This window comes from Drosophila teissieri, unplaced genomic scaffold, assembly GCF_016746235.2.
Source record: "Drosophila teissieri strain GT53w unplaced genomic scaffold, Prin_Dtei_1.1 Segkk14_quiver_pilon_scaf, whole genome shotgun sequence".
Classification (NCBI taxonomy): domain Eukaryota; kingdom Metazoa; phylum Arthropoda; class Insecta; order Diptera; family Drosophilidae; genus Drosophila; species Drosophila teissieri.
The window spans coordinates 273,708-345,796 of record NW_025224994.1 but is presented as its reverse complement, the minus strand read 5'-3'; the positions used below and the strand labels follow the sequence as shown (position 1 = coordinate 345,796).

Sequence of the window (72,089 nt, the reverse complement as noted above, 5' to 3'; positions counted from 1 at the left end):
GCACTTTCTCATAGAGGCTTAGCGACACTTTTCCGGCGTCATGGTCTTCCATTTCTTTTTGGCACCCACTGTTTTATATTTAAATCGAAAGTTCTCGCGATTAAGTGCCATCGGAAAATATTTGCTTTTAAAGTAGTGCGGAGCTGTGAATCTACCTAACCTCGGATCCGCTCCAATAGCAGTAGGCGCCTCGGCATGACCCAGTGAATCGGAAGCAAGCTCCAAACAGCCGCCAGGCTAGAGATATAGCTTTTATGCTGGTGACCGAGAACACATAATTGGCGGCTGAGCCGAGTGTTTTAGTCTCTAGTCGCCCCGCCCGCCCGTTAGTTTTCGCCGTCGCGATATCTCCTCATGGGGAATGAACCTTTAAAAAGCCTCGAAACAGGGAAAAGAAAACTATATAGAACAAAAAAAATAAATCTGTAAAATTATGGTTAGATTAAGGTAAAAGAAAAATACGAAAAAAAAGTGTTGGGCGGCAAATCCAACGAGGATTTAATATTCATTTAGTAAACCTAAATAGTGAATACTGAAAATGAAGAAAAATAATTGTGTCATATAAATAAGCAAGGGGGCCTCGTAGTGTAGTGGATAGCGCAACTACCTGTCAAACACGAGGTCGTGGGTTCAAACCCCACCCATGACGGGAGCATGGCCACACAATCTTTCCTCCCAACACATTTTTTTTATTTTTTTTTTTATTTATTTTAGAAAGTAATACTCCATCCAAAATGCCTAATGCAACAATCTTCGGCAACTTCCTCTTGCCCCACCGCCTCACCCCCTATCCACCCTATATGGAGTAAAGCGGGGTCCCCCCACATAGTTACCAAGCGCACCCTGTGTTCTGCGAACAGCAACAACACCCAGCAGGGCCTGACGCGTTACCAGACTGTTCGCTTTTCTACGACTAGCAACATCACCGTAGACGCCACTCCCCAATGACGTTAGGTGGCAGCCCCACCATAAGCCGCATCTGGCCAATCACCAGATCGGTCAAAAAACTTAAAAAAAAGAAAGGAAAAAAAAACGATTACCGAAACAAATACGAGAAATAGGCTCTCGTAGAAGCCCTAAGTTCCCGAGAGGAATAGCAAAGGAATTAAAAAAAAAAAAATAAGCAAAAAGTGCGCGTCCCCAGATTTCCAATTTTAATTGTTTTCTGACTTTGGTTATGTCCCTAGTTGGTGCTGCCCGTGATTTTCTTTGGTCCCTATTCTAGCTAGCACTTCAACGAAGAAAGCGCTTTCATCGGTGGATGTGGATAGTGCGGGGAGTGTTAAACATAAAACATCACGAGATTTGATTAAACAAAAAAAAAAGGTATTTTAAAATGAAAGAACTATAAATTTTAACCTTAATGAATATGATAAGAGAACATAATTTTTTTTTTTTTTTTTTTTTTAATTAACGAAATTGTTTATTTGGACTAGCGTACTATTACCCTTATTGGACAACTTAATCTAATCTGAGTATTTACATTAAACAAGTTTTTTAATATCTAAGTTAATTTACAAAGATTACATTGGGTAGTTTTTATAGGAAATGGAATAGTAATATAGAATAATAATAAAGAATTGAGCGGATTCACATGTAGCACGTTTATGTCAAGTCCCGGTTAATCAGGTCTTGAGGGTGGTGGCGTTTTAGTCTTCTTCTCATTCTTGTCCGATGACTTTGGGCTGCGATACTTAGTCGCCTCGCTAGGCTATTGGGATGAGATTCTAGCCTATCATTATATTTCTTCGCTAGCTCCTGGATCCTGTCTCCAATTTTTGGCACCTTCAGATCGCGTTCAATATCTCTGGTCCTCATGTACCAAGGAGCGCCCGTGATCTTCCTGAGCGTTTTTGCCTGGAGAACCCGAATTTTATTCAGGTGCGTTTTGGCAGCGATCCCGTACACCTGTATTGCATAGAATAGGCCAGGGGCTAATATGCTCTTGTAGATTCTGACCTTGTTGGCGAGGGAAAGTTTGTTGCTGGCAGCAATTAGCCACGACATTTTAGAGACCTTGGTCTTGAAAGCGTGCTGTATCGCAGTAATATGCCTTCCAAATAATAATTTTCTATCTAAGATCACTCCAAGATATTTGTAGGATGACTTGTGGTCAAGCACTCTTCCTTTAAGTGAGACGTCGCTGCAGCTTTTTGTTCTGGTTGTGAAAGTAACATTTGCACATTTGTCAGCGTTGATGCAGACGTTCCACATCTCAGCCCAATTCTGAAATGCATCCAGGTACTCTTGCAATGCATCCGAGGCCTCGGTAATGCTGTTGCTCTTTGTCAGAACTGCAGTGTCATCAGCATATGTCGCAATCAGCACATCTTTGCGATCTAGTCCAGTTACTGCTGTATGAGTGGGCATGTCCGAAGAGAAGATAGAATATAAAGTGGGTCCTAACACACTTCCTTGAGGTACTCCCGCTTCGATGACTTTTACGGAAGAGGTACATCCATCGGTCGACACACAAAAAGTACGTCCTATCAAAAATGAACATAATTTAGCGCATTTAAAAGCTTTTATGTTTCACGTTGATTTTTATTTTTGCATAAAAGAATGCCCTGTCAGCGGCAATATTCCTCCAGAAAATTCTTTAAATTTACCAGCGAATCTTAATCTTACTTTGAATTGCCGTCCTATTCCATTTTATACAATAATTAAATTGATCAGAACAATTCCATAATTTAAATATTTAAATAATATCTTATTCTTGATTTTAATCGCATATTTTATTTTATACTATTTATATTTATATTATGTGTCCATTGCTTAGTTTAAGATATTTATTTTCATTTAGCTTTTAATAACATTTTACAATGTTTTAAAGAAGTTTGAAAGTGGCCGCAGCTAGCTTTGTCTTGTAATGTAGGGTACCACTTGCAAAAAGGGGTCGCTCAGGCTATTACGCGCTGAGGGTATGAGCGACCATTGGTAGGATGGGCAAGAGACGAGCCTCCAGAACATCAGAGGAGGTGAGAGAAAGGTTCAGCCAAAGATGAAAATATTGTTTTCCTGCTGCATTTAGTTATTTGTGTGTGTGTATCGCTATCCCGGTTAAAGCTTGTTGTTGCAAGCAATTATCTTTAGTTAAAATGATGTATAGGCATTCCGAGATCTGAGCAAGACCATAACCCCCGTAGCCGACGAGCCGAGCGGGATCACTATCTTGTGTGCGCTCAGATTTCGAGTCAACATCTTGCCTGTTATATTTTTGTCAGTGTAGCGGTATGTTACAAAGTGCAAAGGAGAGTCTTCAACACTGACAGTTTTTGGCGGTTTGTGGGCGTTAGAGTGGGCGTAACAAAATTTTTTTTGGCAAAATTTATAAAAATTTTCAAGACTAAAACAAAAAGTAAAATAATAACAAAACATTTTTTAAAAGTGTGGGCGTGGCAGTTTTGGGCGGTTTGTGGGCGTTAGAGTGGGCGTGGCAACATGAATAAACTTGCTGAATTTCAACTTTCTAGCATTTATAGTTCCTGAGATCTTGACGTTCATACGGACAGACATGGCCAGATCGACTTGGCTATTGATCTTGATCAAGAATACATTTGTACTTTATATGGTCTGAAACGCTTCCTCTGCCTGTTGCATACTTTTCAACGAATCTAATATACCCTTTTTGAAGTTTTAGTTCTTAACAAGTGCTATAATAACAACAAGTCAGTGCTTATCGACATACCATATTCACTAGCGTAGATATGAATAAGCTACCAGCCCTATCTAGCGTCACAATGACTATACAGCTTAAATCACTGCTAAACGCTCCCGTGTTCCAGAGCTAAAGTTTCCTTCGTTCCTTCGTATGCGGATTTCAGATGTTTTATACAATTATAGTCAAGAAAAAATAAGCTGCAATACTTGAAAACACGTCTGCAAGGACCAGCACTGGATGTCATTAACTTCGGGAGTTTTCGGACATGGTCAACTCAGACATGAGCGATTTGGAATCCTTAGGAAAGGCTCAGGAAACTTCAGATTGGCTTACCATATACATGCTGCTGCAAAGATTAGATGTTGGTACACAAACTTGCTAGAAGGACACCACGTCTATGGGTAAAATACCCTCGACAAAGGAATTCTATGGATATTAGGAAAACCGTTGTCAGAAACTAGAGAACCTTCAGCATGCCATGGGTATCTCAGGTGGGAACAAGTAGTAGAATTAGATTTAACACCAGTAGAACGTTTGTGGCGCCCCAACCTAAGAACACTCTCTTACTCTTAATACTCTTAATATTAATGCTAGTGGTAGTCAAACAAATGCATATTCTGAATATTCGTCGCTCTAGATTTGGGTCTCGGCAAGGCAAGTGTGCCAACTGAAGGATTTACAGTCGATATTTGCTTACATTCTCAGACATCAAGCTAATCAACTTTGCTCACCGCACTCATTACACCTACTATAACAGACCATCATCGTCTTGAACAAAGAAGAATGGAATATTCCATACAACAGTTGGTTAGCGGATCCTGCCTTCAACGAGCCTCAGCGTATAGACTTCCTGATTGGAGCAAGCATGTTCTATGATTTGTTATGCGTCGGACAGATCAAGCTCCTTCCTGGACATCCACTTCTTCAAAAAACTCGCCTTGGTTGCCTGGATTTTGGTGGAGGACAACGCCATTTTAATACCTCTACGTTGACAGTCAGTTGTGTCTTGGATAATTGAAGTGATAATAGTCTGGATGAGGTTGTTCGCCGGTTCTGGGAATAAAACTAAAGAAGAGCTTGGCTGCGAGAGACATTTCACCTACGGGTGAATACTCTGTGCACTTGCCATTTAAATACAAGTCAACAAATTTAGGTGAGTCCTACGCACAAGCTCACAGTAGATTTTTAAATCTGGATCGCAAACTTGAGCGGCAGCCTCGCCTCAGAGAACAATATTCGACCTTTATTCATGAATAACTAAGCCTTAATCACATGTCTCTGGTTTACTCTGAGGATATTTAATTGTGCAGGTATTTTACCCGCATCATTGTGTTTTAAAGAAGGATAGTACAACGCCTAAGCTTCACGTAGTGTTTGATGGATCGGTTATCCCTTCGTATGGCCAATCTCTTAATTTGGCGCTCCTAACAGGACCTGTCATACAACCTAAGCTTTTTGGCATTTTAATGAAATTTTGATCATATGCAGTTTTGTAGCATATCTACTCTACAAATATACTAAATTAATGGGTACAACTTAGCTTCAAAACATTGTGACACTTTGTCATAATAAACATAACATTCAAGAACCCAAAAGACCACCAACAATTGCTCAAGTATTCCAGCGCTCAAGTAATACGATCTAACGTTTATACATAAGCCGATCGCGGAGCGTGGGAATGCTGAGCTTGCAGCTCAAGTGGTCAGGATATACATAACATATGCATGCCTTCTGCATACATATGCATATATGCTTCTGCATGCTTATGAATATGTATATGGAACTACATGTATATAGAATAAGTATTGTATGTACGGATCAGCTCAACCCAAGACGAGCGCACAAGAAACATTCTAATAAAGTGACTCTAACAGAGCAGACGCTCTGACTCTTGATACACCGAACCTTCTTTGGAATCCTTCAAATATTATAGTTTCTCTCACTGGAGACATATGCAAACTGTATTGGTGTGTCTGTATGATGGCTCCAGATAATTATTAACAATGCATCTTGTGAAGAGACTTTCCCAAGGAAGAGTTAGGATTTCTACGTCGATGATTTAATTTCAAGTGGCAACTCAATTTCTGATGTTATAAACAAAATGCAGTAAACTTCAAAGAAGACAGAATTCCGCCAACTTTAAACTCCGCAAATGGTGTTCTATTCATTAAGCTGTTCTAGAAAGCGTTGCTTAAGAGGACAAGAAGCAATTTCTGCAGTTTGATAACGGGAGTGAAATAACCAAGACCCTTGGTCTTGCATGGGATTCATCTACGGATAATTTGTTATTTTCGTTCTTGTCTCTGCATCCAACTAAAATACCTAGTAAGCGTTCTATCTCATCGACTATTGCTCATATCTACGGCCCTCTTGGTCTTATCGGACCTGCAGTTGCTAAATGCAAGATTTTCTTGCATCAATTGTGAAAGGCTAAACTGGGACAAAAGTCTTACCTTGAAGTTGCAATCCTCCTGATGGAAATCAGCACCTTAACCTTTCCCAGACTAGTACTAGCCCCAAAAGGGTACCGTATAAGTTCACTGATTCTGTGATGCCAGTATGAAAACGTACAGAGCTTGCGTGTACATTGTTTCTAAGTCCGAGGAGGCAACTAGTCATCCACTGTGCTCGAAGTCTACAGTAGCTCCTTTAAAAAAATTGACGGTACCGAATCTGGAGCTTTCGGAGGCTTAATTGTTGTCTTAACTTATGAATTCCGTAAGGATGCTTTGCTGGGAAATATTTCTGCTGGAGTGACTCGTCAGTGGTCTTGTCTTGGATCAGGGACGATACTTCTAACTTTAATGTACTCGTCGCCAACCGAGGGGCCTTTATTCAGGAGCTAACAAGCGGCATGAAATGGCATTATGTACAGACCGATCTTAACCTATCATCAGGGTTCCAGAGGGTACCAGGGTTCTTTCCTGAGGTGAAATTCCTAATGCAGTGATGCAATCTAAGCTTTGGTTTTATGGTTCGCCCATTCTTACACAAGGTTCAAAATACTGACCGGCCTCTTGTTATATTGTTATTATATTATTATTGAGTTCCGAAAGTGCTTGCTACTAAGTAACTCCCTTCAAGGAGTTGCAGTCTAAAGGAATTGTCAAAAACTTTATTGGATAAGAATGACACTTTACGCGTTGGCGGCCGTTTTGCTCAAACACCATCCTATTAGCCTGCCTATTATTCGAAGCTTTTATAAACGACAACTGCACGCAGGCCTACGAGCACTACGTTTGCAACGTAAGGCAACATTCAAAACAAAAGAAAACAAAACGCAATAAGGCGATTGCAATAAGGCAACATAAAAATAAAACCAAAAAAAAAAAAAAAAAGACAACAATTTAACTATACTCTCGATTTTTTTTTCTATTTCTTTAACAGAAATTTGGCAAATATATTGTTAGTCTTTTATAAACATGTATTAAAAACAAAAATATATATTTAAGCAATTAAAAACGTATCCTATATATAAATCTACTAAATATAAACTACACAATACTTACAATTTAAAGGAAAATGTCTCAATTAAATAAAACAAAACAAATATTAACCAGAAATATGACTAGACTAGACACTGACTGTTCGACGAACGATATAACATCCGACTCGGATCCCTCACAACCGATTCCATTTCAGTAACCACACCTCAAGAGGTATTCAATTCCCTTCCTATACCGGATGCAATTAGGTTTATACAGTATACGAGAATAACGCCAAGGCACTCAAGGAATTTATAGAAAACGTTAAGGAGATATTGATAATAATAAAGGGTACGGAGATGACTGCTGTTAAGAGCTATTCGTAACAAGATTGAGGGTAAGGCAAATGAAGCGCTATTATCGTCCGGTACTCCACTTGTGTGGCACGACAACAAAAAAACCCTGATTAATACATTTTCCGACAAACGCGACGAGTCTACGTTACTGTACGAATTGCATTCCTTATCTCTTCAAAATTTGTCAGTCACTAAGCTTTTTGAAACAATTACAGAAATCAAGACAAGCCTGTTTATTCAGGTTGAAAACCAAGAATTACCGAGTGCAGTAGCTAGTGCAAAGAAAGAGTCATTCAACCAAATATGTTTAAATACATTTGTTTCAGGTATAAAAGGACCTCTGGGTTCTTTCATTAGGTCAGCTAAACCTACTTCCCTTATAGATGCCTTTGAGTCTGCTATCAAGGAAAGAAACATTTATTATCAGGAAAAAAAAGGGTATAATGAATAAAAGAAAAATGAAGAAATTAATAAGTTTATAATTCAGATTTATCTTAAAAAAAAAATGTTAAAGATTCCAAAAATTTCTATACTAAATAGCGAAAAACCGTTCCGATTGTTAGAAGTAAGATAAAATTTTGGAATAATGAAATTCCCCTCTAAATACCAATATTCAAGCAAAAAGAAATTGCATTTATTAAAATTATTATTAATATTAAGATTATTTCATTATCTGTAAATCAAAACCTTTGTAATTACTTATAAGTCTATCAACAAAAATCTTCAACTGAACAAGTAAAAATAAAGAAATAAATCTATTCGAAGACATAAACAAAATTAAGATAAACAAAATGTATACCAAAATAAACTACAATAAATGTCAACTAGAAATTAAGTCTAAGAGCGACTAGATATTAACATTCCAAGTATTTTAGAAAAATTTTAAGTTCATCATGCTGCTAATACCCTATACATGGACAAGCAAGCACAATCTGCAGCAACACATACATTCGTTACGGGCCTCACTCCGTGCTAGGGGGGGAGGAGTTACCATAACAGCGACAACCTTGTCTCTCATCACGAGCTCGTCTCCTCTCTGTGCACATCGAACAACGGGATCATAAGCACCGACGAATATCAATAGCGACATACACAAACATCCATAAGCTTTCGTCTCTACTCTGCGACCGTCGACTAACGGGATAAGAAGCTCTAGCATAGAAGCATATATAATTATGTTTCCAATAAAGCTCTTTCATTCTGACTTGTACCATTTACTTGAACAGTCGATCGTTTTAATAGTCGCAAAGAAAATCGACCTTACATTTAAAAATAATATAAGAAATAAATCATATTAGTACATATAGTTGTATATGCATGTGTATGGATGCACATTGTAGCCTCCCACCGTCTCGACCTAGGGCAATTTGGTAACTCGCGCGCGATTTACCACAAGTACGTCAACCCCACCCAGCAAACTGAAGTCTTGATCCCGAAATCCCCTGATGTTGGTATTGATTGGCATACTCTGGAGTCTTTATCTTCGAAGCACCTAGAGTTGATGTCAATTGGCATATTTTCCCGAGAAATACTAAAGGAATTCCCGAGGAATACTAAAAGAATTCCCGAGGAATAATAAAGGAATTCCCTAGGAATACTAAAAAAAATTCCCGAGGAATACTAAAGGAATTTACCTCGGCAAAAACGCCGGTTGTAAGGAAATTTCTCGCCGATTTGTAGGGAAAATAAAACCGGGATTCCTCGAGGATTCCTGGGAATTGCATACGGTCTATCGCTGACTTTGCAACTAAAGGGGAATGAACGTGGCGATACTCTACACTAGTAGAGTATTTCCTATTACACTATTGTAAATTTGTATCGATCTGCAAAAAAACTTTTGGCCAAGTGCACCCTAACGCCCACAAACTGCCAAAAACTGCCACGCCCACACTTAAAAAAAAAAATATATTTTTCACATTTTTCACATATTTGTTAGTCCTGTAAATTTCTCTTGATTTGCCAAAAATCTTGTTGCCACACCCACTCTCACGCCTACAAACTGCCAAAAACTGTCAGTGTTAAAATTTCTCCTTCGCAGTTCCACTAGCTTAGTAGCAAGTATTATATAGTCAGGGAACTAGAGTATAGCGTTCTCTATTGTTTTAGTATATGTATATGTATATATGTATATATAGTGACATATCCATAAGTCCCTAAGACTTAAGCACATGCCTACACAATACACATACAACATGTACACCCAAACACACCCTACACTACTCTGGATGTCCTCAAGACAAGGTTGAGTGGAAAAACCCAAACTCCTGATAAGTCACCCACTGGTAGACTAAACATCCGTTGCCTAATTTAAACATTCCTTGCTTAAGCCCGTTCAAAGGTCGGACTCGCAATCCCGAAAAACAGATGTATTAGATTGCAATAAACAAAATTATAAGATGTAACGAACTGATTTTCTTGTTTCGCTACGAAATGCAACGAAATGCAACGGCTAGCTCAGAGAGTTTGTTTGTTCGTCCCACCAAATTTATGATTTGTGTGATTGCCCGACCAAGAAGAAGACAGAGTCTCAGATTTAAACCACCTTTATTTAGCGTCACTTGCTGAACAGAATTCGGTGACCCTCGCCTTCGTAGCGCGTCGTTGCTCCTTCGTCGTCCTTCCTTCGTATGCCTGCGTCGCTTCCGATGGGGATCCGTACCGGCTCGCCTGGGGCTTAGGATGTTATGGGACAGAGTGTATCGTCCGCGAGATAAGCTAGCGCTCCTCTCCGAACCACCGTTGCGACCACTGACTCCACCGTCCCTTCCTGCGTATGCCAGGCACTTGTCGCCCTTGCCGAAGGATAACCTGCGGGCTCGACCGGGGCTTAGGATGTTATGGGGCAGGGTGTATCGTCCGCGAGATAAGCTAGCGCTCCTCTCCGAACCACCGTTGCGACCACTGACTCCACCGTCCCTTCCTGCGTATGCCAGGCACTTGTCGCCCTTGCCGAAGGATAACCTGCGGGCTCGACCGGGGCTTAGGATGTTATGGGGCAGGGTGTATCGTCTGCGAGATATGCTAGCGCTCCTCTCCGAACCACCGTTGCGACAACTGACTCCACCGTCCCTTTCTGACCACGCTAGGTCCTGGTGTTCGCTCGTCCTTCGCTGATCTTCACGTGCGGAGATCCACTCTGGATGCTCGCTTGACGCACTTGTGTTTTCGTTGCTTCACTGTCACTCGGTATTGACTGACCGCCCGTGTGGCGTACTTTCGCTGACTTCCGTGTACTTCGCGTAACTTTCCGACCGGCTGTGTGGCCGGCGGGTTTGAGTCCACGGTCCAGCGCGGTACCGTTATTTCACGGTCTCTCCGCTTTGCCGGGGTCCAAGGTCCAATATTTCCCGTTTGACCTGACCGCCCTTGACTCCTCTCGCATTCCAGCCGTCTTCGCTGTTGCTACGCCGATCTCCTGCACCCGGATTTGTGGGGAGTTTTAAGACTCCTCACAAAGAATCTAAGAGCACTTGTATCCAAGAGCGAATGCACTTGAATCCAAGAGAAATGCAAAGACAATTAAAGTCAGACACTCAAAAGCTCTCTCTCTCTTCATTTGATCAGATCCCTAAAGTCTAAAGTCCATATTAGAAAAGCTCGACACCGAGGTTTGAACGTCAAACAAATCAGAGTAATTATCAGAGTTCAGTTTGAGGCCTAATTATAATCGGTCGGTATTCTTCTCAAGAAATAATATTGTAATCATTCAGTAAAATAAAATTATATTTTTTTTAGATATGAGTATTGCAATTATATAATTGCGCAGCCGGTAGGATCTGTTAAATAAAGAGTCCTTTTAGTACGGTACTGATCCATTGAAGGATAAGCTATACAACTAGCTATCCAGAGTCGGCGAATTAAAAACAGTGATTCTAAAATTATTTTGAGATCCGCAAAATAATCTACGTCAAAGTAGTATTCAAGAAAAATCCCGGGTGGTCTGTAACATCTGCAAAACAATTTAAAAGAAAATCCCGTGCGGTCGGAAACAAAATCAATTACAAATTTTTAATTCCGTAATTTAAAACCAAATTTAAAATAAACTCCGTGTATCCAGAAACTTATACAAATACACCATGGCAGTTCAACAACTGTCGGAAACCCACCTAAATCAATTACTGAATCAAATTAAAGGGAACAGACGCAGGAACATGGGAAATCATAGTCAAAGCAATAATCCAAGATATTACAATAATAGAAATCACAATTACAGCAATTATTATCCTGGAATGAATCAGAATAATAAAACGCAACCTCAAAATTCGAATCAACCTACGACAAATCAAAATGAGTATTCCACTCATCTCATACCGGGTAGTCAAAGGGGAAATTATAACACGTTTAGAAGGAAGTTAACACAAGCCCAACAAAACAATCCTCTTAACAATTTCCTTAATTTCCAACCTCGGACACTCAAGTGACACAGGAGGACGTACCGTAACAAAATTTACAAGGGAATGATCGACACAGGCTCATCAATCAATATCACAAGGGAAAATTTTTAAAATTTAGAAGAACAAAAAGAAGATTTAACAGTGTATACTGTAGTAGTGTAGTAGTGTATGTAAAGGGGCAATCAAATTAAAGAAAATCATAATAATGAAGCCCACTTCAGTATGTCCGTCTGTTCAGAAATTCTATATCCACAAATTATCCGACAATTATGAATTCCTGTTAGGTCGAAAGTATCTAGAGGATACGAAAGCTAAGATCGATTATGATAACGAGACGGTAACTCTAGGCTCAAGAACTTTTAAGTTTTTGTATAGAAAAAAGAAGGGCGAGACCGCATCTAAATGCTTCGACCCACAGCAAAAGGATGATTCTGTTCCAGTGGAGGAAATCAATCCAAAAATGCAAAAGGTTAAGACCACACCTAAGTGCCTTAAACCAAATAATCAACAACAGAAGAAGGAGACCGCATTACCAAAATGCCTCATTTTAAAAGTTGTTAGTGACACAGTGGACAATGATGTAACACATCTCGATCCCATGTCCGTTGACAACGATTTAGTCAACTCGATCAACAATGAGTTACGCGAATGTAACGAGTATACCCTCGAGCATCTAAATGTAGAGGAAATTGAATGTTTAAAGAAGGTTCTATACGAATATAGAGACATTCAGTACAAGGAAGGCGAAAATTTGACCTTCACAAGTACAATTAAACATGCCATCCAGACTCAACATGAGGATCCAGTATACCGTAAACCTTATAAGTACCCCCAAAGTGTTGACCATGAAGTCAACAAACAAATCAAAGAACTGATAGAACAAGGGATCGTTTGCAAATCTAAGTCCCCTTATTGTTCTCCTATTTGTGTGGTCCCCTTATCTATTCGGTAGGCCATTTGAAATAATGAGTGATCACAAGCCATTGGTATGGCTCAATAATATCAAAGAGCCGAGCATGAAATTACAAAGGTGGAAAATCAAACTTAATGTATTCGATTATAAAATAAAATATGTTCCAGGCAAAGAATGCTCCTTCCCGCACAAAGATAGAAGAAGATATACATAGTGCTAATGAAGATAATTTAAATTATATATCCATAACGGAGAGACCAATCAATTTCTTCTCTAGACAAATAGAGATAGACAAAGGCGACAGTGACACAACAAGTGTAAGCCACTTCTTTCAAAAACTAAAGATTAAAATAATCTATAAAGAAATGACACTTGAACTCGCCAAAACTCTCATTAAGGAATATGTGTGCACCAAGAAAAGCGCAATTTACTTCCCTAATGATGATTTGATTTTCTGATTGAAGATAGGTATACGAGATTCGAAACAATCTTATACGTCTACAATCATAAAACTAAACATAATAGTTCAAAACGATCTCCGGCAGACATTTTTCTATATGCAGGCAGTTCAGACTTTAATGTACAACAAAACAAAATCGATAAGGTCGAATATCTCAATAAGAATAAGCATGATTTTGAAGTTGATATAAAATATAGTCAGGCTCCACTCGTAAAGAGTAAAATCACCAATCCATTTAAAAAGACAGGAAGGAGTGAACAAGTGGACATTTTGAGGAAACAAACCGCGGCAGGAAAATCGTTCAGTATAAATCTAAATTCATGAAACAAAAAAAGATTAATAAGAGCAAATACGATAATTCCAGACCAAGTACACAACATATTTCTAATAATGCTTAGTTGCATGTTACCACTCATCACCATGGTCAAATGCAGCAATGTCGGGGTAAACCCAATAAGTGCGAAGAGTGGATCTCTTATATTCCGAACCGGAACGATGGAAATTCCAACCAGCTACGAATACCACTATTTGAGTATAAACATAACAAAGACAATTGCGCTACTGATATTTAACCTAAAGCAGTTTACAGAATACATAGAAGATATCGAGTTAGGTATGCAATTAACCAGATTAGGAATCTTAAACCCAAAATTACTAAAACACGAGAAAATGCTAAAGATAAAAACATCAACTTGGCTCAAGACAGACACGAACGAAATTTTGATTATACCCTACGTTCCTAGCGAGGTCACTAAAGTTCCGATATTTCAAATAGTTCCGTACCCAGATATACATAATTATATTCTAACCTAGCAAATATTCGATAAATTGTATATATTCAATAACCAACTTTTTCTTAAAGATACAGATAAATTAATATTCGACAAATGTATTGTTGGACTTATCAAACAAGAGCAAACTCAGTGCAAATACATAAAAACCCATAGAAATTTCCAAATAAATTATATAGAACCAAATATACTTTCAACATGGAATATTCCTGAAACAGTTGTCAATCAAGATTGTACAAACAACAAAATATTCATATCAGAAAACAACATCATTAATATTAAAAATTGTACCATGCAAATAGATGAATTCCTAATTTCTAATAATCTGGCAGATTTTACACAAACGATTTATATCACCAACAATGTTGCACGTTTAGAACCAATAGATCACTTACAAACAAGAGAAATGATAAAATTCCATGTGAAACATTACAGCTTTTTCCAAATTATATGCATTACAACTTCTGTCATCATGATAATTAGTTTGACTCTGTATTTAGCATATAAGTTTAAAAATATACCTAAGAAAATTATTGTTAAATATTGTAAACAAAATGAACATCCGCACCATGACACTAATGTCAAGAAAATATTTCAACCAGAAAACAATATTTCGATATACCCAAATTTAACGACCTGAGGACAGGCCAAAGTCAACGATTGGGGGAGTGACATATCCATAAGTCCCTAAGACTTAAGCACATGCCTACACGATACACATACAACATGTACACCCAAACACGCTCTACACTACTCTGGATGTACTCAACAGATACCAGATAAGAATAAGACTGTCATATGATACTGGTAGACTAAACATCCGTTGCCTAATTTAAACATTCCTTGCTTAAGACCTTGCACCATCGTCACGTTCCCACGTTCAAAGCTCGGACTCGCAATCCCGAAAAACAGAAGTATTAGATTGCAATAAACAAAATTATAAGAATCTAAGAGCACTTGTATCCAAAAGCGAATGCACTTGAATCCAAGAGAAATGCAAAGACAATTAAAGTCAGCAACTCAAAAGCTCTCTCTCTTTTTATTTGATCAGATCCCTAAAGTCTAAAGTCCATATTAAAAAGCTCGACACCGAGGCTTGAACGTCAATCAAATCAGAGTAATTATGAGAGTTCAGTTTGAGGCCTAATTATAATCGGTCGGTGTTCTTCTCAAAAAAAATAATATTGTAATCATTCAGTAAAAAAAACTTTTATTTTTTTTTACATATGAGTATTGCGATTATTTAATTATATATTTATATCCGTTACTCGTAGAGTAAAAGGGTATACTAGATTCGTTGAAAAGTATTTAACAGGCAGAAGGAAGCGTTTCCGACCATATCTATATATATAAAAATTGAGAAGAAGTTTGGTGAATAATTATAACTCCAGAACGCATGAGCCGATTTCAACGGTTTTGCATTCGTTGGAAAGGTCTCGGGCTCCGTTAGGACAAGAGCAAAGAAAAAGTCAAAAGAAAAGCGGGAAAAAGGTTATTTACATGCAGCGCCATTTTTAAAACATAGGATGTGTACTGTGCATTTGATGTTAAACTCACCACTTTCACCTTCTTCGACTTCCTCATCCTCATCCTCCTTCTTCTTCATCAATTAGAAGATACACGAGCCGAACGCAATAAAGCAAGAAGACTAAAGCATCAACAATCACGCAGGCTTTCAGAAGAAGGAGGAGGAGAAAGACGAAGAAGGAAGAAGAAAAAGGTAGAGGAAGAAGAAGAAGGAGGATTAAGAAGATGGAGGAGGAAGAAGAAGGAGAAGATATAAGAAGATGGAGGAGGAAGAAGGAGGATGAAGACGTCAGAAGAAGAAGGAAGAAAATGGACGAGGAAGAAGAAAAAAAGGATGAAGAAGAAGAAGGAAGAGGAGGAAGACGAAGAAGGAAGAAGGAGAAGGAAGAAGAAGGAGGAGGATAAAGAAGATGGAGGAGGAAGAAGAAGGAGAAGAATTAAGAAGATGGAGGAGGAAGAAGGAGGATGAAGAAGAAGGAATAAGGAGCATGAAGAAGTCAGAAGAAGGAAGAAGAAGGAGGAGGAAGAAGAAGGAAGAGGTGGAAGACGAAGGAGGAGGAGGAAGACGAAGAGGGATAAAACGGTGAATTTAACCTCAAATGCACGATCCACATCATTTACACAGTTCAACTTACCACTTTATTGAATCTAAAATTTTATTGATTTAAGCTGCAGCGCCATTTCTGAAATATAGGATGTCATTTTTTTCTGCTCAGTTAGTTCTAGAGTGCTATTCTCTTTCATTCAATTTAGTGCTTTTGGAAATCAAATTGGATATTTTATTTGGAAATCGTATTCCATGTTAGTATTTTTCATCATATATTAATAGTGTTTTTAAATTCAATTTTTTTTAGATTCGTAATAAACCGTATTTGATAAACACGTGCTTTATTGAATTCTACGGTATGTGTTGTTGTTAGTGCGGTGTTTTATTTCCTCGCGGGCCTGGCGAACTTTTTTCTCGCCCCTAATTGTTCTTCTATATAGTTCTAGAGTACTATTCTATTTCATTCAATTTTGTGCTTTTGGAAATAAAATTGGATATTTTATTTGGAAATCTTATTCCATGTAAGTATTTTGCATCATATATTTATAGTGTTAGTCGTGCCTTAAATTTCATCATACAGTAAATAAAATGCCGAATAGAACATTGCAAAGTGAGGAAGAGCGTGCACAAATTAATGCAGATAGAAGAGATCGATATGCACGAAATCGAAACTCACCTAATCGATCTCTTGATAGGCAGCCACCTCGAAACCGGCCAATGCGAGCGGGAGTTCGTGTTTTGCAGCAAACGCTCCTTGCTGCTTTTAATTACGATAGTGCGATTGATTACAGTGCATATGGCTGTATTGGTGGAATGACGGTGAGATGTGCACATTGTGGTGCAACCAAATTTCCAAATAAAACAGATGGCATGAGCTGTGCTAACGGCAAAGTGAAATTGCCAACATTTGAATCTCCACCTGATCCACTACGTTCGCTGATTTTTGGAATGGTATCAACGTCGACACATTTTTTGTCTCATATTCAAGAATACAATGCATCATTTCAAATGACTTTTTTTGGTGCGACAAAAATTGTAAGAGACAATTTTATGCCGACGTTCAAGGTGATTAGTTCTTCTTCCTTCTTCTTCTTCATCGTCCTTCTTCTTCTTCTTCCTTCTTCGTCTTACATATTACAGATTCAGGGTCAGATTTACCACCGCGCTGGCTCATTATTCCCATATCCTGATACCGACCATCAGTTCTTACAAATCTATTTCGTTGGAAATGAAAATCGCGAATTGGATCGGCGATGTACAATTGCTTCGAGGGCAAGGCGACAATTGTTTCTGACCTTCAAACATTTTTTCATCCACACAATGAATTAGTTCGAGTATTCAAAATCGCTCTCGATCGTATGCCATCGGATAATCACAAAATCATCATAAAAGCTGATAGCACACCCATCGGAGAGCATGCAAGACGATTTAATGCACCGAAAACCGATGATGTGGCTATTGTAATTGTTGGGGACCAGTTTCAATCTCGCGACATCGTGCTACATCGAAGAGATGAGCAATTACAGCGTGTTTCAGAGCTTCACCGCAGCTATGATGCATTACAATATCCATTATTGTACTGGAAAGGTGATGACGCCTAGAATATCAATATACCAATGATAGATCCACAAACCGGCAGAGTATAATATAAATTTAATATGCATTCATTTTAACACAAGAAGACATTTGAATTTTTTTAATAATGCATTCATTACAGCTCGTGACAAGAGTTCAAGAGTTGGCATTCCAAACTCTTTATTTGTATTCGCTCCAAATGGACAAACGTATATTTTTCGTTTCCAAATGTTTTGGATTGAAAATAACAATTTTCAAATAAAATAAATGACTTTCATATAACAAATTCTAGGAATTTTTCATTGAATTTTAAGACTGCATGCGGCGAAGCGCATAGGGCCCACTAGTATTGTATATAGTAGTAGGGCTGTTGCTTGTTTTCGGTTACAGCCTCGGCTGGAGAGGGAATCGGGGTTGTGTGCACCATTTAGCGAATTCCCGAAAAACGGAGTAAACGATAGCAGAGAATCAGGGGTTGTGTTGGAAAGTGGTCGAGATGGTAGTGATCACTCGTTCCTCTATACCCTCTCGACCTTTGGAAATGTGTGGAACCTGGTGTACATTTCCCCTAAATTAAGTCAATTCACCGCATTAATCTTGATCTTTATTTGTTATCTTATTATTTATTTACAAAATCATATTATAAGTTTTAAATTAATATAGCTCACAAAAACCAATTATTTATTTATTACCTCATGGATGTTGCCGAGAACCTCGTTGGGCCCAATGAACTTATACATGTCTGTATATCCAGGGTTAATTAGTATGGATATGTGCGTATGGGTATGTGCCTAGGTGCATGTATGTATGTAGAAAATTATGATATTATTTAATATTTCAATATTTATCTTCCATTATTGTTCAACTATTCTTATTCAAATCTTGTTTAATTATTCTTCTTCAATTACTTTTAATCTTCATTATCAATTAGTTTTTTCAATTTCCGTCATCCATTCTTTTGCTTCAATTTCTGTTTCTTTTCAATTCGTACTCCGAATATTCTTTTCGGCTTAAACTAATTTTTATATGTACATATATATAGTGACATAATCACATAGCCAGCATTTAAGAATATGCTGAATATTAGATCCCACGAATTCCCAATTTAATATAGTGACATATTCAGATAGCCAGTACATGTGAATATGCTGAATATGCAGATCCCACGATATAAACACCTGCACCCGGAGTAAGCGATGCCGCTCTCCCTACATACAAACACATACTACCACAAGCGGGAGAGCTCGCTCCCATCCCGAATAAATGTAAATTAAGGGCCCCATAAGAAATATTTTGTACCACCTGAATCAGTCTTAAGCTGAGAGCTAATAAATAAAGTCTTGAAAAATACTTTTCTTCGATCTTTTAATTTAATATTCTTAGCGTTGTCTTTAGTCAGCGGGACGAGACATTAATTCGACTCAGTGTAATTAAAAACATTTTACTGGCGCAGTCGGTAGGATACAAAAAGTATCCGAAAAAAAGAACCTCGATTGGAAAATAAATTAAATTTTAATCCGGTTTTCGAAAAAATATCCCAACGCGATACGCAAAATCTCTTCAACTTGGATTATAATTCCAATTCGGTTGTCCAAAAAACAAAGTGGAAGTGAAACAAAAACTAAATAAAACCATTAAGTCCAACGGCAACTAGAAGTTAAAACCAATACAATAAACAAATTTAAATTTAATTTAAACAAACGTTGACTCTTAAATAATTAAAAAAAAAAATAACAAAATAAAAATAAACCAAATAAATATTATTTTTGTGTACTGAAACAAACTTAAAAAGTTACAACAAACAAATTTAAATTTAATTTAAACAAACTTTGACTCTGAAATAATTAAAAACAAAAATAATAAAAAAAAATAAACCAAATAAATATTATTTTTGTGTACTGAAACAAAATTAAAAAGTTACAACAAACAAATTTAAATTTAATTTAAACAACCTTTTACTCTTCAATAAGTAAAAACAAAACAAAAAATAAATAAATAAATAAAACCAAATAAATATTTTTTTTTGTTGTGTACTTAAACAAAATTAAAATTTACAATAACAATGTCGCAACCAAATATTGCCGCACCCCAAATCGTGGTACTAAGCGATAACAACCTTGCCGAAGCCCGTCGGCAACTAAAAAATGTCATGCCATTCAAAGGAGATCCAGAAACCCTCTACACCTTTGTCAGCAGAGTGGACTACGTAATTTCACTCTACCCAACTAGTGATGTGCGACAACAGAGGATCCTACTTGGAGCCATCGAAAGGAACTTGGACGGCCAAGTAACAAGATCTTTGGGGCTTCCGAACATCGAAGATTGGCCCACCCTCAAATCTAGACTCATCGCAGAATTTAAACCCCAAACACCGAACTACAAACTACTGGAGAACTTCCGGGAGACACCTTACAGAGGAAACCTAAGAGCATTCTGCGAAGAAGCAGAAAGACGACGTCAATTGCTGATTTCGAAATTACACCTAGAAGGTAACCATTCGGATTTTTTAATTTATGTTCAGGCTATTAGGGACTCTATCAAAATACTAATAAGAAAACTACCAATACAATTATTTACTATTTTGGTTCATCATGATATTGCAGACTTAAGATCTTTAATTACTATTGCACAAAATGAGGGAATTTATGAAGAACATATTAATTTTGAACTGAATAAAAATCCTGAAAATCGAAATAAAAACTCAAATCCTAATCAGAATTCTAAAACACACAAATTTAATACTAATAATACCCAAACTCAATATCGACCAAGGCATCCACAATATCCTCAACCCTTCCAACCTAATTTTAATCAATACATGCAACAATTTAAACCCACCTATACCCAGCAGATACCCAACAACCAACCTATGTGGCACGCACCTAATTATTTTGGACCGAACCCATACATGAACCCACAACCAATTATTCACAAAACCCCTTTTCCACAACATTCCAATAAAACCCAAAATCCTCAAACAGCAAATTTTAGAGGAAACACAAACCCTCAACTACAACAACCCTCCACATCTAAAAATACTTACTATCCAATTACCAAACGACTAAGACCATCGGACAGCGAACAAACCAAAATGTCGATTGACGAATCGAGATTTCAAGACGCACACGAATACGAACAGTTTCAACCAAATTATTATGAACAGCAGTATTATGACCTCAATCAATACCATGGGTTCGTTAATGAAGACCATAAATATGTACAACCCGTTCAAATTAATGACGAACAAAATCCAAACGAAAATTTTCGGTTAACAGCCCCGGACAACACGAATACATAGAAATAGCATACAAAGGTTGCACCTACAAATGCCTTATAGATACAGGATCCACAATAAATATGATCAATAGAAATATATTTTGTCTTCCTATTCAAAATACTAGATGTGAAGTTGTAACATCAAATGGCTCAATTACGTTGAACAATTTGGTTATGTTACCCAAAAATAGTATTTTTAAAACAAATAAACCATTTTATGTACACAATTTTTCTAATAATTACGATATGTTAATTGGCAGAAAATTGTTAAAAAATGCGCAATCATTTATAAATTACAAAAATGCTACAGTTACCCTTTTCGATAAAACATACAAATTAATTACTTCAGAATCAGGAAGAAACCAAAATTTTTACATTCAAAAGACACCAGAACCAATTAAAAATTCAGGTCAGGAATCAATCAATAAAATAGATTTTTCACTGTTTCGATTAGACCATTTAAATCAGGAGGAAACCTTAAAGTTGAAAGGTTTATTAAATAAATTTAAAAGTCTTCAATATAAAGAAGGAGACAAGCTAACATTTACAAATACCATTAAACACGTATTAAACACAACACACAACTCCCCCATTATTCAAAACAGTACCCACTTGCTCAAACCCACGAAATTGAAGTCGAAACCCAAGTACAGGAAATGCTTAATCAGGGTTTAATTAGAGAAAGTAGTTCACCATACAATAGTCCTACCTGGGTAGTACCAAAAAAAAACGGATGCTTCTGGCAAAATTAAATATAGAGTAGTAATTGATTACAGAAAAATCAATGAAATAACTATTCCCGACAGATACCCAATACCGAACATGGACGAAATCCTTGGTAAATTAGGAAAATGTCAATATTTTACAACTATAGATTTGGCAAAAGGGTTTCATCAAATCGAAATGGACCCAGAATCAATATCTAAAACTGCATTTTCCACCAAAAGCGGTCATTACGAATACCTTCGAATGCCATTTGGCCTTAGAAATGCACCCGCTACTTTTCAATGGTGCATGAATAACATCCTTCGACCGTTGCTTAACAAACACTGCTTAGTGTATCTGGATGATATTATAATTTTTTCAACATCTCTTACCGAGCATTTAAATTCAATACAATTAGTTTTTTCAAAACTTGCTGAAGCCAATTTAAAATTGCAATTAGATAAATGCGAATTTTTAAAAAAAGAAGCTAATTTTCTTGGTCATATCGTTACACCTAACGGTATAAAACCAAACCCTCTAAAAGTTAAAGCCATAGATTCGTATCCAATTCCAACAAAAGTAAAAGAGATCAGAGCTTTCCTTGGATTAACCGGTTATTACCGTAAATTTATCCCAAATTACGCAGACATAGCAAAACCAATGACCAAATGTTTAAAAAAAGGAGCAAAAATAGACGTACAAGATCTTGACTACATAGAAGCATTCAAAAAACTTAAAGCTCTAATAATTAGAGAACCAATTCTCCAACTTCCCGATTTCGAAAAAAAATTTATTTTAACCACAGATGCCAGTAATTTAGCCCTTGGGGCAGTACTTTCTCAAAATGGTCATCCTATATCCTTCATTAGCAGAACACTTAATGAACACGAATTGAATTACAGTGCTATCGAAAAGGAATTACTAGCCATAGTTTGGGCCACTAAAACTTTTCGACATTATCTACTGGGACGACACTTTCTCATTGCTAGTGATCATCAACCTCTTAGATGGCTACATACCTTAAAGGAACCGAATGCTAAGTTACAAAGATGGAGAGCTAAATTAAACGAATACCAATTTAAAATCGATTATATTAAAGGGAAGGAAAATTCAGTTGCTGACGCATTATCAAGAATTAAAATTGAAGAAAATCATCATAGCGAAGTAACTCAACATAGTGCAGAAGAAGACAATAGCAATCTCATTCATTTAACAGAAAAACCAATTAACTATTTCAAAAAACAAATCATTTTTATTAAATCCGATAAAAATAAAATAGAGAATTCAACAATATTCGGTAACTCCATTACCACAATTCAATATGATTTAATGACATTCGAAAAGGCAAAACAAATTTTACTTGATCATTTTATTTATAGAAACATAACCATTTATATTGAGAGCGATGTAGATTTTGAAATTATCCAAAGAGCACACAGAGAAATTATTAATACCACCTACACTAAAGTAATTCGCAGTCTCTTCCTATTAAAGAATGTTGATTCATACGCCGAATTTAAAGAAATCATACTTCAATCACATGAAAAACTTTTACATCCAGGTATTCAGAAAATGACAAAATTATTTAAAGAAAATCACTTCTTTCCAAATAGTCAACTACTAATTCAGAATATAATAAACGAATGCAACATATGCAATTTGGCTAAAACGGAACATAGAAACACTAAAATGCCTTTTAAAATTACACCTAATCCCGAACATTGTCGAGACAAATTTATGGTAGATATTTATTCATCTGAGGGAAAACATTACATCAGTTGCATTGATATTTATTCTAAATTCGCTACACTCGAGCAAATTAAAACAAAGGACTGGATAGAATGCAGAAACGCATTAATGCGCATTTTTAATCAGTTAGGTAAACCCAAATTACTAAAGGCAGACAGAGACGGAGCTTTCTCTAGCTTGACTCTAAAGCGATGGCTCGAATCCGAAGGAATCGAATTGCAACTCAATACGGCAAAAAACGGAGTAGCAGACGTCGAAAGATTACATAAGACAATAAATGAAAAAATCCGTATAATCAATTCATCTGATGATGAAGAAGTAAAATTAAGCAAGATAGAAACAATCCTTTACACATACAACCATAAAATTAAACATGACACAACTGGACAAACACCTGCTCAAATTTTCTTATACGCTGGTCATCCGATATTAGACACTCAAAAAATTAAAGAAATAAAAATAAATAAAATAAATAACGATCGACAGGAATTTAATATTGACACTAAATACAGAAAAGGTCCCATTCAAAAGGGTAAATTAGAAAATCCATTTAAAGAAAATAAGAATGTAGAAAAAATAGATGATGACCATTACAAAATTACTAATCGAAATAGAGAAATCAAATACTACAAAACACAATTTAAGAAACAAAAAAAAACTAATACCGTCAAACTTCCACAGGAACCTTGTGTATAATGATGTTGCTTCTATTATTCACCACGGGCCATACTCAACCAATTCAAATAACCAACCCAGATTCCGACCTTGGCTATTTACTCTTTTCAAGTAATCCAATTCAAATACCGCTAGCATATGAACATCACTGTCTAAGAATTAATTTAACGGAAATCAATGCAATCACAAAATCTTTTGGTAACAAAATCTCAGACTCACCTAAAATGAAATATTTGTACAACAAACTATTGAAAGAATTAAATGGTTTAACTATTCATCAACAAATTAGGCAAAAACGTGGACTATTCGACATAATAGGTTCATCTTTTAAATTTCTTTTTGGCACACTTGATGAAAATGATAGAGTAAAAATTAACAAAAAAATAGATCTAATTGCAGAAAATTCAATTCAAGTTCATAAATTAAATGATGTCGTAAAATTTGTGAATGAAGGACTGCAGAAACTCACCAACTACGAAAATAATCGCAATGATATTGACACACTTGTCTATGAGCTCACGCAATTTATTGAATACATAGAAGATATAGAAATGGGCATGCAACTTTCACGTCTTGGTCTTTTTAACCCAAAATTACTCAATTACGACAAGTTAGAAAGCATTAACAGCCAGAATATACTTTTAATCAAAACATCAACTTGGATTGACAAAACAAATAACGAACTATTACTCATTTCACATATTCCTATTAACCACAAAATCTTAAACACCATTAAAATAATTCCCTATCCCGACCATAATGGGTATCAGTTAGACCATTCAGATCAACAATCATATTTTGAAAATGAGAATAAAATTTATAATCAAGATAAAATAGAAGTTAATAATGAATGCATTAAAAACATAATTAAGCGCAAGAATCCCATTTGTAATTTTATACCAACTCTCTCGAAAGAAATAATTCAATACGTTGAACCAAATATTATACTTACATGGAATCTAACGGAAACTAAAATCGCACAAAATTGTCAAGAACTAAATGGCGATATTAAAATAAACGGAAACAAAATTATAATAATAAAACAATGTAAAGTTAAGATTGGAAATGTTATTTTAAGCGAAAATTCGTTAAGTCCAGAATTTGATTTAACTCCATTGTATTTACCAATTAATGTAACTAAAATTAAGATAGTAGAACATAATGACATTTTAAAATTAATTTCAGAAAATAATACCACATTTTATGCAACTATAATAATTTTAGTTATTGTTCTTATAATTTTTCTTGTCCTATCAAAAATTTTTACACTAAATCCACTAACTGTTTTATATAAAAAATTCAGAAAACAAGCAAAAAATAATCAAGAACCACAACAAGAAATAGAACCGCCACAAATACAGTTGCCCGCATTGTACCCTGAAATGGCAGCCCAAGCATAGGCAACCCTTTTAAGGGGAGGGAAGTGACATATTCACATAGCCAGCATTTAAGAATATGCTGAATATTAGATCCCACGAATTCCCAATTTAATATAGTGACATATTCAGATAGCCAGTACATGTGAATATGCTGAATATGCAGATCCCACGATATAAACACCTGCACCCGGAGTAAGCGATGCCGCTCTCCCTACATACAAACACATACTACCACAAGCGGGAGAGCTCGCTCCCATCCCGAATAAATGTAAATTAAGGGCCCCATAAGAAATATTTTGTACCACCTGAATCAGTCTTAAGCTGAGAGCTAATAAATAAAGTCTTGAAAAATACTTTTCTTCGATCTTTTAATTTAATATTCTTAGCGTTGTCTTTAGTCAGCGGGACGAGACATTAATTCGACTCAGTGTAATTAAAAACATTTTACTGGCGCAGTCGGTAGGATACAAAAAGTATCCGAAAAAAAGAACCTCGATTGGAAAATAAATTAAATTTTAATCCGGTTTTCGAAAAAATATCCCAACGCGATACGCAAAATCTCTTCAACTTGGATTATAATTCCAATTCGGTTGTCCAAAAAACAAAGTGGAAGTGAAACAAAAACTAAATAAAACCATTAAGTCCAACGGCAACTAGAAGTTAAAACCAATACAATAAACAAATTTAAATTTAATTTAAACAAACGTTGACTCTTAAATAATTAAAAAAAAAAAATAACAAAAATAAAAATAAACCAAATAAATATTATTTTTGTGTACTGAAACAAACTTAAAAAGTTACAACAAACAAATTTAAATTTAATTTAAACAAACTTTGACTCTGAAATAATTAAAAACAAAAATAATAAAAAAAAAATAAACCAAATAAATATTATTTTTGTGTACTGAAACAAAATTAAAAAGTTACAACAAACAAATTTAAATTTAATTTAAACAACCTTTTACTCTTCAATAAGTAAAAACAAAACAAAAAATAAATAAATAAATAAAACCAAATAAATATTTTTTTTTTGTTGTGTACTTAAACAAAATTAAAATTTACAATAACAATGTCGCAACCAAATATTGCCGCACCCCAAATCGTGGTACTAAGCGATAACAACCTTGCCGAAGCCCGTCGGCAACTAAAAAATGTCATGCCATTCAAAGGAGATCCAGAAACCCTCTACACCTTTGTCAGCAGAGTGGACTACGTAATTTCACTCTACCCAACTAGTGATGTGCGACAACAGAGGATCCTACTTGGAGCCATCGAAAGGAACTTGGACGGCCAAGTAACAAGATCTTTGGGGCTTCCGAACATCGAAGATTGGCCCACCCTCAAATCTAGACTCATCGCAGAATTTAAACCCCAAACACCGAACTACAAACTACTGGAGAACTTCCGGGAGACACCTTACAGAGGAAACCTAAGAGCATTCTGCGAAGAAGCAGAAAGACGACGTCAATTGCTGATTTCGAAATTACACCTAGAAGGTAACCATTCGGATTTTTTAATTTATGTTCAGGCTATTAGGGACTCTATCAAAATACTAATAAGAAAACTACCAATACAATTATTTACTATTTTGGTTCATCATGATATTGCAGACTTAAGATCTTTAATTACTATTGCACAAAATGAGGGAATTTATGAAGAACATATTAATTTTGAACTGAATAAAAATCCTGAAAATCGAAATAAAAACTCAAATCCTAATCAGAATTCTAAAACACACAAATTTAATACTAATAATACCCAAACTCAATATCGACCAAGGCATCCACAATATCCTCAACCCTTCCAACCTAATTTTAATCAATACATGCAACAATTTAAACCCACCTATACCCAGCAGATACCCAACAACCAACCTATGTGGCACGCACCTAATTATTTTGGACCGAACCCATACATGAACCCACAACCAATTATTCACAAAACCCCTTTTCCACAACATTCCAATAAAACCCAAAATCCTCAAACAGCAAATTTTAGAGGAAACACAAACCCTCAACTACAACAACCCTCCACATCTAAAAATACTTACTATCCAATTACCAAACGACTAAGACCATCGGACAGCGAACAAACCAAAATGTCGATTGACGAATCGAGATTTCAAGACGCACACGAATACGAACAGTTTCAACCAAATTATTATGAACAGCAGTATTATGACCTCAATCAATACCATGGGTTCGTTAATGAAGACCATAAATATGTACAACCCGTTCAAATTAATGACGAACAAAATCCAAACGAAAATTTTCGGTTAACAGCCCCGGACAACACGAATACATAGAAATAGCATACAAAGGTTGCACCTACAAATGCCTTATAGATACAGGATCCACAATAAATATGATCAATAGAAATATATTTTGTCTTCCTATTCAAAATACTAGATGTGAAGTTGTAACATCAAATGGCTCAATTACGTTGAACAATTTGGTTATGTTACCCAAAAATAGTATTTTTAAAACAAATGAACCATTTTATGTACACAATTTTTCTAATAATTACGATATGTTAATTGGCAGAAAATTGTTGAAAAATGCGCAATCATTTATAAATTACAAAAATGCTACAGTTACCCTTTTCGATAAAACATACAAATTAATTACTTCAGAATCAGGAAGAAACCAAAATTTTTACATTCAAAAGACACCAGAACCAATTAAAAATTCAGGTCAGGAATCAATCAATAAAATAGATTTTTCACTGTTTCGATTAGACCATTTAAATCAGGAGGAAACCTTAAAGTTGAAAGGTTTATTAAATAAATTTAAAAGTCTTCAATATAAAGAAGGAGACAAGCTAACATTTACAAATACCATTAAACACGTATTAAACACAACACACAACTCCCCAATTTATTCAAAACAGTACCCACTTGCTCAAACCCACGAAATTGAAGTCGAAACCCAAGTACAGGAAATGCTTAATCAGGGTTTAATTAGAGAAAGTAGTTCACCATACAATAGTCCTACCTGGGTAGTACCAAAAAAAAACGGATGCTTCTGGCAAAATTAAATATAGAGTAGTAATTGATTACAGAAAAATCAATGAAATAACTATTCCCGACAGATACCCAATACCGAACATGGACGAAATCCTTGGTAAATTAGGAAAATGTCAATATTTTACAACTATAGATTTGGCAAAAGGGTTTCATCAAATCGAAATGGACCCAGAATCAATATCTAAAACTGCATTTTCCACCAAAAGCGGTCATTACGAATACCTTCGAATGCCATTTGGCCTTAGAAATGCACCCGCTACTTTTCAAAGGTGCATGAATAACATCCTTCGACCGTTGCTTAACAAACACTGCTTAGTGTATCTGGATGATATTATAATTTTTTCAACATCTCTTACCGAGCATTTAAATTCAATACAATTAGTTTTTTCAAAACTTGCTGAAGCCAATTTAAAATTGCAATTAGATAAATGCGAATTTTTAAAAAAAGAAGCTAATTTTCTTGGTCATATCGTTACACCTAACGGTATAAAACCAAACCCTCTAAAAGTTAAAGCCATAGATTCGTATCCAATTCCAACAAAAGTAAAAGAGATCAGAGCTTTCCTTGGATTAACCGGTTATTACCGTAAATTTATCCCAAATTACGCAGACATAGCAAAACCAATGACCAAATGTTTAAAAAAAGGAGCAAAAATAGACGTACAAGATCTTGACTACATAGAAGCATTCAAAAAACTTAAAGCTCTAATAATTAGAGAACCAATTCTCCAACTTCCCGATTTCGAAAAAAAATTTATTTTAACCACAGATGCCAGTAATTTAGCCCTTGGGGCAGTACTTTCTCAAAATGGTCATCCTATATCCTTCATTAGCAGAACACTTAATGAACACGAATTGAATTACAGTGCTATCGAAAAGGAATTACTAGCCATAGTTTGGGCCACTAAAACTTTTCGACATTATCTACTGGGACGACACTTTCTCATTGCTAGTGATCATCAACCTCTTAGATGGCTACATACCTTAAAGGAACCGAATGCTAAGTTACAAAGATGGAGAGCTAAATTAAACGAATACCAATTTAAAATCGATTATATTAAAGGGAAGGAAAATTCAGTTGCTGACGCATTATCAAGAATTAAAATTGAAGAAAATCATCATAGCGAAGTAACTCAACATAGTGCAGAAGAAGACAATAGCAATCTCATTCATTTAACAGAAAAACCAATTAACTATTTCAAAAAACAAATCATTTTTATTAAATCCGATAAAAATAAAATAGAGAATTCAACAATATTCGGTAACTCCATTACCACAATTCAATATGATTTAATGACATTCGAAAAGGCAAAACAAATTTTACTTGATCATTTTATTCATAGAAACATAACCATTTATATTGAGAGCGATGTAGATTTTGAAATTATCCAAAGAGCACACAGAGAAATTATTAATACCACCTACACTAAAGTAATTCGCAGTCTCTTCCTATTAAAGAATGTTGATTCATACGCCGAATTTAAAGAAATCATACTTCAATCACATGAAAAACTTTTACATCCAGGTATTCAGAAAATGACAAAATTATTTAAAGAAAATCACTTCTTTCCAAATAGTCAACTACTAATTCAGAATATAATAAACGAATGCAACATATGCAATTTGGCTAAAACGGAACATAGAAACACTAAAATGCCTTTTAAAATTACACCTAATCCCGAATATTGTCGAGACAAATTTATGGTAGATATTTATTCATCTGAGGGAAAACATTACATCAGTTGCATTGATATTTATTCTAAATTCGCTACACTCGAGCAAATTAAAACAAAGGACTGGATAGAATGCAGAAACGCATTAATGCGCATTTTTAATCAGTTAGGTAAACCCAAATTACTAAAGGCAGACAGAGACGGAGCTTTCTCTAGCTTGACTCTAAAGCGATGGCTCGAATCCGAAGGAATCGAATTGCAACTCAATACGGCAAAAAACGGAGTAGCAGACGTCGAAAGATTACATAAGACAATAAATGAAAAAATCCGTATAATCAATTCATCTGATGATGAAGAAGTAAAATTAAGCAAGATAGAAACAATCCTTTACACATACAACCATAAAATTAAACATGACACAACTGGACAAACACCTGCTCAAATTTTCTTATACGCTGGTCATCCGATATTAGACACTCAAAAAATTAAAGAAATAAAAATAAATAAAATAAATAACGATCGACAGGAATTTAATATTGACACTAAATACAGAAAAGGTCCCATTCAAAAGGGTAAATTAGAAAATCCATTTAAAGAAAATAAGAATGTAGAAAAAATAGATGATGACCATTACAAAATTACTAATCGAAATAGAGAAATCAAATACTACAAAACACAATTTAAGAAACAAAAAAAAACTAATACCGTCAAACTTCCACAGGAACCTTGTGTATAATGATGTTGCTTCTATTATTCACCACGGGCCATACTCAACCAATTCAAATAACCAACCCAGATTCCGACCTTGGCTATTTACTCTTTTCAAGTAATCCAATTCAAATACCGCTAGCATATGAACATCACTGTCTAAGAACTAATTTAACGGAAATCAATGCAATCACAAAATCTTTTGGTAACAAAATCTCAGACTCACCTAAAATGAAATATTTGTACAACAAACTATTGAAAGAATTAAATGGTTTAACTATTCATCAACAAATTAGGCAAAAACGTGGACTATTCGACATAATAGGTTCATCTTTTAAATTTCTTTTTGGCACACTTGATGAAAATGATAGAGTAAAAATTAACAAAAAAATAGATCTAATTGCAGAAAATTCAATTCAAGTTCATAAATTAAATGATGTCGTAAAATTTGTGAATGAAGGACTGCAGAAACTCACCAACTACGAAAATAATCGCAATGATATTGACACACTTGTCTATGAGCTCACGCAATTTATTGAATACATAGAAGATATAGAAATGGGCATGCAACTTTCACGTCTTGGTCTTTTTAACCCAAAATTACTCAATTACGACAAGTTAGAAAGCATTAACAGCCAGAATATACTTTTAATCAAAACATCAACTTGGATTGACAAAACAAATAACGAACTATTACTCATTTCACATATTCCTATTAACCACAAAATCTTAAACACCATTAAAATAATTCCCTATCCCGACCATAATGGGTATCAGTTAGACCATTCAGATCAACAATCATATTTTGAAAATGAGAATAAAATTTATAATCAAGATAAAATAGAAGTTAATAATGAATGCATTAAAAACATAATTAAGCGCAAGAATCCCATTTGTAATTTTATACCAACTCTCTCGAAAGAAATAATTCAATACGTTGAACCAAATATTATACTTACATGGAATCTAACGGAAACTAAAATCGCACAAAATTGTCAAGAACTAAATGGCGATATTAAATAAACGGAAACAAAATTATAATAATAAAACAATGTAAAGTTAAGATTGGAAATGTTATTTTAAGCGAAAATTCGTTAAGTCCAGAATTTGATTTAACTCCATTGTATTTACCAATTAATGTAACTAAAATTAAGATAGTAGAACATAATGACATTTTAAAATTAATTTCAGAAAATAATACCACATTTTATGCAACTATAATAATTTTAGTTATTGTTCTTATAATTTTTCTTGTCCTATCAAAAATTTTTACACTAAATCCACTAACTGTTTTATATAAAAAATTCAGAAAACAAGCAAAAAATAATCAAGAACCACAACAAGAAATAGAACCGCCACAAATACAGTTGCCCGCATTGTACCCTGAAATGGCAGCCCAAGCATAGGCAACCCTTTTAAGGGGAGGGAAGTGACATATTCACATAGCCAGCATTTAAGAATATGCTGAATATTAGATCCCACGAATTCCCAATTTAATATAGTGACATATTCAGATAGCCAGTACATGTGAATATGCTGAATATGCAGATCCCACGATATAAACACCTGCACCCGGAGTAAGCGATGCCGCTCTCCCTACATACAAACACATACTACCACAAGCGGGAGAGCTCGCTCCCATCCCGAATAAATGTAAATTAAGGGCCCCATAAGAAATATTTTGTACCACCTGAATCAGTCTTAAGCTGAGAGCTAATAAATAAAGTCTTGAAAAATACTTTTCTTCGATCTTTTAATTTAATATTCTTAGCGTTGTCTTTAGTCAGCGGGACGAGACATTAATTCGACTCAGTGTAATTAAAAACATTTTACTATATAGTGACATATCCATAAGTCCCTAAGACTTAAGCACATGCCTACACAATACACATACAACATGTACACCCAAACACCCTACACTACTCTGGATGTACTCAACAAATACTAGATAAGAATAAGACTGTCATTTGATACTGGTAGACTAAACATCCGTTGCCTAATTTAAACATTCCTTGCTTAAGCCCTTGCACCATCGTCACGTTCCCACGTTCAGAGCTCGGACTCGCAATCCCGAAAAACATTAGATTGCAATAAACAAAATTATAAGAATCTAAGAGCACTTGTATCTAACAGCGAATGCACTTGAATCCAAGAGAAATGCAAAGACAATTAAAGTCAGCAACTCAATAGCTCTCTCTCTTTTTATTTGATCAGATCCCTAAAGTCTAAAGTCCATATTAAAAAGCTCGACACCGAGGCTTGAACGTCAAACAAATCAGAGTAATTATGAGAGTTCAGTTTGAGGCCTAATTATAATCGGTCGGTGTTCTTCTCAAAAAAAATAATATTGTAATCATTCAGTAAATAAAATTATATTTTTTTTACATATGAGTATTGCGATTATTTAATTGGCGCAGTCGTAGGATCTGTTAAATAAAGAGTCCTTTTAGTACGGTACTGATCCATTGAAGGATATGCTATACATCTAGCTATCCAGAGTCGGCGAATTAAAAACAGTGATTCTAAAATTATTTTGAGATCCGCAAAATAATCTACGTCAAAGTAGTATTCAAGAAAAATCCCGGGTGGTCTGTAACATCTGCAAAACAATTTAAAAGAAAATCCCGTGCGGTCGGAAACAAAATCAATTACAAATTTTTTATTCCGTAATTTAAAACCAAATTTAAAATAAACTCCGTGTATCCAGAAACTTATACAAATACACCATGACAGTTCAACAACTGTCGGAAACCCACCTAAATCAATTACTGAATCAAATTAAAGAACTGAACTACTACGATGGCACACCTGGCAAGCTGTCTGTGTTTGTTAACCAGGTCGAGCAGCTACTCGTACTTAACCTATACCCTACCCAAGATGCCAGGCAGGCACATGTTATCTACGGAGCAGTAAAACGCTTACTAGTGGATGTAGCATTGGAGGTCGTGACCCAAGAAAGAGTAAATACATGGCTGGATACAATGACGGCCCTGGCGATGGCATCTATGACGCCAGTACAGAAAATCAGCGTTCTAATAGATCAGAAGGGAACAGACGCAGGAACATGGGAAATCATAGTCAAAGCAATAATCCAAGATATTATTGAAAATTTAGAAGAACAAAAAGAAGATTTAACAGTGTATACCATTAAAGGGGCAATCAAATTAAAGAAAAGCATAATAATGAAACCCACTTCAGTATGTCCGTCTGTTCAGAAATTCTATATCCACAAATTATCCGACAATTATGATTTCCTGTTAGGTCGAAAGTATCTAGAGGATACGAAAGCTAAGATCTATTATGATAACGAGACGGTAACTCTAGGTTCAAGAACTTTTAAGTTTTTGTATGGAGAAAAGAAGGGCGAGACCGCATCTAAATGCCTCGACCCACAAAATGATGATTCTGCTCCAGTGGAGGAAATCAATCCAAAAATGCAAAAGGTTAAGACCACACCTAAGTGCCTTAAACCAAAGCATCAACAACAGAAGAATGAGACCGCATTACCAAAATGCCTCATTTCAAAAGTTGTTAGTGACACAGTGGACAATGATGTAACACATCTCGATTCCATGTCTGTTGACAACGATATAGTCAACTTCGCGATCAACAATGAGTTACGCGAATGTAACGAGTATAGACTCGAGCATCTAAATGTAGAGGAAATTGAATGTTTAAAGAAGGTTCTATACGAATATAGAGACATTCAGTACAAGGAAGGCGAAAATTTGACCTTCACAAGTACAATTAAACATGCCATCCAGACTCAACATGAGGATCCAGTATACCGTAAACCTTATAAGTACCCCCAAAGTGTTGACCAAGAAGTCAACAAATAAATCAAAGAAATGATAGAACAAGGGATCGTTTGCAAATTGAAGTCCCCTTATTGTTCTCCTATTTGGGTGGTTCCCAAGAAGGCAGACGCCTATGGGAAACAAAAATTTAGGTTGGTAGTTGATTACAGGAATCTCAAAGAGATAACTGTTAATGGCAAATTTCCCATTCCTCGAATGGACGAGATATTGGATAAATTGGGCAGATGCCAATATTTTACGACCATTGATCTAGCTAAGGGTTTTCACCAAATCTAGATGGATGAAAATTCTATTGCAAAAACTGCTTTTTCAACTAAGCATGGGCATTATGAGTATACACGTATGCCTTTTGGCCTAAAAAATGCTCCAGCTACTTTTCAGAGATGTATGAATAATCTTTTGGAATATTTGATCTACAAAGATTGTTTAGTCTATTTGGACGATATTATTATTTACTCCACTTCATTGGAGGAACATATTTTATCTCTAAAGAAAGTCTTTAAGAAACTGAGAGACGCCAACTTGAAGTTGCAGCTAGACAAATGTGAATTCTTGAAAAAAGAAACTGAATTCCTGGGACATATATAGTCACAACAAATGGCATTAAACCAAACCCAAACAAAACTAATGCAATCACAAATTTTCCGTTACCTAAGACACCTAAACAGATAAAATCATTTTTTGGATTATGTGGGTTCTATCGCAAGTTCATTCCTAACTTTGCCAAGATACTTAAACCCATGACCCTCAAAGTAAAGAAAGGTGCTGTAATAGATATAAAGACTACATCGAATCATTCGAAAGACTAAAGGTTTTGATAACATCAGATCCAATATTAATCTACCATGATTTGGCAAAGCCCTTTTTTTTAACAACTGACGCGAGTAATGTAGCTATTGGTGCAGTGCTATTACAGAACCATAAGCCCGTTTGTTATGCCAGCAGAACGCTGAACGAACACGAAATCAACTATGCTACTATTGAAAAAGAATTGTAAGCTATAGTTTGGGCGACAAAATATTTCAGGTCTTATCTATTCGGCAGGCCATTTGAAATAATGAGTGATCACAAGCCATTGGTATGGCTCAATAATATCAAAGAGCCGAGCATGAAATTACAAAGGTGGAAAATCAAACTTAATGAATTCGATTATAAAATAAAATATCTTCCAGGCAAAGAATTCTCCTTCCCGCACAAAGATAGAAGAAGTCATGGTTGGCGAAGTCGCAAACAGCGCAGACGCAACTATACATAGTGCTAATGAAGATAATTTAAATTATATATCCATAACGGAGAGACCAATCAATTTCTTCTCTAGACAAATAGAGATAGACAAAGGCGACAGTGACACAACAAGTGTAAGCCACTTCTTTCAAAAACTAAAGATTAAAATAATCTATAAAGAAATGACACTTGAACTCGCCAAAACTCTCATTAAGGAATATGTGTGCACCAAGAAAAGCGCAATTTACTTCCCTAATGATGATCTGATTTTCTGATTAAAGATAGGTATACGAGATTCGAAACAATCTTATACGTCTACAATCATAAAACTAAACATAATAGTTCCAAACGATCTCCGGCAGACATTTTTCTATATGCAGGCAGTCCAGACTTTAATGTACAACAAAACAAAATCGATAAGGTCGAATATCTCAATAAGAATAAGCATGATTAAATCACCAATCCATTTAAAAAGACAGGAAGGAGTGAACAAGTGGACATTTTGAGGAAACAAACCGCGGCAGGAAAATCGTTCAGTATAAATCTAAATTCATGAAACAAAAAAAGTTTAATAAGAGCAAATACGATAATTCCAGACCAAGTACACAACATATTTCTAATAATGCTTAGTTGCATGTTACCACTCATCACCATGGTCAAATGCAGCAATGTCGGGGTAAACCCAATAAGTGCGAAGAGTGGATCTCTTATATTCCAAACCGGAACGATGGAAATTCCAACCAGCTACGAATACCACTATTTGAGTATAAACATAACAAAGACAATTGCGCTACTGATATTTAACCTAAAGCAGTTTACAGAATACATAGAAGATATCGAGTTAGGTATGCAATTAACCAGATTAGGAATCCTAAACCCAAATTACTAAAACAGAAAATGCTAAAGATAAAACATCAACTTGGCTCAAGACAGACACGAACGAAATTTGATTATACCTACGTTCTAGCGAGTCACTAAAGTTCCGATATTTCAAATAGTTCCGTACCCAGATATACATAATTATATTCTAACCTAGCAAATATTCGATAAATTGTATATATTCAATAACCAACTTTTTCTTAAAGATACAGATAAATTAATATTCGACAAATGTATTGTTGGACTTATCAAACAAGAGCAAACTCAGTGCAAATACATAAAAACCCATAGAAATTTCCAAATAAATTATATAGAACCAAATATACTTTTAACATGGAATATTCCTGAGACAGTTGTCAATCAAGATTGTACAAACAACAAAATATTAATATCAGAAAACAACATCATTAATATTAAAAATTGTACCATGCAAATAGATGAATTCCTAATTTCTAATAATCTGGCAGATTTTACACAAACGATTTATATCACCAACAATGTTGCACGTTTAGAACCAATAGATCACTTACAAACAAGAGAAATGATAAAATTCCATTTGAAACATTACAGCTTTTTCCAAATTATATGCAATACAACTTCTGTCATCATGATAATTAGTTTGACTCTGTATTTAGCATATAAGTTTAAAAATATACCTAAGAAAATTATTGTTAAATATTGTAAACAAAAAGAACATCCGCACCTTGAAACTAATGTCAAGGAAATAAAACAATATTACGATATACCCAAATTTAACGACCTGAGGACAGGCCAAAGTCAAGTGACATATCCATAAGTCCCTAAGACTTAAGCACATGCCTACACAATACACATACAACATGTACACCCAAACACACCCTACACTACTCTGGATGTACTCAACAGAAGTATTCGATTGCAATAAACAAAATTATAAGAATCTAAGAGCACTTGTATCCAAGAGAAATGCAAAGACAATTAAAGTCAGAAACTCAAAAGCTCTCTCTCTTCATTTGATCAGATCCCTAAAGTCCAAAGTCCATATTAGAAAAGCTCGACACCAATGTTTGAACGTCAATCAAATCAGAGTAATTATCAGAGTTCAGTTTGAGGCCTAATTATAATCGGTCGGTGTTCTTCTCAAGAAATAATATTGTAATCATTCAGTAAAATAAAATTATATTTTTTTTTACATATGAGTATTGCAATTATATAATTATATATATGTCGTATATGTTTTAGTGTTATACTTTTGTACTTTTAGTTTTGTAACAATCTTATCAACTTTAATAAATAAATAAATGGATTACGATTTATATTTCTCCTTCTCTCCCGCATTATTTAAGTAACGGGTATCTGATAGTCCACGATCTCGAATATAGCGTGCTTTCCTGTTACTATTTTGAAACGGATTGGAAAAATGTTGTAACTTACCATGCCTTATAAAGATACATACCTTTATTTTTTTATTAATCTTGAGTTACTTTTTTCTCTACGAATAGGTAACTGCACATTCTGTATCGGGAACTCTGATAGACATCCAAGCATTCAACAATAACACTTAAAAGGCTTGACCAGCTTCCGAAGTTAATTCAAGCTATTTGCCTAATTTCTCTTTTATAAAATCAAAATACATGATTTTGAATGATACTTTATTTTTAATATAAAATAAATAGATTTTTTATTTCCTTTTTAAGAGCTTGTTACACTTTACATATTTTTAACCATGCCATAACGACAAAAGTACGATGCAGTCGTACAGATGCGGCCCTTTAATTTCTTAGCAGTTTTCCTTCGTTGTGATAAAACGCTTATGGCGTATGTTATATATTATTCTAAAATGCAAAATCCTTTTTTAAACAGAAGGCATTAGTATGCGACATTTATGCCAGAGTCTTATGTCATTACAAACTGAAAATATTGATCAAGCAATACTTCGGGATTTCGACATTAATATTTCTTTTATATACTAGTTAAGTATTTCGCATCAGAATGAGAATGATTATAAAGCTTAAGTATAGAGTTCGTTCTTTCCCATTGTTTCCAAATCCTTTCCTGACTATCAGCATGTTTATTCCCCTCATAAGGCGGTAAATATTTTCCGCTTCGTTTTCCATACCGGGAGCCAAGAAAGAAATGCTCGTTTCGCGGAACAATGAAAATTCGTCTGGATTTTAAACTTTCATCATATGTAGTACTTCCGGATCGTCCATAGCGACTCCCAACAAAGAAGGCTGAACGTTTTTGAATTCCTAGAAAGAAATAGAATGAAAACTGAAAATATATAAATTTGTTAACACTTAGTGATATGTATGAATTTGAAAAAACGGTATATGGCGTTCATATTGTAAAACAAGAACGCTATAGTCGAGTTCCGGTATATGAGTATATATTTGTTGGATCTTATAGGCAGCAGCTTTTATCGTTCGGAGGCCCTATAGAAGAGGGGCAAGCCAGAGAGGAACGACGGAGCCGATCTTCGAAAAGCAGCCAATAGCTGGGAAGCGAGCTGGCACCCGGCGCGACCCGATCGCCTCCACCCGCCCAGGAAGTACCATTTCAACCCCATAATTCAATCAAATTTCGCCAGAAGAAGGGAAAGTTTTATGTAGAAGCCCGTACCTATCCTCCGATCCGTTCCGGCATGAGCCAGCTTCAGCAGCCGCCCGGCTAGATATAAAGCTTTTATCCTGGGGACCAAAAGAACATAGTTGGCGGCTGAGCCAAGTTGCTCCGCCCGCCGCGAACCGCCCACTGGGAATGAACCTTTAAAAGGCCCCGAAAATAGGCCTAGGAAAATCGTCCAGATGTGGAAAATGTGAAAAATCGTTTCGCAGGGAAAAGAAAACTGTATAGGAAAAAAAAAGAAATCTGTAAAATTTAGGTTAGATTAAAGTAAATGAAAAATTTTAATTGTTCCCTGACTTTGGTTATGTCCCTAGTTGGTGTTTCCCGTGATTTTCTTTGGTCCCTAATCTAGCTAGCACTTAAACGAAGAAAGCGGTTTCATCGGTGGATAGTGCGGTGAGTTTTAAACATAAAACATCAAGAGATTTGATCAAACAAAAAAAAAAGATATTTTGAAAAGAAAGAACTTTAAATTTTAACCTAAATGAAGGGAAGAAAAAAAAATTATAAGAGAACATAATTTAGCTCTGTTGGAGCAGTAATTTATGTTAGAAAGAAATACTTGTTGTAATTTGTAAACTTAGATATGAAATGTAAACATAGCATAACAGCTTACATGAGAGCTTAATTGTAGTTGTACTCACTGGATTACTCTTTTACTGAGAAGCTTTATGGCCAGAGAAAAATTTGGTATGGCCCGTGTGATGAGTCATTTCGTGAGCATATAACCGTGAAGCTTAAACAGTCGTAAAATTGAAGCCGAAGCCGCTGGCTGCGCCCGCGCAAATAAACGTATTAGAACCGAACCTTTCGTCTCTTTCTGCTAGCCGCCAGTCCCAATTCCGTAACAAATTTTCTTCGGGAAAACTCTCCCGATTTTTCATGGCGCCCGAACAGGGACTACGGCTTACATTTATTTAATTTTTGCGTGCGAAAAAACGAACAAAATAGTGCATTTTTCGTCGTCTCGGCACTTGGTCTGTTTTTTCTCTATTGTTGGCGAAATAACCTAGCTGGTGGAATTCGGCGAATTATTTTGGATTTGGCGCACATAGTGGAGTGGAAAAGGAAAGTCATTGGAAATTATGCCAAATAATAAACAGTTATTCAGTGCAAAAAATTAAAAATAATAAGCACTCCACTTTTTGTGTGTATTGTGTGCGTTAATAATTCTTGGCATATGTGGTAAATTGGAAAACCAATTTAAATCCCAAACAAACCACCATCCCCAAATAAAAATAGATAATAAAATGTGAACTGCCTTTGACAAAACTTATGGTGTTAATTTCTGTGGAAATTTGGAGAAATTTATGTGCGTTAAATACATACGGTCAAACTGCAAAAGTTCAGTAAACCTACATATGTACATACAAATACATAACGCCAGTTTGCCGCCAATTTCGTTTCCCTTCTGTGCAGTTGCAGAACAGTTATCTGTCTGCTATATACACGGTGTCAGTGGCCAACCATATATACCTCGCACATTGGTTATTTTCAGCAGTACATACTGTGGCAGTGGCTCTCAAACCGTACATAGTGGGAAGTTCCTGCAAAACTCGGCAGTGAACTTAAGCCCTGCTCACATTTGTATGTACATCTATGCATTTGCGTGAACATTAATTCAATTTATAGTGAGATATTTGGCCTTATAAAATTGTATTACATTTTTTGAATTTCTCGGCGGTGTTTGTGGGCATATTTAACCCGAATGGGATCCGCTTAAATATTTCGGACTGTTTATGTGTCATAAAATTCCAATTTTGTGCATTTTCCGCTTCGGTTTTACCCATCAACGGTACATACACATACAAACTACACATTTTTCGGTTACTACACTGCATTTCGGTGGTTCTTCGGCAAAGTTAACCCTCATATAACCCAATAAAATTTATTGTTGAATTTGAATTTGGAAACCAAGTTTTTTATATTTGAGCATCGATTAAAAATTGGTTTCGCGCGCATTTACGTGTGTGATTTAACCCTTGTTTCGGAAATTTACTAGTATTTGGACTATTTTTATTTATTCCAATTCATTCAAAAATGGAAAAAGAAAAGGAAGTATCGGCAAAGCTTAATTCTAAATTAATAGTGGCTATGCAAAAACACGATAGGGTTATGAGCGATATTGGACGTATGAAAACTGCATTTGAGGAAAAAACTATTGCGTTCGATAGTTTTCAACTGGAATACCGAATGCAACTTCTCGAAACATATTGTGAAAAATTAATGGATATTCAGTCAGACATTGATGTGCTAAACCCAGGAAATGATTTAAGAGCGTCTGTCGAGGATATGTGCATAATCACAAAGGCTTTATATCGGTCCGCAATGAGTCGAGTCGAGGCTCCCAGACTTAGTCACGGGGATAACAGTGGGTTTCGTCATTCGTCCTATTTACCAAAAATGAATTTGCCCAAATTCAGTGGAAAACATTCCGACTTTAAAAATTTTATAAGTCTTTTCGAGAGCTTAGTGCATAATGACCCGTCTCTAACAAATATCGAAAAATTCAACCATTTGCTGACATGTCTAACAGACGATGCATTGGGAACTGTCAAGGCGTTTCAAATTTCGGATTTAAATTATGAAAAGGCATTGGCTAGTCTGAAAAACGGTTACGACAATAAATGCTTGATTTTTTTTGACACAATTTCTCAATTGTTTGGCCTCCCTCAAGTATCGAAACCATCTGCATCAGGCTTGAGGTCCCTAATTGACGAAATATCGGCCCTTTATTCGTCATTACAGTCGTTGGGTAGTGAAAAGGACATAAATAACGCAATTTTTATTCACATTGAAATGTCCAAGGTAGATCACACTACAAAATCCCGATTTGAAGAACAGCTTGATTATAACACGCTACCGACATGGTCCGATTGTGCGATTCAATTGAATCGAAGATATCAACATCTAGCTGCTGAGGAGTCAACCAAAAGTAAAGGGAAGCCTAGCCAAGCTAGGGGGCCTTGTGGTGTAGTGGATAGTGTAACTACCTGCTAACCACGGGGTCGTGGGTTCAAACCCCACCCATGACGAGAGCATGGCCATACAAAAACTTCCTCTCTGAAATGCTTTTCTAACTTTTAGAAAGCATTCTTCCACATAAAATCTGTCTATTACAACAATTTTCGGCAACTTCCACTTGCCACACCGCCCCACCCCCCCTCCTCACTACATGGGAGAAAAACGGGGGCACCCACATAGTACCAAGCGCACCCTGTGTTTTTCTGCGAACAGAAACAACACCCAGCAGGGCGATCGCGTTACCAGACTGTTCGCTTTTCTACGAATAACAACACAACACCGTAGACGCCACTCCCCGATGGCGACAGGTGGCAGCCCCACCACTGGGATAAGCCGCATCTGGCCAATCACCAGATCGGTCGAAAAACTTACAACGATTACTGAAACTAATACAAGAAATTTAAACTAAACGGCTCCCAAAATTCGATGAGGACCATAGGCATTTCAAAACGGACACGAATTGGACAATGGAACGTTAGAACTCTAAGGGAACCATCTAGGTTAGCACATTTCGAGGCGGAGATGGAATCAGCGAGATGAGGTGGACTGGCAGTGGGGAAACAACAACATCAGATAGCAATCTAGTCCTACACAGTGGCAACAGTGACGGCAGCAGATATGGAGTGGGAATTTTCGTGTCCAAGCGCATAAAGAAGGCACTGGTTTCCTGGGAGCCTATTTCTGATAGAATCATGACCGCCAGGTTCAGATGTAGAGCTAGATATATAAACATCACTCAATGCTATGCCCCGACGGAAGACGCAAACGACGACACCAAGGACGACTTCTATACTGCCCTTACAGCAACCCTCAACAAGTTACGGCAAGGTGACATTAACATCCTCATGGGTGACTTCAATGAAAAAATTGGCCCCAACAACACCGGACTAAGATCTGCCATGGGCCAGCATGGAACTGGGACTCGCAACGATAACGGAGAGAGATTAGTGGAACTCTGCCAGCTATTCCAACTGGTCATCGGTGGCACAATATTTCCACACAAAGATGTCCACAAATGCATTAGCAGGAAATGGAGACACTCGCTACTGGACGTACGGAACAAAAGGGGAGCAGCCATAGACAGTGATCATGAGTTGGTCATTGGAGAACTTTCAATAAAGCTCAACCGCAACCACTCAAGGAACACTGGCTACAGTCAACACCGGCGAGCGCCCCTCCCTGAACCTGCACCTCCTTAGCGACTCTACTCTGAAGACGAGAATGACGTCCACGCTGCGAGAACAGCTGATCCCTCTAGAAGACCACCCATGGGAGTACACCTGCAGGCAACTAAGGACCACGGCGGAGGAAATACTTGGCCTGCAACAATGCGGAAGAACGGACTGGATATCTAAATGGGACCTGGGACATGATTAGAAGGAGGAACCACCTGAAGCCTCTGGCAGACCAGCTCACGCAGTACCGTGAGGAGTATCGCGGACTATTGTAGCATATCTACCCTTCCATATATCAAAGAATGGGTATGTCTTAACGTTTGTACATAGTCACATTGTGCCAGACTAAATAAAGACATACAAATACCCAAAATGACCAACAACAATAATATAAGCATTCCAGCGCCCAAGAAATATGATCGAACGCTTATACATAAGCCGATCGCGGAGCCTGGGAATGCTGAGCATGCACTTTGCAGCTCAAGTGGTCAAGCCATACATAAACATATGCATGCCTTCTGCATACATATGTATATGTATAAATGCAATTCAGAAATATATAGAGATAAGCAATATATGTGCGGGTTAGCTGAACCCAAAATCAGCTCAGAAGATTCATTCAAATAAAGAACCATGAAGTGACCGGATCGCTCTCTCTCTTTTGACAAAGATATATTATATTAATTACATGGCGATAATATATTAATTACATGGCGACCGTGACTTAAAGAACCAAACTGTGAGTGAAATTTTGATTTCTGGCAGTGTATGCAGCGCACCACCCGGAAGGGGAAGACCTCCGTCACAGCCGTCTACATCATAAACGGCAAATTAATAATTTGTACAATCCGGAAGAGAACCCGGACCGAAGTGATTTAATGTGTAAAAAAAAATACCGTGTAAATGAATGGCGGATGAGCCAGAATTCGAAAAAGCGGAGCCAAAAAGGCAGAAAGATCCGCCAACATTAAAAGAAGCTTTAGAAAACCCAACAGACGGACCACGCCCACTCACAATAGCTGAGTATCGGGCTCGACAGCAAAAGAAAATAATTAAAAAACATAAAAGAAGTGGCCGTCGGGTCAAGCTTCTCCAACAACGGCGGCTGGTCAAAGAAATGACCCAGCTCGCCAAAGATGAAGAGAACCGGCAACGCTACAAAGAGCGTTTGGAACAAATTGAAGAAAAACTTCGCACTGGTGCGAAGTAACGCAAACGGGCTGCAAATTTTGCCAATGCCCCAATTTGCCTAAACAAGGCAGCCGAAAAACGCTACAAAGAGCGCATCCAAGAAGACAAGTTTCCAAGTTTCGCAAGGTGCGAAATAACGCAAACGGGCTGCAAAATTTTGCCAATGCCCCAATTTGCCTTAGTTTTTAACTTCTAAATTCAAGCCGATGCGGGAAACCGCTGCTTGAAAAATACTAATCTCTGTTAGGCTTTTACTAACAAATGTGGTTGGATTTTTAATTTTTTTTTAAAATTTGTAATTAAATCTGTAAGCCAACCACATTAACTCACACACTAACTTTTTCACACTCAAAAAAAAAAGGTTTTGGTACAATGACAAGCGTAAAATAAAAAAAAAAAAGAGAAAATTTTAATTTTATTTTCATTGATTTCGTAGAAGAAATAGAATATCTAATTTTTTTTTTCTTTTAATGAAGGGTTCCATTGAATATATAATTTAAAATGGGATGGTTTAGCTCTAGCAAGGAGGCAAGTGACAACACTGCCAATGTAGTAAATGAGGTAAAAATAATCGATCATAGGGAAGATATTGAATCCTTGCGACTTTTACTACTAATTATAACAGTAGTTCTAGTTCTACAATTTTTGCTTACACTTTATGTTAAGCATAATAAAATTATAAAAAAAAGATATGTCAGCAGGGCCAACCATCTAGATCTGGTTTAAAAAAAAAAAAAAGAAATGATCAAGAAGCTACAATCTAAGAATGGAATGGAGCGAAATAGCGAAACGCATTGACGACTTTCGCTATAGATTTGACAAATCTTACAAATGCATTAATAGAGATGCAGTAATTAAACCAGAGACCCTAAAAAGCCACACAGAAATTGTAGTAGGCGAATATAATAATATAGTTACTTTAGTAAATAACTATAAAAATAGATTCACACCTGAGCACTGCAACAAATGTCTAAGGGTAATAAAATCCCTTAATACAAGATTAAATAATATCAAAAACAGGAGACATATTGCAATTAACGTGCCAGAAAGCCTAGATCAATTGGTGGAATTCGATCCTGACCAGTTCAAAGGGCTAGATGAATCTATTCAAACGACGCTGAATCCGATAGTGACATTGAAACACTAGAGGAAAGCGATCAAATCGAATTTAAGCCTGAACCAATAACAATTTCCGAAATGGCTCAGACAGTAACAGAATTCATCAGGCTAGCCACATCTCTGATACCAGAGTTTGATGGTAGGCATGAAAATCTGCAAAGCTTCTTAGACGCTCTAGGTCTATTAGACAGCTTAAAGGGCGCTCATGAGACAACAGCCGTAAGCCTTATAAAAACAAAACTTAAAGGCCATGCTAGGAATCTCATCAGTAATGAGCAAACAATTAATGAAATTATTGCCCAACTGTCGACTGCAGTAAAAGGAGAATCGGTAGAAGTCATATCTGCCAAGCTCCTCAATCTGCAACAGAAAAACAAAACGGCCAACCAGTACACCCAAGAGGTGGAAAAACTGACGAAGGCCCTTGAAGGCGCCTATATCAGTGAAGGTATCAGCCAATCCATTGCAAATAAATACAGCACTACAGCAGCTGTAAAGGCCATGACACAAAATTGCTCCATCGATAAAGTTAAACTTATCATGCAAGCAGGCACATTCACAAACATGAATGAAGCCATCTCCAAATTTGTCAACTCTTGCACCGAGATAACAGGTCAAAGTAACACTGTTCTCCATTATCGACGAGGTGCAAATAACAATAATAGAGGAGGCCGAGGTTATAATCGTGACAGAAATAACTACCACAACAATTACAACCGAGGTAGCAGTTACAACAATAATAACTATAATTACCGTGGAGGAAGACGAGGTCAAAACCAAGGAAGAGGCCGAGTTAACTCCAATCAGAGCAATAACAACAACAATGTGAGGATGTTGCAAAATACGTCGGAAAACTCACAGAACCCTTTAGGAAACAATCAATAAATGCAAAAGTTCATACCATCAATTATAGTCTTAATACATTCGTAACCTTCTATAATCATTCAACTGAAAATAAACTAACATTCCTCATAGATACGGGTGCAGAAATCTCACTTTTAAAAGTAAATTCTGATAACTTCAAAATTCACGATGAAAAAATAATAAACATCGAAGGCATAGGCCAAGGCGTAATAAAATCTCATGGAACAACCTCAATAGAACTTCGATCAACAAAATATATTATTCCACATGAATTTCATTTGGTAGACTCAAATTTTTCAATACCATGTGATGGAATAATAGGAATTGACTTTATAAAAAAATTCAATTGCCAACTAGATTTCAAACCAAGTGAAGACTGGCTTATAATTAGACCCCAAAATTTAAAATATCCAATATACGTTCCGATAACATATAGCGCAGGCAACAATACAGTCCTTCTGCCAGCCAGATCACAAGTTATTCGAAAAATAGACATTAATACCGTAAATGATTACATTTTCGTTCCTAATCAGGAAATACATAATGGAATTTATATTGCAAATACAATAGCAGCATCCAAACATGTATACATTCGACTTCTAAACACAACTAATTTCGACCAATTGGTCAAAGTAAACGAAATCCAATATGAAAACCTAAAAGATTACGACATTCATAACATCGATCCAGAAAATAGAAGCGAACAAGTACTTTCCAAACTAAAGAAAAATTTTCCAGAGCAATTTAAAAGCCAATTAACTGAATTATGCACAAAGTATAGTGATGTGTTCGGACTGGAAACCGAACCAATATCAACAAATAATTTTTATAAACAAACATTAAGACTTAAAGATGATGAACCCATTTATATAAAAAACTACAGAAGTCCGCATAGCCATATTGATGAAATTCAAAAACAAGTAGGAAAATTAATAAACGACAAAATCGTAGAACCGTCTGTATCCGAGTACAACAGCCCACTCTTGTTAGTTCCGAAAAAATCATTACCGAATTCAGAACAAAAGAAATGGCGATTAGTAATTGACTATCGTCAAATCAATAAAAAACTTCTTTCTGATAAATTTCCACTCCCAAGAATTGATGACATTTTAGATCAACTTGGTCGAGCTAAATACTTTTCATGCCTTGACTTGATGTCAGGTTTTCATCAAATAGAACTTGAAGAAAACTCAAGAAACATAACATCATTTTCAACAAGCAATGGCTCATATCGCTTCACGCGATTACCATTTGGACTTAAAATAGCACCAAATTCATTCCAGAGAATGATGACCATATCATTCTCCGGTTTGGAACCTTCTCAGGCATTCCTTTATATGGATGACTTAATGGTGATAGGATGTTCCGAAAAACACATGATTAAAAACCTAACTGATGTTTTTAATGTATGCAGGAAATATAACCTAAAGTTGCATCCAGAAAAATGTTCATTTTTCATGCATGAAGTGACCTTCCTAGGCCACAAATGCACTGATAAAGGAGTTTTGCCAGATGACAAGAAATTTGACGTCATCAAAAATTATCCTGTCCCTCATGATGCGGAGAGCGCAAGACGATTTGTAGCATTCTGCAACTATTATCGTCGATTTATAAAAAACTTCGCCGACTATTCACGGCACATAACTAGATTATGTAAAAAGAATGTCCCTTTTGAATGGTCAAACGAATGCCAAAACGCATTCGAATACCTTAAAGAAAAGCTTATGCACCCCACGTTATTACAATATCCTGATTTTCGCAAAGAATTTTGCATTATAACAGATGCTAGTAAACTAGCTTGCGGAGCGGTTCTAACTCAGAACCGTGAAGGGATTCAACTCCCAATAGCTTATGCATCTCGTTCATTTACAAAAGGGGAAAGCAACAAGAGTACAACGGAACAAGAACTCACGGCAATTCATTGGGCAATTACCCACTTTAGACCATACATTTATGGCAAACATTTCACTATTAAAACGGACCATAGACCATTAACGTATCTATTCTCTATGACTAATCCCAGTTCCAAATTAACTCGCATGCGGCTAGAGCTTGAAGAATACGACTTCACTGTAGAATACCTAAAGGGGAAAGATAATTTCGTAGCAGACGCACTTTCGCGTATAAATATAATAAAATTAAAAGACATGCAACATAAAGTCCTGAAAGTCACTACCAGGCAACAAAGTAGACAGGATAAAAACTGTACAGTATCAAATAAGGAACTATTGCCTAGGCAAAGTATCCAAAATGTATCCAAGCCCAACGTACATGAAGTCATAACAAATGATGAAGTACGAAAAGTAGTGACCTTGCGAATAACTGAATCTATTTGTTTACTAAAACGAGGAAATAAAGTTATTGCAAGAATTGAAGTTGACGATTTATATACCAATGGAATTCTAGATTTAGATCAGTTCTTCCAAAGACACTACTATTGGAAAAATATGACTCGTCATATAAAAGAGTACATACGTAGATGTCATAAATGCCAAATGTCGAAGACAACGACACACACAAAGACCCCAATGACTAAAACAGAAACCCCAGCAAATGCTTTCGATATAGTGATAGTGGACACCGTTGGTCCACTACCGAAATCAGAATATAACAATGAATACATCGTCACACTAATATGTGATTTAACGAAATATCTGGTAGCCATACCTGTTGCGAACAAGAGCGCAAATACAGTCGCAAAAGCTATATTCGAAAATTTTATACTAAAGTACGGTCCAATGAAGACGTTCATTTCGGACATGGGTACCGAGTATAAAAACAAAGTAATTTTAGACATGTGTAAATATATGAAGATTGAAAATCTCACATCCACAGCATATCGTCACCAGACTTTAGGGACAATAGAACGAAGTCATAGAACATTCAATGAATACATTCGTTCGTACATTTCTGCTGATAAAACTGATTGGGACGTTTGGATACAATATTTCACATATTGTTTCAACACAACACCATCAGTCATGCATGAGTACTGTCCATATGAACTAGTCTTTGGTAGATTACCAAGACAGTTCGCAGATTTTAATAAAATAAATAGAGTAGAACCACTTTATAATGTAGAAGATTACTCTAAGGAAATAAAATTTAGATTAGAAATAGCATACAACAGAGCTAGACTTATGTTAGAAAAAGCTAAGTCTTATAGGAAACAAAACTACGATAAGAAATCGTTAGATTTTGAATTAAAAGTAGGAGATAAAGTAAGTCTAAGAAACGAAGCGGGTCATAAGTTAGATCCAGCATATTTAGGTCCTTATACGGTAGAAACCATAGAAGATAGGGATAACATTATAATTAAAGATAACAAGAATAAGAAACAAAAAGTACATAAGGATAGGTTAAAAATATATAATCGATGAAACGTTTCATTAAAGAAAAGGTCTGATCAACCCCAAAAAAAAAAAATACATAAAAATACAAAAAAAAAATATATATTCTTCTAAGAAATTTAAACTTAAAACATAACGTAATTCAATTTAAAACTTTACTTGTCATTACACACAAATGCCTTTACCCTCGAGACAGAGCATTACTAATAATTAAGTATATAATAAGAAACAAATAAATTTCATTTCAATATATAATTAAAAAAAAAAAACACAATAAATTCACACTAAAACTAAATGACTACATGTATTACGTCATTTCTTTAAAAAGGGAGGTGTAGCATATCTACCCTTCCATATATCAAAGAATGGGTATGTCTTAACGTTTGTACATAGTCACATTGTGCCAGACTAAATAAAGACATACAAATACCCAAAATGACCAACAACAATAATATAAGCATTCCAGCGCGCAAGAAATATGATCGAACGCTTATACATAAGCCGATCGCGGAGCCTGGGAATGCTGAGCATGCACTTTGCAGCTCAAGTGGTCAAGCCATACATAAACATATGCATGCCTTCTGCATACATATGTATATGTATAAATGCAATTCAGAAATATATAGAGATAAGCAATATATGTGCGGGTTAGCTGAACCCAAAATCAGCTCAGAAGATTCATTCAAATAAAGAACCATGAAGTGACCGGATCGCTCTCTCTCTTTTGACAAAGATATATTATATTAATTACATGGCGATAATATATTAATTACACTATGCAGAGCGGTGAAAAGGTCGGCCAGAAAGGACAAAAGAGCACAGCTGGATAGACTTGCGGCAGACGCAGAACGAGCAGCCGGCGAGAACAACATGCGCTCGCTATACCAGCAGATCTCACGGATCACAGGAACCCATCACAGACAGAACAAACCAGTCAGAGATCTAGAATCTTAGAGAATCAGAGATCTTATCCAATGGTGACGCACAAATCCGAAGATGGCGCCAACACTTCATGGGAATTAGCCACACCACATCACCAAACGTGGCCATAGACTACAGGAGTGTTGTGCCGCCAAGTGGGAGTAGAGGGTATCCACCCTCTGCACCCCCGAATGTAAGAGAAATCGTGAATGCAATAAAGAAGCTGAAGCACAACAGGGCAGCTGACGAAGACAAAATACCAGCCGAATTGCTTCAAGTTGACACCCAACTGATGGCTGAAACATTGCATCCACACTTCTCACGCATATGGGAAGGCGAGACGGTGCCAGACTCCTGGAAAAGCGGAATCATTGTGAAACTTCCCAAAAAAGGCGACCTTAGTGACTGCAACAACTGGAGAGGGATAACACTGCTCAAAACCAGCTACAAGATCTTAGCTACACTTCTGAACGAACGCCTCCAGGAAAAAATTGAGCCAACAATACGAGACGAACAGGCAGGCTTCAGACCACACAGGAGTTGCGTAGACCAGGCAAATACACTACGCATAATAACCGAGCAAGCTGTGGAATGGACAGCGCCGCTTTACCTCCTGTCCATCGACTTCAAGAAGGCATTTGACTCAGTTGAAAGAGCAGCAATATGGCGAGCACTTGCAAGAAAAGGAGTACCTGCAAACCTCATCGCTATCATCAAATCGATGTATGACGATGCCAACCTGGCGGTACTGCACAATGGAAAAACTAGTGCACCTTTCCAGACGAACACCGGAATTCGGCAAGGATGCCTGCTGTCACCACTCCTCTTCAACATCGTAGTCGACGAGTTAATGAGCGAAGTATGCTCTTCCAAGCGCGGAATTTCGTGGAACCTCACCAGACACCTTGAGGACTCGGACTACGCAGACGACATCTGTCTCATATCGCACAGACTCGGCGACATACAGAGGAAAAGTGACGACCTCGTCAGGATAGCCAGCAGCGTAGGGCTCGAGATAAACATAGCGAAAACAAAAGCTATGCGCTTCAACCACTCCAGCCAAGGAAACATCAACATAAGTGGGAACCCAATCGAGTTCATTACCAGTTTCCCATACCTTGGCACCATCATATCCAACAGTGGTGGAGTGGATGATGATGTCGTCTTGGCAAAGCCCGCTCAGCATTTGGGAGACTATACCGCATATGGAGAGACCGAAAAATCAGCCGTCGAACAAAGCTCAGGATCTACAATGCGTGTGTGAAATCCATACTGCTATACGGAAGTGAGACATGGCTCGCCACGAAGAAAATAACGCAGAAGCTACAGGCTTTCAGCAACAAATGCCTGAGAGTCATATGTGGGGTATTCTGGCCAAACAGAATAGCCAACACAGAACTGTGGCGCGTTACAGACGAGTCCCCGATTCACATACAAATAAGTAAGAAAAAATGGATGTGGATAGAGCACGCTCTCAGAAGAAACCCGAGTAGCATTGTGAGGATGGCACTAGACTGGAACCCCCAAGGAAGCAGGCGAGTAGGAAGGCCAAGAGCAACCTGGAGAAGAACCGCTCACCAAGAACTAGCCCAAATAAACACCACATGGGAAAGTGCAAAACAGACAGCTCAAAATAGAGTTAAATGGAAAGCTCTCGTAGAAGCCCTAAGTTCCCGAGAGGAATAGAAGGAATTAAAAAAAAAAAAAGCCGAGCTTCCAATAAGGGATATTCCAAATCCTCCTTCTCATGCACACAGACAGACCGCAGACCGGATTCAAAGTGTCGATATTGCTCAGCCACAAATCACAGTTTAGGCAGTTGTCAACCTTTCATGGCTTTATCGGTGATTCAGCGGTTCGATTTTACACGAGCGCTGTTAAATTCAGGATCTCAAGTCAATTTTATGGCAGAGGACTTAGCACAGCGTTTGCGGTTACACAGGCAAGAATCATATCTAAATATCACTACTGTAGGGAAAAACGACTCGGTAGTACGGCTCAAAGTCCACACTTCAATTCATTCTCGCGTCAATGCTCATAATTTCGCTACCAATTTTTGGGTGTTAAGATCAATTTAATCTTATCAACCCGATCACGAAGTCAATTGTGCCCAATGGAAAATTCCGGCAAACATTGAACTGGCAGACCCTCGTTTTCACAAGCCCGCAAAAGTGGACTTACTGATTGGCGCAGAATCCTTTTTCGATCTTTTGAGCGTAGGCCAAATAAAATTGGGTTCTGAACATCCTTCACTTCAGAAAACTTTACTAGGATGGATTGTTTCGGGAAAGTTCACTCAACGCGCATCGAAGAACGCTCAGGTATGCAGCGTCTTTGGCAATGAAAATGTAAGTTCTCTCGACACTCTGGTGGAACGATTTTGGGAATTGGAACACGTTCCTGAGAGATCGAAGGCTGTTTATACAGCTGAACAACTTACTTGCGAGCAGCACTTTGAGCAAACCGTACATAGGCTTTCGTCTGTTCGTTTTGAAGTGAAGTTGCCATTTAAGGAAGATCCGAGTGTCTTAGGCTTATCCTTCGAATCGCCAAAGCGCAGATTTCTTGCATTGGAACGCAAGCTTGCAAATAATCGCGAGTTACATGACATGTATCAGGAGTTTATGAGAGAGTATCTTAACCTTGGGCACATGTCACTGCTTCCAACACCTCCTCCAGAGAAACACTATTACATTCCACATCAATGTGTCCTGAGACCTGATAGTAGCACCACAAAGTTGCGAGTTGTTTTTGACGCTTCAAGTAAAACGTCAACCTCGATCTCATTAAATGAGACTCTAATGGTGGGTGCAACTATTCAGAGGAAGCTTTACGCCATTCTGGAAAGATTTCGTTTGCACAAATATGCCTTGACGGCGGATATCTCATAGATACTCGTATATAGGCAAGTTAACATTGCAAACGAAGATAGAGATTTCCAACTTATCGTGTGGAGGGAAAAATCAACGCAAGCTCTCCAAACCTATCGCCTCAACACTGTCACTTATGGGACAGCCTCTGCTACGAATTTACGCTGAGTCACATCCTGTTGCATCAGAGGTGATTTCAAGCGACTTCTATGTCGACGATATGCTCACCGGAGCGAACAGTATTGAAGAGTTGGAGGTAATTCGCAAAGAAGTGACGAAGGTTTTGGAGTTAGGGGGTTTTCATCTAGCCAAATGGGCAACAAATCACCCAAGTTTGATGAACAACCAGGGATCAGAATCTCTTATATTTAACACTTCTGAATCCGTTAAAACGCTTGGGATGAGATGGAACCCTCAAAATGATGCGTTTCATTATTGCTTGGAGGATTCGTTTCAGCCCTTACCACCAACTAAACGCAACATTTTGTCCGTCACAGCTCGTTTGTTTGACCCTTTGGGATTATTATGTCAATTGATTACACGAGCAAAAATCTTGCTTCAGGAACTGTGGCGACAGAAATTAGATTGGGACGAATCGGTTCCCATGAACCGATGAACTAGATGAAAACTTGCATACCAGTTGGAACGAATTTAAGCAGAATTTACTAGCAATTGACAAGATCTCCATTCCTCGATATTTCTGTCTGTCTGGCTGTTCAAATCCACGGATTTGCTGATGCATCGAGCCACGCCTACGGCTGTTGCATTTATATTCGTACCGTGGCTGGGACAAATAGGTTATCAAGACTTCTAACCGCAAAGTCAAAAAGTCAAAGTCAAAGTCAAAAGACAAGGTCAATTCCAAGGCTCGAGCTGTGTGCAGCGCATCTGCTGGCCAAATTATGGTCTCAAGTATCTCCTTTGCTTAACAAATTTGATCTTGAAAGCATTAACTTCTGGTCGGACTCACAAGTCACATTATACTGGTTAAAGAGGGATCCATCCACTCTAGCAACATTTGTCGCAAATAGAGTATCTGAAATTCAAGAACTCACAGAGAATGTAGTTTGGCGTCATGTGCCCACGGAAGAAAATCCGGCTGATTTAGTCTCACGTGGAACAGACTTAGAAGGTTTGAGGTGTACTCTATGGGAACCGGAGTTCTTACTCCGAAATCCAACGAGTGGCCTCGGTCCCATCAGATTGAAGTTTCAACGGAGTTACAGTTTTCTGAGAACAAAAAAAGCGTGGCAGTATGTTCCGTCACAAAAAACAAACCGAATGTCTTTATTGAGCTTGTTGGAAGATGTTCATCATTTAGTAAACTCTTACGGATCATGGCCTACGCAAATCGATTTATTCAAGGGAAGAAGCGTCAACGCGAGGTCGTCATTTCGGCTAACGAACTGAAGTTGTCGTTTCTTAGGATGGTCCAAATATTTCAAAAGGTGGAGTTCAGTTCAGAATACGTCAAGTTGGAGAAGTCTGAATGTTTAAGCCCACATCTACAACGTTTAAATCCTTTTATACATACCAGCGATTTAGAAGGTGTGACGTTCAACTTAATCCGAGTTGGGGGGAGATTGCTAAATGCACCAATTCCGAATGATGCCAAGTTTCCACTATTACTGTCCTCAAAGTCAGAATTTGTTTCGCTATTTCTTCGCAACCTGCATCGGACTTGCCGGTGTCAAGGTGATGGTTTCACTTTTGAGGCAACAGATATGGCTGATCAATGCGCGAAAAGCATATACGAAAATTGTCCGTAGCTGCGTTCACTGTTTCCGGTATAAACCAGTGCTGATGAGCCAGATAATGGGCAATTTGCCAGCCGATAGGGTCCGAATGGAGCGCCCCTTTCTAGTTTGCGGAGTAGATTTTTGTGGTCCATTTTATGTGTCCCTAAAGGTCCGCGGTAGACCTCTTATCAAAACTTATGTGGCCGTTTTTGTGTGCTTTTCGTCAAAGGCTGTTCACCTTGAACTTGTTGTCGACCTATCCACTGACAGCTTCTTATCCGTATTTAAAAGGTTCGTCGGGAGGAGAGGGCTGCCGGAGAAAGTGTACAGCGACAACGCCACGAACTTCGTAGGAGCGTGCAACGTGCTGAAGGAGCTGAGCGAAGCGTTTCACCGCAGTCGGGATGAGCTGAGCGGATACGCGGCTCAGAGAGGCGTCGAGTGGTGTTTCATACCGCCGAGGTCACCACACTTCGGAGGACTTTGGGAAGCAGCCGTCAAGTCCGCTAAAACCCGGTTGCTGCGAGGAGTCGGCAACGCCAAGCTCACAACGGACACAATCACAATCGCGTCGCCGGGCAACGATCCCAACGATGGAGAGGCCCTAACACCAGGACACCTACTAATCGGGCAGCCTCTGATCACGCTGCCGCAAGAATCCGGCACAGGAGGAGTTTGCAGCAAGGCCAGTTGCGCGTATTTGAAGCGGTGGCGAATGCTGTCCGCTCTCAAGCAGCAGTTTTGGGACGGCTGGTCCAAGGACTACATCGCCAGCCTGCAGCAGCGCAACAAATGGAGCGTCGGATGCCGCGATCTGGAGGTCGGTTGCCTAGTGGTCGTCCACGAGGACAACGTGCCCCCGCAGCATTGGCTAACAGGCCGAATGCCCTGTCAGCGGCCATATTCCTCCAGAAAATTCTTTAAATTTACCAGCGAATCTTAATCTTACTTTGAATTGCCGTCCCATTCCATTTTATACAATAATTAAATTGATCAGAAAAATTCCATAATTTAAATATTTAAATAATATCTTATTCGTGATTTTCATCGCATATTTTATTTTATACTATTTATATTTATATTATGTGTCCATTGCTTAGTTTAAGATATTTATTTTCAATTAGTTTTTAATAACATTTTATAATGTTTTAAAGAAGTTTGAAAGTGGCCGCAGCTAGCTTTGTCTTGTAATGTAGGGTACCACTTGCAAAAAGGGGTCGCTCAGCGACCATATTTTTTTCCTGCTGCATTTAGTTATTTGTGTGTGTGTATTTCTATCCCGGTTAAAACTTGTTGTTGCACGCAATTATCTTTAGTTAAAATGATGTATAGATTCCGAGATCTGAGCAAGACCATAACCCCCGTAGCCGACGAGCCGAGCCGGACCACTATCTTGTGTGCGCTCAGATTTCGAGTCAACATCTTGCCTGTTACATTTTTGTCAGTGTAGCGGTTTGTTACAATGTGCAAACTGACAGTTTTTGACGGTTTGTGGGCGTTAGAGTGGGCGTAACAAATTTTTTTTTGCAAAATTTATAAAAATTTTCAAGACTAAAACAAAAAGTAAAAAAATAACAAAACATTTTTTAAAAGTGTGGGCGTGGCAGTTTTGGGCGGTTTGTCGGCGTTAGAGTGAGCGTGGCAACATGAATAAATTTGCGCTGCGTCTATGTCTCTGGAGTCTGCATGCTGAATCTCAACTTTCTAGCTTTTATAGTTCCTGAGATCTTGACGTTCATACGGACAGACATGGCCAGATCAGGAATACATTAGTACTTTATATGGTCGGAAACGCTTCCTCTGCCTGTTACATACTTTTCAACGAATCTAATATACCCTTTTTGATAACAACAAGTCAGTGCTTATCGACATATCATATTCAACAGCGTAGATATGAATAAGCTTCCAGCCCTATCTGGCGTCACAATGACTATACAGCTTAAATCACTGCTAAACGCTCCCGTGTTCCAGAGCTAAAGTTTCCTTCGTTCGCCGGAGGATACACGGAGTATGCGGATTTCAGATGTTTTATACAATTATAGTTAAGAAAAAATAAGCTGCAATACTTGAGAACACGTCTGCAAGGACCAGCACTGGATGCTATTAACTTCGGGAGTTTTCGGACATAGTCAACTCAGACATGAGCGCTTTGGAATCCTTAGGAAAGGCTCAGGAAACTGCAGATTGGCTCACCATATACATGCTGCTGCAAAAATTAGATGTTGGTACACAAACTTGCTAAAAGGACACCACGTCTATGGGTAAAATACCCTCGACAAAGGAATTCTATGGATATTTGGAAAACCGTTGTCAGAAACTAGAGAACCTTCAGCATGCCATGGGTATCTTAGGTGGGAAAAAGTAGTAGAATTAGAACGTTTGTGGCGTCCCAACCTAAGAACACGCCCTGCGCATTCTTCAATGCTGCTGAACATCCGTATTTTTCTTCCGCATTACGCCATGCTGAAATAATGAAGTTATCCCTTTGCTTTAATTACCTAAACCTGGGCACCATACCCGGGCATGCACGAGCGGAGTCTGCCGTGTGTGTGGAAATAGGCACCATCCTTTGCTACAATTTGCATCTAACCCTTCGCAGCCAGCAATTGAATAGCCAACTTGAGTTCGACCAATACTCTTAATATTAATACTAGTGGTAGTCAAATAAATGCATATTCTGCATATTCTTAAATACTGAAATTGAAACTTTAGGCTCCCAGTCTAATGGTTCTCTAATGGTTCAGGGTCCCACTTCCGATGTTGTTCTGCTAGCCACAGCTGTAGTACTCGTAAGGAACCGGTCGGGGTTAGTCATACCCTGCAGGGCATTGTTTGATTCCGGCTCCCAGCCACGTCTGCTGCCTTCTCGTTTTGCGCAGCAGTTGCAGGTTAAAAAGACTCGTTCAGTCGCTCTAGATTTGGGTCTCGGCAAGGCAAGTGTGCCAACTGAAGGATTTACAGTCGATATTTGCTTACAATCTCAGACATCATTACACCTACTATAACAGACCATCATCGTCTTGAACAAAGAAGAATGGAATATTCCATACAACAGTTGGTTAGCGGATCCTGCCTTCAACGAGCCTTAGCGTATAGACTTGCTGATTGGAGCAAGCATGTTCTATGATTTGTTATGCGTCGGACAGATCAAGCTCCTTCCTGGACATCGACTTCTTCAAAAAACTCGCCTTGGTTGCCTGGATTTTGGTGGAGGACAACGCCATTTTAATACCTCTACGTTGACAGTCAGTTGTGTCTTGGATAGTTGAAGTGATGATAGTCTGGATGAGGTTGTTCGCCGGTTCTGAGAGTAAAACTAACGAAGAGCTTGGCTGCGAGGGAATATCTAAGACTTAATCACATGGTTGGTCTCTGGTTAACTCTGAGGATATTTCATTGAGCAGGTATTTTACCCGCATCATTGTGTTTTAAAGGAGGATAGTACAACGCCTAAGCTTCGTATGGCCAATCTCTTAATTAGGCGCTCCTAGCAGGACCTGTCATACAACCTAAGCTGTTTGGCATTTTATTGAAATTCTGATCATATGCAGTTTCTCTCACTGGAGACATATGCAAACTGTATTGGTGTGTCTGTATGATGGCTCCATATAAATATAAGGAAGAGTTAGGATTTCTACGTCGATGATTTAATTTTAAGTGGCAACTCAATTTCTGATGTTATAAACAAAATGCAAAAAACTGTACAGATTCTGTCTTCCGCCAACTTTAAACTCCGCAAATGGTGTTCTATTCATTAAGCTGTTCTAGAAAGCGTTGCTTAAGAGGACAAGAATCCATTTCTGCAGTTTGATGACGGGAGTGAAATAACCAAGACCCTTGGTCTTGCATGGGATTCATCTACGGATAATTTATTATTTTCGTTCCTATCCCATCGACTATTGCTCATATGTACGGCCCTCTTGGTCTTATCGGATCTGCAGTTGCTAAATGCAAGATTTTCTTGCATCAATTGTGAAAGGCTAAACTGGGACAAAAGTCTTACCTTGAAGTTGCAATCCTCCTGATGGATATCAGCACCTTAACCTTTCCCAGACTAGTACTACCCCCAAAGGGTACCGTATAAGTTCATTGATTCTGTGATGCCAGCATGAAAGCGTACAAAGCTTGCGTGTACATTGTTTCTAAGTCCGAGGAGGCAACTAGTCATCCACTGTGCTCGAAGTCTAGAGTAGCTCCTTTAAAAAAATTGACGGTACCGAATCTGGAGCTATCGGGGGCTTAATTGTTGTCTTAACTTATGAATTCCGTAAGGATGCTTTGCTGGGAAATATTTCTGCTGGAGTGACTCGTCAGTGGCCTTGTCTTGGATCAGGGACGAAACTTCTAATTTTAATGTATTCGTCGCCAACCGAGGGGCCTCTATTCAGGAGCTAACAAGCGGCATGGAATGGCATAATGTACAGACCGATCTTAACCCTGATGATATTCTTTCCAGAGGTGCAATTCCTAATCCAGTGATGCAATCTTTGCTTTATGGTTCGGCCATTCTTACACAAGGTTTAAAATACTGACCGGCCTCTTGTTGTATTAAAGGACCACTAATTAAGTTCCGAAAGAGCTTTTCTACTAAGTAACTCCCCATTAAGGAGTCGCAGTCTAAAGGAATTGTCAAAAACTTTATTGCGCCGCTACTGACTTTTCTGGATGAGAATGACACTTTACGCGTTGGCGACCGTTTTGCTCAAAAACCATCCTATTACTCTGCCTATTATTCGAAGCTTTCATAAACGACAACTGCACGCAGGCCCACGAGCACTACGTTTGCAGCTCTGGCCTATTGTCGGGCTAAAAATTGTTTCAAGAGTGGTTCCCAAATATTATTGTATTGCCAGCTTTAATTTATTTAAAGTAGTAATTTTATGTTTAACAAATATTTCTATAAAATGTATATTACATTTTCTTTTAATATGACTCTTAGCATCAAACTAATATGCACTTATCGATACATCTTGCTTGTAAAAATAAGTAACGAAACATTTAGTCTACAAGCGTAATTAAACTGCAAACGTTACAAACTTAGATACACAACTATTATATAGATTATATGCATTAACTAAACAAAACATTCAACATAAATCTAGGAATGCAAATTTGGCCAAAGCTACTTGGTATTGTACATGGATGCAATTGCAGGATCTTCGGTTTCGTTGATGATAATACCAAAATCCCACAATTTATCCAGCAATTGAAGCAGTTGCGAACGGCGCAGTCTCTCGAAGTACATAATCTCCTCCAGGTGGTGCTCTCTCTTAAAATAACCCATCTGGTATGCGATTATTGCTTTAGGACTAAGACGCAGCTTATTGAGCATATCATGGGCAACCTTCCAAAAGAACGGTTGGCTGGATCCCGGGTAGTTTTGCAGTTACTGGAGTCGACTATTGTGGTCATTTCTATTACAAGTCGTTGGTTCGCAATAAACCGCCCACAAAGTGCTTCATCTCGGTCTTCATTTGTTTCACCACCAAGGCAGTGCATTTGGAGCTTGTTCAGGACTTGAAAACGAACTTATTTATAGGAGCCCTTAAGCATTTTATTTCCACTCGAGGCTGAGAGGCTTGTGGAGCCTGACTTCACTGCTATGAACTACAATCGTTTAGACGGATGGCAGAAAGTAACACACCTTCAGCAGATGTTTTGGGCTCGTTGGCGTGAGGAATATTTTCCCAAATTAAGGCTGAGTTTTATTTGAAAAATTAAGATGCCAAAATGATGGCAGCGCAAACATCTCTTAAACTTAAATATTTTAGAACAGGTCTTAACCGCGAATTGAAAAGTATGGTCGCTAGCATATATGGTATGCTAACATGTTCTGTCGAAAACTATAATGCCGCTTGGGATTTATTATCCAAACGGTATGAAAATGAGAGAACACAAGATATTTCGAAGTAGTCGAGTTCATTAACTATCAGACTTATAATATTTTTCTAAAGTGTGTATTTGGCAAACTGACGAACAGATAGACGACAATCCTAATCAAGAAACCAGAACAGTACAGAAACGAGGAAATGTATAGCCGGAAACGGTTCCGTCCTATTCAGCTGAATCGTTTGATTGATTTTCTCATTTTTGAAAATGATTTTAAAAAAATTAATTTAGTGGTTAATTAACTTTTTTTTGCGCGCGCGATTTCCACGTGTACGTCAACCCCAGCAAGCCCCCTCGTATAGTCAGCAACATGCACGGTCAGCAATGAAGTGAACGTTGATCAGAAACTGGAGCTGATGTGCTATGGCAAATGAGGACACATTCTGCTGTGTCGGGAGTCTAAGCTAATAATAAAAACAAAAAGTTCTGTAATGAAGTATTCTGATTTTGAACCTCAAACGAAGCGGACGTCTTTATTACTTTTAATTCTAAACTACAAACTAAAGTCTTGACCCCTAAATCCCCTGAAGTGGGTATTAATTGGCGTACTCTGGAGTCTTTATCTTCAAAACACCTAGAGTTGATGTTAATTGGCGCAGCCGGTAGGATCACCCTGGAATTACAAATGCCTGGAACCTACATCGTATTCCTGTACATTTGCATGTAAGCATAAGAACAAACAACCAAGTGCAAGAGATGAGATAAAGAACGATAGTGAAGAAAGTAAAAACTGAAGTGTGTGTTCATATATATATATATAGTAAAATGTTTTTAATTACACTGAGCCGAATTAATGTCTCGTCCCGCTGACTAAAGACAACGCTAAGAATATTAAATAAAAAGATCGAAGAAAAGTATTTTTCAAGACTTTATTTATTAACTCTCAGCTTAAGACTGATTCAGGTGATACAAAATATTTCTTATGAGGCCCTTAGTTTACATTTATTCGGGATGGGAGCAAGCTCTCCCGCTTGTGGTAATATGTGTTTGTATGTAGGGAGAGCGGCATCGCTTACTCCGGGTGCAAGTGTTTATATCGTGGGATCTGCATATTCAGCATATTCACATGTACTGGCTATGTGAATATGTCACTATATTAAATTTGGAATTCGTGGGATCTTATTCTTAAATGCTGGCTATGTGAATATGTCACTTCCCTCCCCTTAAAAGGGTTGCCTATGCTTGGGCTGCCATTTCAGGGTACAATGCGGGCAACTGTATTTGTGGCGGTTCTATTTCTTGTTGTGGTTCTTGATTATTTTTTGCTTGTTTTCTGCATTTTTTATATAAAACAGTTAGTGGATTTAGTGTAGAACAATAACTAAAATTATTATAGTTGCATAAAATGTGGTATTATTTTCTGAAATTAATTTTAAAATGTCAGTATGTTCCACTATCTTAATTTTAGTCACATCAATCGGTAAATACAATGGAGTTAAATCAAATTCTGGACTTAACGAATTTTCGATTAAAATAACATTTCCAATCTTAACTTTACATTGTTTTATTATTATAATTTTGTTTCCATTTATTTTAATATCGCCATTTAGTTCTTGACAATTTTGTGCGATTTTAGTTTCCGTTAGATTCTATGTAAGTATAATATTTGGTTCAACGTATTCAATTATTTCGAGAGAGTTGGTATAAAATTACAAATGGGATTTGTAATGACCCGCTTACTAAGAGTAACACGCGTTATGATTTATAGATAATATATATATATATATTCAGTTCGTTTATTTAGATCTATGGTATTCGCACATCCACGCTGCTTGGCAGTCCGCTCAGGAGTAATCCATTCTCTCACTCAGACACTAGGCCATCGGTAGCGTCTCTCCCGTCGCTGCTCTCCCGATGCTTGGTTGTTGGCAACGCCGGTCGCCACATCCCTCCTTTATTAACACGTTTTAGCTTTAATGGCGGCAGGGGTGGCTGGATCCCGAGGCTTCCTTCTGTGACCTGGAGTACTGCGTTCTCCGAGGTAGGTGTTGATTCCGGTAAGCTGTCATCTGGTTGCGGCGTTGGGCAGGAGGCTGGATACGTTTGGCTAGCTGGAACTTTCTTAAGAAGTGAGGCATTTCTTGTTAGTTTTCTACCACCCCCTTCGATCACCACAATATTATTGTGTCGTTCTAAAACCGTAAATTCCGTCTTGTCGAAGTTTGATGTAAGTTTGTTTGGGAAAGCACCTTTTCCAAAAGCACCTTGTCGCCCACTTCTATATCGACTTCCTTTGCCCTCTTCTTTTGTCGGCTGCCTGCTTTCCCTTATTTTTTTTCAATAATATCTTTATCTCTCTCTCCAGAGTCTAAGGTATTCTCGCAGATATCCCCAATGCCCGGTATTTTGTCACGGATGACTCTGTTGAACATCAGCTTTGTGGGCGCAGACCCTGTTGTTCCATGTGGGGTTACGTTGTACATAAGAACGAATTTTTGGATTTCCTCTTTGTAGTTTTTCCCATTTGCGTATGCTATTTTTAAGCGTTTTACAAGGGCTGTTCATGTTTTCAACTTCCCCGTTTGCTTGCGGCCAATACCGTGGGGTTCGAACTTGTTTAATGCCGCACGCTTTGCAGTAGTTAGAAAACTCCTCGCTAACATATTGGCGTCCATTATCCGTTCGTAGGTGCTCAGGATATCCCAGTCTACAGAAGATCTCTTTCATTGCCTCTACCAGGGTCGTTGAAGATATGGTTTTAAGAAAATTATGCTCCATATATCGTGAGAAATAGTCAATGAAGAGTAGAACATATTCATTGTTGGGAAGCGGACCTAGTAAATCCGACGCTACCCAAATCCAAGGGCCAGTGGGAAAAGGATTCCTGTCCATAGGGGGTGGCCTGATGTCTTGTGATACCAGGCAACAATCTCTGCAAGCTTTGACAAACTTTTCTGCCTCTCTGTCTATTTGTGGCCACCATACTTTGGATCGCAGGCGGCGTTTCATTGCTGTCTCGCCGGGATGTCCTTCGTGGGCTAACTCCAGGCAACTCAAAAGGAGCGAGCCAACCGCTGAAAGCTCATACCGAAACGGGTAGAAGCCCACTGAACTATCGGGTTTCCAGGAGTCGTTCTCCAGGCAACTGATTGCATCAATAATCTCTTCATCCCTCTTGGAAGACTCTGCTATTTCATGAATTGTCATAGATCTTGGTATAGAGCTCTGTACGACGCGAAGGATGCTGTATTCCGTCTTGTGGTCGATTGGTTCTACCGCCGGTAGTTGACAGAGTCGAGACAACGCATCTGATATGTTGTCTCTTTCGGATTTATAGATAACGGTGAACGTATATGCCTGGAGCCGCAGCAGCCACCTTTTAATGCGAGCTGGGGGCTTGGATGTTGGTTTGAAAATGGCTTCCAAGGGCTTGTGATCAGTTACGAGTTCGAAGTGCAGGCCTGCCAGATAGTAGTAGAATTTCTCCACTGCCCAAACCAGCGCTAGGCTCTCTTTTTCAGTTTGGGAGTAGCGTTTCTCCACCTCCGACAGGGCCTTGCTAGCAAAGGTAATTATTAAAGGTTCGTTGTCGACTTTGAATTGCAATAACACAGCCCCAAGGGCAACCGGGCTGGCGTCCGCAATCACCCGTGTTCGATGTCTTGGATTGAAATATGATAATTTGGGTACCTTGGATAGGAGATTCTTTAGGTTACTGAAAGCATTTTTCTCGGCTTCGCCTCAGGTGAATTTGCTTTCAGTTTTCAGCATTTTTCTTAGAGGATCTGTGTGACTTGCAAGGTCCGGAATGAACTTCCGACGTAGGTCACCAAACCGAGGAAGCTCCGCGTTTCTTCTTTGTTCTTTGGGTCTCTGAATGATCGGATGACGTCAAATTTCTCAGGGTCGACTTCTATTCCCTTGTCGGATAAAATATGTCCGAGGAATTTTAGTTTGCTTGTCTTCCAGATGCACTTTTCTTTATTCAGTAGGACATTATTTTCCTGGAAGATCTGGCATACTTCTTTTACGGCGCTGTCGATTTCGAGGTCAGTTGCGCCAAAGATGATGATTTCATCGATGAAGTTCATGGCGTTAGGTACCGCAGATAGCATCTGCTCGAGAAGGCGTTGAAAAATTTCGGGAGCAGAATTTACTCCAAACATCAAACGCTTATAGCGGAAAAGTCCCCTTGGAGTTATGAACGTTGTTATTTCCCGGCTCGATTCATCAAGGGCCAGTTGGTGATAGGCGTCCTTGAGGTCTAGGCGTGCGAAGAATTTAGCCTCTTTGAGTCTGGTCATAAAGCAGTCGAAAGTTGGTAATGGGTAGTTTTCCCGTAGGATTGCTTTGTTTGCCAGTCGCATGTCGACACATAAGCGGATGTCCCCGTTCTCCTTAAACGCAAGCACGATGGGAGATATCCAAGCACTCGGGCCCGTGACTGGTTCAATTATATCTCGACTCAGGGCTTCATCCAGTTTTTCCATGAATTTGTCGTCGAGCGCTGCCGGGATTCGTCTCACTGGTTGTTGAACGGGTTTCACATCATAATCTATGGAAAGGCTTACTTCAATGTTTTTCCATTTTGGAAAAGGCTCCATTTCCTCAATACGGTTAATGTTTCTTCCCAGTCGGAGGACTTTTAATTCTATAGCCGTGTCTCGGCCCAGCAGAGATTGTTCTCCATTTTCAATCACGTAAAATGAGGCAATCTCTTCGGTACACGGCTCAACGGAAATTGGGGCCTCGAAAATATACATTACTCGTAGTAATTTATTAGAGGCATAGGCTCGGAATTGCTTTTCTGTATGAGTTCTTACGTTAAAGACTGTGGCTTTTCTCTTTACTAGCAGAGACCAGTCCGCGTGGCTGATAAGGTTAAACTTGCACCCCGAGTCAATAATCAAAGAAATTTCACGGCCTCCCACTCGGCATCGTATGAACTCCTCTTCATCTTCGCTTGACACTTTAAAGCAATGTGCCTCAACCTTTTTGAGTTTGGAGCTGGTGGCCTCCTCTTCGACAGAGCGAATATACGTGCGGGGCCTTTTCAGGTTATTCCTTTGGGACTTAAGGAATCGGCCGTTCAAGTTAGTTCGGCACTTCCTGGCAAAGTGTCCAGGCTTCGAGCATTTATTGCCAGTCATATTTCTTGCCGGACATGATGGGTCGTTGTGTGTGTGTCCGAATTTTCCACATCTGGGGCACTCCCCACTCTGTTTAAAACCACGATGTGTAATTTTACAGATGGGTTCCGCAATTGGTCTTGATGTCATTACTTTTGATTCTTTGTTGATCTGCTCCTCAACCTGACATGCTTCGATCACTTCCTCTAGTGAATACTCCTTTCCCAGAAGTCTTTTCTTGAGGTCTAGAGGTGCCCACACATCTATGATTTTATCCTTTAGACATATATTCTCAATCTCCGCTTTTGAGGATCCGAATGCACATCGTTGCATTTGTTGGCGGAGTCGCAGCATGAAATCACCAAAGCTTTCTGTGTCCAACGGTGTCAGGCCTCTGAATAGATGTCTTTCAAACGTTGAGTTTTGCTTCGGTGAGAAGTGTTTATTTAAATGGTTGATGAGGATATTATAGATGTCTTCTTTATTTTCGTCGCTGGGCTCCACCAGCGCACCAGGTAGAGAGTATACTACTGACTGTACTGACTCCTCCCAAAAGCAGTAGCTTACTCCTCTTCCGCTTCTCGGTAACAATACCCTCGGCCTCGAGGTATATTGTAAACGCCCTCAACCACTTCTCCCATTCATTTCGGAGGATTGCCTTGTCGATCACCTCGCACAGAAACGGTTTAATGACACTGTCGGTCATTTTCAATACGGGACCTAGAATTGGGGTTTACGACGAAAGACATTATTAGATTTACGACTTGACTTGTAATTAATACCCGGCTCTCTTAGGAGCTTGTAATTATTATCCAGCCTCAGTTCAATAATACCTCCCATTTACATTTGGGGTTTTGTTGTTTCCGTTTTTCCTTTTAAATTTTATGAATTCTTTTGGCTTGTGGAGAGAATACTGCTCCACCCGACCTTCAACCTTTTTGTTTGCAACTCAAACCGATTACCCAGCTCTTTCTTAAAAGCTTGTAATATTTTTCCATTTTCCTCCGTTTTTATTATTTTTTTTTAAATTAAATTTTTTTTTAATTATTAAAATGTTTATTTATTTATATATTTCGTGTTCTGTTTCTTTTCTTTTTTTTCAAAATATGCTTTGGCTTGTACCACTACTCGGCTCCTCTCTTAGAGCTTATAATGCGTACTCGGCCCTTGCAACTCTTTGGTTGCTAGAGAAATTTCTCTCCAGCTCATCTTTCAAGCTTGTAAAGAGTATTACTCTTATTGGTTATTTTTCTTATATCCTGGTTGCTAGAGAGTGTCTCTCTAACTCACTTTCTCTTAAGCTTGCGAAGAGTAATCTCTTCACTCAGCCTATCTGTCGGAGTGCATGTGTGTTGGATGAGAGTGAGCGAAAAATTGTGCATATAAAATTACTCATTCCGCTTTGTGCTTACCGTCATTTTATGTTGGCAACGTGCAATCTGCACTCACGCAGCTTATTCCTTCTCTCCTCTTTTTCCACATTTTTATGTATGTATATGCCGGTAGGCACGTTCCATCACACACACACTCACGCACAGCCTATATCACGCCACTCGTTTACCGTAATTTCGCGCCTTTTTTCCTAATTCATTAAATTTACCAAAGTTTTAGTTGTTATCATTATCATTTACCGATTTTTCCACTCGTCGCCAATGTAATGACCCGCTTACTAAGAGTAACACGCGTTATGATTTATAGATAATATATATATATATATTCAGTTCGTTTATTCAGATCTATGGTATTCGCACATCCACGCTGCTTGGCAGTCCGCTCAGGAGTAATCCATTCTCTCAATCAGACACTAGGCCATCGGTAGCGTCTCTCCCGTCGCTGCTCTCCCGATGCTTGGTTGTTGGCAACGCCGGTCGCCACAGGATTCTTGCGCTTAATTATGTTTTTAATGCATTCATTATTAACTTCTATTTTATTTTTATCGGATTTAATAAAAATGATTTGTTTTTTGAAATAGTTAATTGGTTTTTCTGTTAAATGAATGAGATTGCTATTGTCTTCTTCTGCACTATGTTGAGTTACTACGCTATGATGATTTTCTTCAATTTTAATTCTTGATAATGCGTCAGCAACTGAATTTTCCTTCCCTTTAATATAATCGATTTTAAATTGGTATTCGTTTAATTTAGCTCTCCATCTTTGTAACTTAGCATTCGGTTCCTTTAAGGTATGTAGCCATCTAAGAGGTTGATGATCACTAGCAATGAGAAAGTGTCGTCCCAGTAGATAATGTCGAAAAGTTTTAGTGGCCCAAACTATGGCTAGTAATTCCTTTTCGATAGCACTGTAATTCAATTCGTGTTCATTAAGTGTTCTGCTAATGAAGGATATAGACCATTTTGAGAAAGTACTGCCCCAAGGGCTAAATTACAGATGCCTGTGGTTAAAATAAATTTTTTTTCGAAATCGGGAAGTTGGAGAATTGGTTCTCTAATTATTGGAGCTTTAAGTTTTTTGAATGCTTCTATGTAGTCAAGATCTTGTACGTCTATTTTTGCTCCTTTTTTTAAACATTTGGTCATTGGTTTTGCTATGTCTGCGTAATTTGGGATAAATTTACGGTAATAACCGGTTAATCCAAGGAAAGCTCTGATATCTTTTACTTTTGTTTGAATTGGATACGAATCTATGGCTTAAACTTTTAGAGGGTTTGGATTTATACCGTTAGGTGTAACTAAATGACCAAGAAAATTAGCTGCTTTTTTTAAAAATTCGCATTTATCTAATTGCAATTTTAAATTGGCTTTAGCAAGTTTTTAAAAAACTAATTGTATTGAATTTAAATTCTCGGTAAGAGATGTTGAAAAAATTATATTATCATCCAGATACACTAAGCAGTGTTTGTTAAGCAACGGTCGAAGGATGTTATTCATGCACCTTTGAAAAGTAGCGGGTGCATTTCTAAGGCCAAATGGCATTCGAAGGTATTCGTAATGACCGCTTTTGGTGGAAAATGCAGTTTTAGATATTGATTCTGGGTCCATTTCGATTTGATGAAACCCTTTTGCCAAATCTATAGTTGTAAAATATTGACATTTTCCTAATTTACCAAAGGATTTCGTCCATGTTCGGTATTGGGTATCTGTCGGGAATAGTTATTTCATTGATTTTTCTGTAATCAATTACTACTCTATATTTAATTTTGCCAGAAGCATCCGTTTTTTTTGGTACTACCCAGGTAGGACTATTGTATGGTGAACTACTTTCTCTTTAAACCCTGATTAAGCATTTCCTGTACTTGGGTTTCGACTTCAATTTCGTGCGTTTGGGCAAGTGGGTACTGTTTTGAATAAATTGGGGAGTTGTGTTTAATACGTGTTTAATGGTATTTGTAAATGTTAGCTTGTCTCCTTCTTTATATTGAAGACTTTTAAATTTATTTAATAAACCTTTCAACTTTAAGGTTTCCTCCTGATTTAAATGGTCTAATCGAAACAGTGAAAAATCTATTTTATTTATTGATTTCTGACCTGAATTTTTAATTGGTTCTGGTGTCTTTTGAATGTAAAAATTTTGGTTTCTTCCTGATTCTGAAGTAATTAATTTGTATGTTTTATCGAAAAGGGTAACTGTAGCATTTTTGTAATTTATAAATGATTGCGCATTTTTCAACAATTTTCTGCCAATTAACATATCGTAATTATTAGAAAAATTGTGTACATAAAATGGTTCATTTGTTTTAAAAATACTATTTTTGGGTAACATAACCAAATTGTTCAACGTAATTGAGCCATTTGATGTTACAACTTCACATCTAGTATTTTGAATAGGAAGACAAAATATATTTCTATTGATCATATTTATTGTGGATCCTGTATCTATAAGGCATTTGTAGGTGCAACCTTTGTATGCTATTTCTATGTATTCGTGTTGTCCGGGGCTGTTAACCGAAAATTTTCGTTTGGATTTTGTTCATTAATTTGGACGGGTTGTACATATTTTTGGTCTTCATTAACGAACCCATGGTATTGATTGAGGCCATAATACTGCTGTTCATAATAATTTGGTTGAAACTGTTCGTATTCGTGCGCGTCTTGAAATCTCGATTCGTCAATCGACATTTTGGTTTGATCGCTGTCCGATGGTCTTAGTCGTTTGGTAATTGGATAGTAAGTATTTTTAGATGTGGAGGGTTGTTGTAGTTGAGGGTTTGTGTTTCCTCTAAAATTTGCTGTTTGAGGATTTTGGGTTTTATTGAAATGTTGTGGAAAAGGGGTTTTGTGAATAATTGGTTGTGGGTTCATGTATGGGTTCGGTCCAAAATAGTTAGGTGCGTGCCACATAGGTTGGTTGTTGGGTATCTGCTGGGTATAGGTGGGTCTAAATTGTTGCATGTATTGATTAAAATTAGGTTGGAAGGGTTGAGGATATTGTGGATGCCTTGGTCGATATTGAGTTTGGGTATTATTAGTATTAAATTTGTGTGTTTTAGAATTCTGATTAGGATTTGAGTTTGTATTCCGATTTTCAGAATTTTTATTCAGTTCAAAATTAGTATGTTCTTCATAAATTTCCTCATTTTGTGCAATAGTAATTAAAGATCTTAAGTCTGCAATATCATGATGAACCAAAATAGTAAATAATTGTATTGGTAGTTTTCTTATTAGTATTTTGATAGAGTCTCTAATAGCCTGAACATAAACTAAAAAATCCGAATGGTTACCTTCTAGGTGTAATTTCGAAATCAGCAATTGACGTCGTCTTTCTGCTTCTTCGCAGAATGCTCTTAGGTTTCCTCTGTAAGGTGTCTCGCGGAAGTTCTCCAGTAGTTTGTAGTTCGGTGTTTGGGGTTTAAATTCTGCGATGAATCTAGATTTGAGGGTGGGCCAATCTTCGATGTTCGGAAGCCCCAAAGATCTTGTTACTTGGCCGTCCAAGTTCCTTTCGATGGCTCCAAGTAGGATCCTCTGTGGTCGCACATCACTAGTTGGGTAGAGTGAAATTACGTAGTCCACTCTGCTGACAAAGGTGTAGAGGGTTTCTGGATCTCCTTTGAATGGCATGACTTCTTTTAGTTGCCGACGGGCTTTGGCAAGATTGTTATCGCTTAGTACCACGATTTGGGGTGCGGCAATATTTGGTTGCGACATTGTTATTGTACATTTTAATTTTGTTTAAGTACACAACAAAAATATTTATTTGGTTTTATTAATTTATTTATTTTTTGTTTTGTTTTTACTTATTGAAGAGTAAAAGGTTGTTTAAATTAAATTTAAATTTGTTTGTTGTAACTTTTTAAGTTTGTTTCAGTACACAAAAATAATATTTATTTCGTTTATTTTTATTTTTATTATTTTTGTTTTTAATTATTTAAGAGTCAAAGTTTGTTTAAATTAAATTTAACTTTGTTTATTGTAACTTTTTAAGTTCTAGTTGCCTTTGGACTTAATGGCTTTGTTTTGTTTAGTTTTTGTTTCTATTCCACTTTGTATTTTGGACAACCGAATTGGAATTATAATCCAAGTTGAAGAGATTTTGCGTATCGCGTTGGGATAT

The 72,089-nt window shown here is 37.5% G+C and overlaps 1 protein-coding gene and 1 long non-coding RNA gene across 2 annotated transcripts; one reads left to right on the top strand and one right to left on the bottom strand.

The window, feature by feature from the left end:
- The first annotated feature begins 16,474 nt into the window (after positions 1–16,474).
- LOC122625604 lies at positions 16,475–17,818 on the top strand. The gene is made up of 3 exons (XR_006326622.1): positions 16,475–16,595; positions 16,655–17,139; positions 17,215–17,818. It is a non-coding gene; the product is annotated as an uncharacterized LOC122625604 (long non-coding RNA).
- Positions 17,819–38,469: 20,651 nt separating this feature from the next.
- LOC122625607 (RYamide neuropeptides) lies at positions 38,470–39,064 on the bottom strand (the record flags this gene model as incomplete). Its single annotated transcript, XM_043805691.1, is given in 2 exon segments — positions 38,470–38,829; positions 38,831–39,064. Coding segments are annotated over 2 exon segments (351 nt in total), but the record flags the coding sequence as incomplete, so codon positions are not given.
- Positions 39,065–72,089: the final 33,025 nt, after the last annotated feature.